General features: G+C 40.8%; 1 protein-coding gene across 13 annotated transcripts; it reads right to left on the bottom strand.

Annotated features, from left to right (window-relative positions):
- Window positions 1-7,456: 7,456 nt before the first annotated feature.
- On the bottom strand, window positions 7,457-44,856 carry PARP11 (poly(ADP-ribose) polymerase family member 11). Of its 13 annotated transcripts, XM_014740480.3 has the most exons (10): window positions 44,610-44,789; window positions 44,083-44,321; window positions 22,981-23,094; window positions 20,825-20,953; window positions 19,847-19,967; window positions 17,284-17,359; window positions 14,139-14,211; window positions 13,932-14,062; window positions 9,629-9,780; window positions 7,647-8,119 (listed from the first exon to the last, which is right to left on the bottom strand). In XM_014740480.3, the coding sequence occupies exons 4-10, from the start codon at window positions 20,948-20,950 to the stop codon at window positions 7,803-7,805; spliced, it is 996 nt and encodes a 331-aa protein (XP_014595966.1). In that variant the 5' UTR covers window positions 20,951-20,953; window positions 22,981-23,094; window positions 44,083-44,321; window positions 44,610-44,789; the 3' UTR covers window positions 7,647-7,802. The 13 variants fall into 13 exon arrangements, with proteins under 13 accessions (NP_001288191.1, XP_014595966.1, XP_005610906.1 ...); XM_005610849.4 differs by lacking the exon at window positions 44,083-44,321 and having other exon boundaries at window positions 44,610-44,827; XM_023642192.2 differs by lacking the exon at window positions 44,083-44,321 and having other exon boundaries at window positions 22,870-23,094; window positions 44,610-44,824.
- Between the last annotated feature and the right edge of the window lie 27,233 nt (window positions 44,857-72,089).

Below are 72,089 nucleotides of genomic sequence, written 5' to 3' on the forward strand. Positions count from 1 at the left end.
GGGCTGTCCTACCTCGTGGCAGAGGAGGAGACTAGATAATTCTGGAGGGTCCTTCTCCCCTGTTCTCTAAGATGCAGCGAGAGGAACTCCCGCCCATCCTGGTGTGCCGGCTCTGAAGGAAGACGCTGCCACCTAGCGTCTGCTGCCCTCACCCCGACATCCATGCGCCTGCACCGATCCAGTTAGGACCCTCCCCGCCCCCTGGCCCCCCAAGGTGGTTTCTGTCCTCTACTCAAAACAGACCTAAACAGCAAAGCCACTCAGAAAACAGAATCAACATTAAACTACTTGTTGAATGAAAATATGCTTTTGAGAAAAAATATGAAAGGAGTCAGTACAGCACTGAGCTGTGAGAATCCAGAGTTCACTTACACAGTCCAAGTGCCAACTTTAAGGAGGTGCCGGGGACACCCTGAACACCGGTTCTGTGCGCCTTTGACAGGCAGACATAGGTCCATGTGGTGGGAGACATGGGAGAAGACCACAGATCAAGGCAAGGGTTCTAACATTTAGGCTGAATTTCTAAGACTGCCTCTTGGGAGCAGGTGTTTACCGTTTTGGGAGTGTCCAGACGTAGGCTGGAGCACTTCTTCACGGGAAAGCTGAAGAAGACATTCAAATCAGCAACATGGTGGACTGAAGCCGACTATCTTTAAATCTCTTCTTCGGCTAGACTCTGAGCTCCGTGAAGGCAGGGTTTTACCACTGAGTCCTAAATGTACTGGAAACAGATACTCGGTTCGCGTTTTGCTGAATGAATGAAAATATTAATTCACAATTTCCCTGGAGGAAGAACACTAGTTATAAATAAACAGTTATTTAACAGGTAGAGAAGGAAAAAAGAGCAGCCCCTGACATTTAGAAATTGCCCTGGGGTCAGCCCAGTGGCATAGTGGTTAAGTTCGCGCACTCTGCTTTGCAGGCGCAGGGTTCGCAGGTTCGGATCCCAGGAGCAGACCTACACACCACTCATCAAGCCATGCTGTGGTGGGGTCCCACATACAAAACGGAGGAAGACTGGCACAGATGTTAGCTCAGGAAGAATCTTCCTCAAGCAAAAAGAGGAAGATTGGCAACAGTTGTTAGCTCGGGGCCAAACTTCCTCGCCAAAAGAAAGAAAGAAAGAAATTGCCCTGGCATCATGCTAAGTCACATTGTTCTCCTCCTGAACATGAACTCTCTCACAGAACACTAACCTCAGACAAGATGACTTGGAGACTATGATAATATGAGACAAGGCATGGCCACTTCATAATTTTGTCTAAGCACAGACAAAAATAAGGTCACTGTGCCACCCACAGAATACTCAACACCCCATCTCTCAGCCAAATGAGTGACTGCTGCTTCTTTATGAATTATAGCCTATGCTCTGGCAAGTCTTCCCTTCCTACGGATGAGATTTACTGAGATTCCCAATCATAGACTCGCCCTGCTTTCTGACAGCATCCGTCTGAGAGCAAACCCTACTTCCTTACATGCTCCCCTGTATCACCCAACGAAAGCCCAAATCCTGTAACAAGCTCTTTCTAACGCCTCTTACAGGGACACTCCACAGTTCCCTATGGTCTGAGTTCTCCCTCGCTATAACCCACTTGTTTAACCACAGGGCTGCTTCTGGTGGTCTTTGGCTGAGGGGCATTGACCAAGAAAACGCCAAGAAAACAAAAGTGTGTCCCTAATTCCAAGCACAATGTGAGTCCTGCAAGAATTCCAGATCTGCGAGGGCTGTGTGAGTTACGGAACACCCTGAAAGAGGAGGGGTCCATGTATCAACACCCACGAACACTCCCCGACGCGGGCATCCTCCCAAGCAGTTCACGGGCGTTATTTCATCACACGAGGTGTGTTATTATTATCTCTATTTACAGATGGGGAAGCTGAAGCACAGAGGTCCAGTGACCTCCTCAAGGTCAGTGAGTGAGTGGAGGAACCAGGACGCACCCTGGTCATCTGATTCCCAAGTGCTCACTTCCGAGAAACAGGACTTTGATGCTGCAGGGAGGCACGTGAGTCTGTGTCCGGGGCTGGGGGCAGCAAGGCAGGAGCAAAGGCACAGGGACGAGCACGAACCCCTCTACCTAACAAGCACCTCGATTCTCTTAGTACATTGTACACTAATCCCTGCTCCTCTCTCCTCATACCCCTCAGCGCTGGTCCTGGTTCCCTTAAGGCTGACCCCCAGGGCCGGGTGTAGGGGTTGGGGACAACACATCCAGGTTCTCTAAGTGGCTTTGATTCTGTCATTTTAATTTTAATGATTAAAAAAGTGCTCCAATCTGCCTCCACCCAACATCTCGTTTTTTCTCATCTCCCCAAAGCCTGACGTGCCACGGTTGGGGGTGGCCAGGGAGATGTACACTCAATCTTTCACCTCATTACACCTGCTTGCCTTTCAGGTTTCCACATTCCAATGTCGCTTCTTCAGCAGGTCCTCTCTGATCCCCTAGGAGAGGTTACATCTCTTTGTCACAGGCTCTCACGGTGGCCTGAACTTCGCTTTTGTTCAGCTCATCACTCTCGTTACGGTTCAGTGCATGTCCTCTCTGCTAGGCTTTCAGTTCCACGAGGGCAGAGGCCATGGGTGACTCGCTCGCTGCCTGGCACAGCGCAGGAACTCAGAGCTGTGGACGTGCAGCAGAACGGGAACCGAATGGCAGCAGAGACGGAGGGAGAAGCAGGTCAGTTCCTCTCCCTTCCTACTCCAAACTCTCGCTTCTTAAGGCATCACGATCCCTGCTACTGCATTTTCTTAGCCCCAAACTCAAAAATCACCCTCAGGCAGGTCGGAGGTTGCCTAGAGAAGTGCAGCCACACTCTAGCAGGTCTTTCTCTTCTAACGCGAGTCTGAGCAGTCCTTCACAGACTTCACTCTCTGAAGAGCGAAGCTTCCCCTCCAGTGTGTTATTCAAGGTCACACTGAGTCAAAGCTAGAAATAAAACTCAGATCAGTGGCTCCCAAGATGGTGCCTGATCTTCTTAAAGGAATAAAGAGGAGGAACTGGGCTAGAACACTGATTCTCTAAGAATGTTAATCACACGTCTCTGATAATACCTGCAGCTTTCACATGTTACCTAGGAGACATTAAAGCATGAGGAGCCCTTCAGGAAAAGGTGTTTCTTAAAATGGAAGGGGAAAATACAAGAAGTACAATCTGGACTTACAATTAATGTTGCAGAAATGATGTGAATTAAATTCTGGATTGTGACTCTCCTAAGCTGGATCAGCATAAGCTACAGTCAGAACCAGCTTACTGTATGGCCTCTTGGTATAGGGTACAGCAAAGCTTAAAAGCTGCAGAAACACAAATGTCTGGCATAACCGTATGTTCCAATCTCAGGAGAAGCCACTTAAAAATGGGTAAGACCAATACTAAATTCTTAGATACACAGCCTCACGGTGACAAAGTTCAAACAAAAGCCAAGTTCTTAGTCCACAGCGCTCAACAATAGAAGCCAAGTAATTAGAGCTGAGAAAATGGATTACACGATCTTACAGCAGGAGACTCAGATCAGTTACGGCAAGGAGTTACCGTCTGGGCCTCAGGAATCACCAAGACATCTTTCTACCTGTGATGGATCAAGTACAGGTCAGTAGAGGAAGGGGCGGGGGGAAGAGAGAGATGACACGATCTCCAAACCCCCTCCCAGCCTGGAGTCCATGGAAACACAAGTTAACGACCTCTGCGAAAAGTGACGGTCACTGGATGAACGCTGAGTGTCTTCCCCAGGCCTTCAGGGCTCGTCTCTCCTACACGTGTTACTCACACCAAGCAGGCAGCCCCCAAATAACCGTGTACTTCACATTTCTCTGAAACATTCATTCCTTCCATCGGTGTTGCTCCAAGCAGCACTGTAAAATTATTCACAGGAAGGGGGACAGCACACTGTGTTCCACCAAACCTCTTCCTGCATACAGTGCGGAGGGGTAAAAAAACGTGAAGTCACCTTGCTAACGTTTCTAATCAAAACCAATTTTTGATAAGGCTTTTGTTTTTCTTTTCCCTGCTATTTTTTCATTAATTTTTTTTTTCTTGAGGAAGATCAGTCCTGAGCTAACACCCGCTGCCAATCCTCCTCTTTTTGCTGAGGAAGACTGGCCCTGAGCTAACATCCATGCCCATCTTCCTCTCCTTTATACATGGGAGCCTACCACAGCATGGTTTGTCAAGCGGTGCCATGTCTGCACCCGGGATCCAAACCGGCGAACCCTGGGCCACTGAAGTGGAACGTGCGCACTTAACCGCTGTGCCACTGGGCCGGCCCAATTTTTCATTAATTTTTATTTCTTCTCTTTACAAGTATAGAATGTGTAATTTCATCTAGAAATGGACTATCTCTTTGTTTTAGGCCAAATAAATGTTTACTTAAAAATAAGCAAAACATCCTTCCCAAAGGAGCGTGGACCACCTGGGACTAACGCACAACGAGGACGGCTATATGACTGTTTCTGGAGTTATTCCTGGCAACCTGGGAGGTGATCTCAAATACCTGAAGGGCCAAGGAACAAAATTTGTAAAGATGTTACATTTCTACATCATCAGACAAAGTTCAGTTGAATTTTCATCACAATAAGCCTTGATAATAGTCCAACATTTAGACAGCCTGGGACACGATTTTCCTAAATGGAATACTTCATTTGTTTCCACAGGTAAGCCTTGATCATTCTGTTCCTGACTTCTCTCAGCTCTAACATTAAGATACTTTTTGATACCCTCCTCTTTTGCCAACAGAAGCTGAAAGATTAAATGAAATGTCTAAGTCGCTTCTAAAGGAATTACTGCAGACCTACCGGGAGTGACTGAAGGTTGGACGGATGGCAGGAAGCACGCTCCTGGGGGAGTGCAGACACACCCTCCAGAACTGCTCCTCCGAGCCAGGGAGCACATGGAGAGTGAGCAACGCTGTGGGCGCCAGGCCTTCCTCTGCTTTGGGATTTTCAAGAGCACAGAGTAAATGATTTTCCCACAGGTTATTTGATTAGCTGTGCTCAGGGTGATTCAAACTGAGAACGAGAGACGTCCCCCATCTGCATGTGGGTTACACAAGAGTTACAGGAACAAATTCCTTGATATTCCATTATGTTTGAGCCGAAAACTTAGGTTTAAATAATACAAGGTGGAGACGAGACACAGAAATCACAGAAACAAATGCACGGCACACACAGAGAACGAAGACCCGCCAGGGAAAGCCTGAGTCACCACAGGTAAAAAAGAACAGATTCATATACCAAAAATGGCTCCAAATTCTTTATCAGCATCACTGTAACAGTCTAAACATGAAAGTTGCACTACTACAAAATCTTTCTGTTCACAACGGCAAGATTTATGCAACTGTTATTTATAAACATTTTTTTTTAATCCTGAGGCTGACATCACCAAAGTAAAAAAGAAAAGTCACTATCAGCTGGAATTTATTCACTGCAGAATTTTTAAAATCACTTATTCATTGATCTAGAATGGGTTCTCTTCACTTTCCCCAACCATATTATGTGACGACAAGAGGAAAAGATGGCAAATGGTTGTGTCTAGTCTTATTATATACTGATTATATATATGATTCTCAGCTTAATCTACTGATCAAAACAAAGACATAGAATTTTAATATCAACTCTACCACATTTAAAAAATTCATCAAAATCAGCTCTTTCTTATAAAAGGGGAGTTGGCAGCATATTCTCAGACAAGAATAATAGTACCGCTCTTTCTCACAATGTCTACTGCAGTGCACTCTGCTCACTACGCATGAGCCAGCTGGTTAGGTTCAGCGTTCCCACAGACTGCCCAGCAAGTCTCACGTCTGGGCTGCTAGTCACCTTGAGATAAGATCTGCACATGTCTAAAAGAAAAATAAGCCCCAGAGGCCACAACAGTTATTCCACTCAAGAGATGGGAGAGGCAATCGTTTTAAACTGGAAAAAAAGATAGCCATGTTGAAGTGGGAACTATTTTTCGGTATGTAAATAATTATTAAATAGAACAAAAGATTTTCAAAATCTGAATTCCTAGTGTCTCTAACATGTTTTTTGTGAACGCATCAAGAACAATGGTGTGCCTCTCTCATAAGGCAGCCTAGTGAGTTTTCCTCCAATTATTTCCATGATGATCTCTGCATGTTTCTAAAACGTTTTCTTTCTAAACATTCACAGCACTTCATCTAAACCAGCTGTTAGTCTGCACATCTGAGTCAGGAAATCTCTGTTGTCACTTGGTTTCAAAGTGTTGTACAAGCAATTTCCTGTTTACCACTTACTTTGGACTGCACTAGGTGTATTCTGAGCTAGGACAAAAATGTGGGGATATATGACAGTTGAAGAATTACCATATCTCATCTTGCTCTATACTCCTTACTTTTGCTATTTCTAGATGCCTTCCCAATTCAAATGACTGAACCGAACAACACAGGCATGCACATTTACTGGATTTTTCTTGAGAAGTTAAATTATGTTCACTACCTCTCAGCCAGAACGGGGTGAGGATAACGGAAAGAGAATTCAATATTAGACTGAGATAGAAAAAGGTTTTCTGGGAAAGCCTTGATATAAGTGTTCTTTTTCTCAGGCAGAATCAAGGAAAATCAAAGTTGGAAAAACTCTCAACAATCATATGGCCAGTTTCCCCATCTGATACCGGAACTCCTGTAAAATCTCCGCCAAGGTGTTGTCCAGACTCTGCTAGAAGAGCTGTAGGGGCAGGAAGGTGCTCCAACATTACTTACTCCCCCTTAGAACAGAACCGCAAAACAGGTGGGACAGGCAAATTAACTTCCACTAACCATAGTTATGAATGGTATCTAACTTTTCAAGAGAGTTAGCTGATTGTCAGCTGCTATGTAAAGGAATAAACCAGATTTGTTCCTAGCATTTCTTGCTTTCTGCAATGATTCAAAATGGGAAGATATGACTTAGAAATGTGAATTTTATAAATCATTGTTGAAGAGCTGTGTGTGGGAGCCCATAAAAATATCTTAGAAGTAATTATTATAGGGACCCCAAAACAAAGGGAAAACTAATGTTTTGAATAATAAATAAAAGTTTCATTTCAAAGATGCAATAAACACTCATGCAGCAAGTCTTGGTACAAGATTCAAGAGCTCTGGTGGACGCACTGTAGGCTAATTGCAGTCTGCGGCCTTCGTCAATCAGCTGTCAGAGGCAGAAGAGAATGCCCGGAGCAGGTCTGAGACTGCAGCCTACTGCCCTAAGGCAATCAGGACAGGGAATCTACCCTGACTGTCTCCTTCTGGCTGTCTGGCAGCACTGCAAATAACCGTCTTGTTTCTCATGTCTCTCAAGGTACTCAGTCTGCTTCGAGGTTGTAAATCCCTCTTCAGAAGACCAACAAAGCAGTATACCGATTGGTGGACAATAACATCAGAATTCAATGTATAAAGGATCAGTGCCTCTGAAGGGACAGATTTATGTCTATATTTTATTTTTTGAACATTTATATGAATGTCTATTTGAACTGAAAATATTTATCCTGATAATACACACGTAAACTTTAGACTCTCAATGACCATGTTGAGACGCAGCTGATTCAATTTTGAGTGGCATCTGTCACCCCTATCTGTTAAAATGACAACGGTGTCAGTCTTTAACAAACAAGACTAAGAGCAATAGACAGAAACAAAACAACAGAAAACCAACCTTAAAGTTAGTATGTCTTTTTATATGGAGGCCACTTTTTTTCATATCTGTTTCAAAAGTATCAGACAATTAACATTAAGTGGCTAGATGACAAGAGAGCAAATCTTCCTGCAAAAAAGAAGAAAACTTCCTTGATCACGGATATTTGGAAGTGAAATCAATGAAAGTCTATTAAGTACTCAGGATAGATCTGGTTGGCATCAAACACCACAAAGATCTTTGGGTTCCAGGTGTCGTCCACACAGCTGTCATACAAATTCACATAGCTCCCATCTTTGGAAGGAGGTCTCATGTATTTGGAGTCTCCGTTTATGTAATCTCCAATTAGCACTCGAGCAAGAAACATAGATTTATATGTTCTATATAGATGCCGCTGCTGCAAGCTCACACCATGGATCTGGAATGTGTTTCCATGCCTTATGTCATCTTTGCAGAAGCGACTGGAGTAAGCAGCATCTCTAGCAAAATAGGTTCCTTAAACAAAAAGACCAAGAAAAGCCAAGATTATTCTGAATACACGAAACCCAAGCAAAAACACTCTAATTGTTAGGGGAACAGACACGTGGAATTGTATAACAAAAATAGATGTGGAATTTCCTCATCTGCAGATCTTTCAGAAAAGAACAGAATCCACCTGTAATGGACAGCTGTGATGCGGGCTGCCACAGGGATAGATTTGCTAGTCTAGACTAGTGCCCACCACCACCACCAGCCCCACCCCCACCAAAATGTAGCTCCCAGAACCCTGTTTTCAAAAGAAATCTTACAAAGAAATCCACTATGTAAGACAGATTCAAATTGTTTGTGATTAAAAGTGTGTCAGGACCCAAGCTGTAACTGGTTGGGACTCCCTCCCCTTTCTACCTCCTTCCACCACTTTTCTCACCCCGCTACCCTTGTCCAGCATTCACCGAAGCCCTGGAGAGCACAGTGAAAACTATGGGTCTACAGAGATTATTTCAAACCTCAAGAAACCACATTTCATGATACAGGGAACCATTCAATAATATTTCTGGAAATAACAGAACCCTACATCCAGGAAAAGATTTCTGAAGAGAATCAAATGCTCTTCATACCTGAGCCTTCCAAAAGAACAATTTCACTGGTTCATTGTCTAAATATGAAAACTCAGTAAAGCACCTGACTCTTCTCAAATGGTAGGCCCAGGAGATTGACAGCATTATGGGCATACTTTGGAAATGAATTGCAAAGTCTCATACAGTATTACCCAATACTGATGAGATCTATGTAATATTTTTCTGATCCTCTTACAGTAATGGGATGCCCTTTTCAGTAGTTATTTTAAAAAGTAATTTACTTTTTAAAAATGAAGCACACCCTGATCCTAATTGGTAGTCAGTTCTCTTGGTGAAGGTAAGGTACAAAGTAAGGACCAGAAAAATAGATGTCCATCCCTTACCTTTTCCCCTCATCTCTCTCCTTAATTTGCTTGAGAAGTGGGCATAAATTGGAGAACTGGGACGTTCACAACCTTACAAAAAGGGTGAGGATTTCCCCCATTAATCCTTATCGCTCATTAATATTCTAACCTATCATTTTTGAAAAAACAAAACAAAACAAACAAAAAATACTAGTACCTGGACCTGTGCACAATGTAATTAATTTATTTTATAGTTCTCTCTATATGTGACATAAAACAGTTTAGTTTTATCCACGAAACGGACTTATACATGGAAACTAAATGTAATGCAAAAATCAGCTAATATGGACATGCTATCCCATCTAAATGACAGACTCGGGCAGCTATTTAATCCAGTTGGAATGTAAAAGTCTGACTTCCATTCTGTACATGCAGGAAGTGGCTTTTGTGTGGCTCAGAAATTCTGAGTGTGCCAGGAACCTAAAAGTACAGTAACTTTGAACTTAATGACTATCAAACCCTGAATTACAACACAATCAATATCTCCAAAAAGAGGGGATTCTCTTCTAAGACTGAAATCGGACTGAAATTCTGATAATTACCTTTTCCAAAGAGAGCACCATGTATACCATTTATTCTCCAATCAAAGTTATGAATGCAAATTGCTTCCACAAATTCACTGCTGGTACCATGAAAGAGCATTTCCTCATTAATCTGAGGCACACCTCTTTTTTTCTTGAGTTGAGCCTTTTTCCTAAAAACACAATACACATAGGCACAAAATACACACAGAAATGTTAGTGGTTTCTATTAATTTTTCAAGGAGCAAAGTTCAATAGAAAGGGTGAGAGAGAAAGCATTTCTTTAACATAAATCATAAGTGGACACAGTAGCTCTGCAAAAGAAATAATCTTGAATGCTCTTGGACACATAAATCATCTCATCAAAAACTACTAGTTAAAACTGAAACTTAAGGTTGAAAATTATACCAAAAACTACAGCTATCTCAGACGATGCCCCATCATGGGAAAGGTGATTGATTGTCTAAACCAGCCAAGTTTTATAGATACCCAAAAACGACACTGCAAACAACTAAATAATATAAAGTTCACAGTCTTTAAACAGTGAATTCCTTGAGCAGGACCATGTCTTAATCTTTTTATCTCCAGAGACCAGAAAATGCTGGTTGAATTGAACTGAATTTTGAGTCTTAGGGCCGAAGAGACATGAAGCCATCTAGGTCAACTCCCTTCCCAGTGAACAATCTCTTCTAACACATAAAAAGATGTTCAATGTAGGACTGATTGTAACAGTAAAAAAAAAAACAAATAGCCTAAAATTCTTTCATAAAAAGTGAATAATTATATATTTATATGTGAAAGTTAAAAGTAATGAACTAGATTTCTATATATTAACAGATACTCTTGAAAAATAATGTTGAATGTAAAAAGAATGTTGCAAAAAGAGATATATAACTTAAAATAATACTGTATATTCTATAGGTATATATACAAAGGTAGTAAAATAATATAAAAATATGGACAGGAAGGCATCACACCAACCTCAAGAGGAAAGAAGGAGAACAGAATAAGGATGGGGTAAACACTTCACCTGTATCTGTATCTTAAAAAAAAACCCAGATACAAAGATGAAGAACACATGACAAATATTAAAATGTTAAATCTGATTGGTAGGTATATGGATATCTATAAACTATTTGCTGCATTTTCATTTTTTAGATATTCCATTAAAAACATGTTTTAAAAATTAAAAGAATCCCCTGCCCCCTTCTATCTCGAATAGCTAGCTATTTAAGGCCTGCTTTAATTCGTTCCAGCATCAAGTGCTCACTGCTTTGCAAGACACTGCAGTCTATTAGGGATCACCCATAATTGTTAGAAAGTATATCCACCCCAACACTGAACCCAAATCTGCCTTCCTGTTACTTTTACTGATTGGTCTCAGCTGTTCTCTTCTGAATACACAATTCAAATACTCTTCTACAAAACAACTCTGCAAATATCCAAAAATAGCTATGAACACTGACCTGGGCTCTCCTCTCTAGGTAAATAGACATCATTCCCTCAACTATTCCTCACGCAGCATAGTTTCCAGGCCTTTCTCCATTCTGGACAGCCTTTAGTTGACAAGAATCCCTGGATGCCCCCTACTTTATAAATGTTGGTAAGAAACAGAGACAGAGTCCAGGTGCCATCAGCACTGACCGCAAGCAGCACACCGCTGACATCACTCTGCAGCAGGGCTCACACTGGCAACTGACACAGGTGTGTCATCAACGAAAACTCCTAGGACCTTCTCAACCAGACTTCTCTTGGCTTGTTTTATTTGTACAACTGATTTATAAACCTAACGCAGTAGCTTTATTTCAATTAAGCTTATCTCGATTCAGTAATTTATAAACAACATGCAGCGTAGTAATTGTGTGGGGAAACTGGATATCTGCACATAGATGATGAGAGAAACGGAAATGTATGTGGCCTTTCTCAAGAGACATTTGGCAGTATGTACCAAAATTTAAATGTATATGCTTTAATCTATCGGTGAGAGTATTTTCAGACCATTAAGCACGACATTACAAGAATGCATGCTTTCTTTAGCGTTAAACAGCGTTAAACAAATACACACTTCAGAAAAAGCCAGCATGTTTTCACCAAGAACAAATTATGCCAACTTCCCTTTTTAGACCTTTACGTACTTTTTTCTACAACACACATTTGCTGCTTTTCTAACTAACAAAAAAAGTCTTTTTTAAGAAAAGATAATCATATTTGTTTTGACTCACTGTTTCAATCTTCCAAGGTCTTTCAAACTCTCTGTCTCTTACGATGGAGACAAGACCGAGAAGTGTGTGCCAGATGATAGTATAGAGAGAAAAACTAATACCTATTTAAAAGTCTTCATGCAAAGAGCAACGTGAACGGCAGGCATGCTTTCTTCTTGAGCCCTTCAGCATTTTTATCAGGGATTTGGATGAAAATGTAGAAGACGGCTTATCACACTTGCAAAAGATTGAAAACTAGAAGCGGTAACTTATTGTGTGACTGAACCAGGAGTCAAAAAGACCTCGGAAGATTGAAACAGTGAGTCAAAACAAATATCATTACGCTGTTTTATCCCAAGTGCCTACAATAGTGCCTGTCACAAAGCAGGTGCTCAAACATTAGCTGGAAGGAGGGAGGAAGTAAGAAAGGCCTGGACAGCATGCAAACTGATGCCTGACAGACTCACGTGGGCCTCGTGGCCTGGAGAGTGAGTCACAGGTTACATGACAATGAGATTGACTAGGTTATTCTAGTTCTTCAGGGAGACGTCAAAATGACAGGCTGCTCTTACGACAAGACTCAGTATTTTCTACTGTCACAGCAGGTGGCAGGTTCATGTACCATCAGACATTCCTGTAGGTCGACACTCCATAAAATCATAAAGGGCATCGACAGAATAAAACTGTTTCCTGTGAAATTCTTGGTATAAAACATTTTGGGAATTCACTGGTACATTTTTACCAGTAGGATTTAACTGAGGACTCAAATTACGAGGGAGACAAATATGAACTCCACTTCAGAGGCCTGATTATGAATAAGGTATTAAGTTTTCATCTGACCATTTTAGAAAAACTTACTTTATTTGCTGAGAGAATAAAACCAAAGGGGAGAGAGGCTTCCATCCTCCTCGACATAAGAGTCCCCCACAGAGGGCTGAATAAAGCTTCCAAACTCAGGGAGACGCAGCTGGTCAGAAATACAGTTGGCTTGGTCCAAAAACTCAAGACTATAAAGAATACAAGCTGAAAACCCCTTATTTTATAATATAAACTACTATGAGAACAAAACCTGGAATTTACTCGGTCCATACAACTGCCTGAGCAGAAGCAGGAAAGAATTCCACGGACCATTTCCAAACAAGAGTCAGCCTGGTTTTCAAGCATATGAGAATGAAATGAGTTAAGGTCAGGGATTTGCTTTAAAATCCTGCAGCGACAACAACAATAGCAAAAAAGGTGACAGATTGCGTGCGATAAATCCTGATAAATGTTAAATCAGGATGGACGATACGCAGGGGATAATTATATTAAACTCTATTATTTGAAATTTTTCTGAATAAATATTAAAAGTTTGCTCATATTAAAAAATATTAAAAATCAAATCTCATACACAAATTTAATACAAATATTTCTGAAAACCACTTAATTTAAATAACATTATAATAAAATACAGCATAACAGATTAATTTGGACAATATCTTTAAGTTTTCTGTAATGGGCTTGATTTTTAGGTTAAGTGCACACTGAACAAGCCAATGAGTCATTTCTAACCTAAATTGAGCAACTAATTGAGATTTTAAATCTACAACATAAACTTTGGGCCAAGTAGGAAATGTGAAGGCAGTTTTTACAATGTCCTTCAAAACTAAACAAGTAAATGAATACACGCAAGATAGTGTAATTGTTAAAAAAAAAACCTCAATACTGTTTGAGAGACTTCTAATTCAACAAAAAAGTCTGAGCCAAGAAAGTCATATCAACAAAACTAAGCAGCTCCCCAGATTCCTTTACAATGCTGATGTCAGCCAAGATGCACAAGTCCTAAACCTTGACAGGAGAGCGAGCTTCTGGGGTGCTGAAGAGACTGACCTGTAGCATCGCTCTACAACCTTCTAAGCAATGCCTGGCATTTTCATACCCAGCAGCTCTCTTTGACTCCCTGAGAATGCTGAAGACGACGGCTGAGATCAGGTCCAAATGGGCAAGAGGAAAACACAGTGAGTCTACACAGTTCCCGTGGCACCACTGAAAACTAATACAATTACACATTTGTGCTTCACTATCTCTAAAACTATAGAAGTCTTAGAGGCCAAGGACAGGGTTCAGATCAGAAACTGTCTCACCTGCAAAAGAACTCCCACAAGTCTAGGTTTTGAATTCTCTGAATTCTTTTAATTCTGTTGCGATCCATTGTTTTCCCAAAGAGACTAGCAACTTCATTATATTCATGTGTTTGATTGTGCAAAGGAATAAGCTGGAAAAAGAAGTTTGCACAGTTTTATTGGGGTCCTTTCCAATCTCTTTCACGTTACAGTCAGTTCTGCTCTTACCTGATAGGGTACTTCAGTATTCACATTCTCCCAGTGTGGCGGCATGGGGATAGCCTCGTTTTCACAGATATAACTAAATAGCAAAAGACAGAACAAAATATTAGAAGCGGATTATAATTATTGTCAACGATCCAGCCTTTTCTCCAAAGCTAAATTTTCATGTTTGAGGTATTGTGACAAATGAAATGAAGTGTGGCCCTTGGTTTCTTTAGTTTAAAACTCTTATTGAATGTCTACTGTGTCTACTGTTTAGGTGCTGAGTCGAGAAGCTTCATGGAAAACGTCCAATCCTACATAACATCAAAATTTCAAAAACAACTGTTTAATTCTGTCGTTTTTCTAAAATTGCCAGAATTTCTTTAAAATGCAAGGAAGATTTTAGACAAAGAAAAGGAATTTACAAGAAGAAAATCAAACTCTTGATTCAAAAAAAACCATCTCTTGAACAGATTTATACTGCCTATTAAATAAAATCGAAACTCCTGAGCCATGTGTTCAAAGTCCTTCAAGACCTAACTCAAAACTAAAGCTTTCTCTGTGTGTGGCCCACTGCCTCCCACAGCCCACATTATTCACTTAGTGCAGTCAGTCAGCGAAACTTCTAGAGACCATCTACCATGTTCAAGCCAGTGGATGTGAGCAAAGAAGACAGTCAGTCGGGGGGCTTAATGGCAAAAGGCTGAAATGGACATACTAATCCTCTCTGCTGACTGGAGATTCCTGGAAGAAATTCACCAATTTCAAGCCCATCCTCAGCTTAATTTTTTAAACTCATTTTAATTTTTGAAAAGATCGTCTAATCATATGATTTAAAAATTAATAAGCATAAAGAAGTAAAGTGAATAGTTTCCCTCCCACTCCAGTCATTGCTCTGTCTTATTCTCACCTCTTGCCCAACTCCAAGTCATCATTGTTTTTAGTCTTTGGGGATTCTTCCAGAACTCCTTTGGGTTAACCCAAATCAATTTTTCTCCCCACACAAATGATAACATAAACCTGTTTTTTGCAGCTTTTTTCTTTTTCACTTAATATGCTTTTAGAGATCTTTCCATCTCTGTAGACAGAAAGCATCCTCATTCCCAGTCCCTACACAGAGCCTGGCACATGAAGCCACTCAACAAGCACCTCTGAATGAATAAGTGCATTTTATTTTACAGATGCATAGAATTCCATTGTATGGATACGCCATAATCTATGTAATAAGTCCCTATTGATGATATTTCACTTGTCTTCAACTTTTTGCTACTGTTAACAGAATGCTGCAAAGAAGAAGTTTTCCCATTTCTCATTTTACATATCCACTAGTCTATCTGTAGGATAACATCTTGGAAATGGAATTTTTGGGTCAAAAAATATATTTATTCATGATTTTGACAGATACTGCCCAAATTCCCTCCTTGACGGTTATACTCATTGACATTCCCATCAAAAATGTAGAGAATGCCTATTTTCCAAAAACTTCTCCAAAAAAGGTACATTATCAAACTTTTGAATTTTTGTTAATCTGGTAGTAAAAAATAGTCTGGTATAATTTGTATTTCTCTTACTACAAGTTAGGTTGTATAAACTGTTCAAATTCTTTGCTCATTTTTCCAATGGGTTGTTGGTCTACTTAGCAATTCCTAGAAGTACTTCATATACTACAGCTATGAACCCTTTGACTGTGATAATAAGTAACAATAGTTTTCCTAGGTTTTTTTTTTTTTCACTTTGCCTAAAGTACCTTTTAGCTATGGAAATTTAAAAAAAATTTTATGTAGCCCATAGCCTTAATTAACTGTAAACTCTTTGCCAATAGGAAACATGTACTATTCACCTCCTATTGATAAATGCTCAATATATCCCTGCAATAAAGAAATAAACACTTCGATACCCGCTTCTACTCTCCCTCATCACCCTCCTGTACCCTACCTAACGGTTCCACCTCTTTTACTGTCCTGCTCACTGCCTCCATTCTGCTCAGTTCTCTCCCTTTCCTGTCTTGGTCCTATGGTTTGTACAGTCTATGACAGAACAAAGTGCTCGACCCCATCACGTGCTTCTTCTCCCCACTTCAATATCCCAGATATAATAACATACAGTGACAATAACATTTTCCCTTATTATGTCTCATTTTCCTCTCAGATTACATACTCCTTGAAGATAAGTAATGCCTTGATTATATTCCTTGAACTTAAGAATGAGGATATGATGTAGCTGGTAAGGAAACTACCCTCTCTATATTCTTCAGAAGTACTAGAGCATTCATTGTACAAGTACTTGAATAATTTTTAAATCATGATGCTCAAATATAAGCCAAAAGTGTTAAGAAACACACTGATAGAAACTTAAAACATTTCTTTCCTTACTCTTATCCTTTCCAAGTATCTCCTTGGAAGGAGCAAATGATATCCCCTACAATTTATATATCAGCATTTTTTTTCTATTTCAATTTAAATTCTTTGAACAGCAGGAATTTCAACACTTGCCTGAGGAATCATTCCAGAAAACAGGAGACATGCTCTAAGATTTTTCCTTTCAATTACATTCACATAAAAAACAAATATTTATTCTCTCCTGGCACTTCTACCTCTCTTTTCAGGCTGTATACACCCAGAGACAGCAAAAAGGAAAACCTGCACCCAGGTCCAGGGAACAAGTGGATGCGCTGGCGTCCCATTGTACTCCCATCTTCCTTGGGTCTCTCTGAGTTACCACAGATTTGAAATTACTTCTAGGAGTTGCCCCATGGGGGTCAGTGGAGGTGGAGACCAAGTGGGCAACTACCTAGAATTTATGGCCCAAATAACTGGATGGTTCTGTGAGAGTATTTCCAAATTAATGCAAACTTACTTCAGTAGGTTATTTTAACAATTTATAGCAGATACTATAAGTAAGGCATTTTGTAACTACCATGCAAACTTTCTAAAGAATTGAAAAATATAAATATATAAGGGAAAATGAAAAGGATAACAGGAGAGGAAACAAGTAGAAAATACTCATATTGCTATTTCATTGACTAATATGAAATTCAGTAATGAAAAGATCAATATTAAGATCATTAAATAATCTATCAAAACATTTCAGTCTATTTGTTCCTCTGTCAAGTATTAAGAAAGAGGGAGAGGAAAAGCCCACCCTTTCCACCCCTATTCTCTTCCAGTACCTGAAAGCACTGATAGAAAAGGGGGCTCTTTTTATTAAGCGCTGTTTTCCAGTGGTGAGATTCATTTGCTTCATTTCTGTATACAAAGACAAAGATATCAGATAAGTCATAGAAACACATTGTACTAAACTGTCACGAAGATCTGTAGCCACACTACACGATGACCAGGAATCACGGAGCTCTGGGAGGAGCTGACGAGCACAGTATGCTAAGGATGCTTTACCACATATCTAGTTATCATCTCATAAAAGTGTCCATCAAGGAGCACAGCTTCACTGCCTGAGCTAAGCTCAGACATAAGGATGCTAATCCCACACACTGCTCAGTGTGCAGGGTCTATTCCTTTCTGTATCATACTTAGGTTAACCTGACACTCAAATAGAAAAGTTCTAAACTTAGGAAAATTAAGAGTACTAGGAAGAGAAAGAAACTATAGTACTGAATCCTCTGGTTAGTTTATTAAGCGGAAAATGTACTTTGATTTCTCCAAAAGTTTTGGAAATGATAAAAAAGATACATTACCATTATAAAACTTGCACAATTCACAGAATTTCAAAAATCTGTACATTTTTTACCTTCTCTTTAAATTGTATAGCTAAACCAAAAAATAGAAAACCTAGCTAGACTCAATACATACTTATATAGTCATGCATTGCTTAACAAGAGGGATATGTTCTGAGAAGCGTGTCGCTGTGCATACATCACAGAATGCACTTACACAAGCCTAGATGGTGTGGCCTACGTCACACCTAGGCCGTATGGGAGTAATTTTATGGGACCACCACCATATATGCGGTGTGTCATTGACCGAAACATCCTAATGCGGCACATGACAGTATGAGATTCTAGTGATAAAAGACTAATTAACTAACAAAGTATTATTTTCTTCTTTCATGTATGCCTTAGCTATGGCAATAGTTATCAGGTCCATTTCTTCATTCCCACAAAGTCAAGTCCTAAGTCTTAACGCGAGATTCCAGTCAGTTTATCTTGTCTAATTGGCATCATTTCATTCCAAACCCACGCAGGCAAACGCTGTGCTAAGCGCGTCTGCGCTCGGCTCTGCACACATCGGCATCACAGCCGCACAGGGGGAAGCACGATCTTCTCAGCACGTGGAGCGACGCCTGTGGTGTCTGCTTCTTACAGCACCTCATTTTGAGTTTACTTTTCATTATCTTTATAGGGAACTTAGCTGGCTGTGGCAGAATGGTTGGGGCTATTTTGCAAATAGTACATATAAAGTGTGAATACCTATACCTTTGAAACAGTATCATTATACAGTGGGTTGGGCAACTTGAAGTATTATATGTTACTCCTGTTCTTTGATAAAGATTTTTTTTAATAAACTGCATTGTCTGAGAGAAAGCTTCAAAAAACGACAGTTTACTAGAAAATATCCTTTCAGAAACAGGTGGCTTGCTGAATTATCTCCCAAATGCTTTGACAAACTTCATCCTCTCCATGAAGCCTAATGTGTTTGGTGTCATTATGTCTCAGTATTGCTTCAAACTGGCAGTTGTACACAAGACTAACGTGCCCACCAGGCACCTTCTGCCTAGACTGCAGCAGGAAGACAAACGCCAGGGCCCCTTAAAGGCAGCCTATTTGCCTAAAGCCCTAAAAAAAGTTATGGTTAGTCAGGAGTAAGAATCTAATGGTTTAACTCTTGATAAAAGTAAAAACACTTTGGTGGGCAACAACCCACAGACTTGGTTGCATCACTTCTTACCAGATAACCCCTTTCACTATTTCTGGGCCTTGGCTCACCCAAGGGACTTTCCTATGGTTTCACCGCCCCACCCCAACAAAATACACACTAACTCTGTCATAAAGACACTAGTCACAGACACTGGGAAAGAACAGCCAGAGCACTGAACTGCGGAGCAACCAAAATGTACCTCCGTTAAGAAGGCTCCCATCCAGGTCGTGTTTGCCTCTAGCAGCAAACAGCTAAAGCTAGCAGCTTGAAACTGCAGGGGCTGAATCCAACAGGTTTTCCCTGGGATACCTAGAAACATGCCCATACATCAGAGATGAGATCCAAAGTGGCTCATCTGTGGAGACCAATGAAATCAGAAAATGGCAGAAGGCAATGTCCACTGAAGAAAGATTTCTGGCAAGGACACCAAGAGATGGGTTATTCAGCTGAGGTTTGGTCTTAAAACTATCACCAGCTACCTACGACTCTGTCCCTTAACCTCTCAGATTGATCCTTAAAATAAAAAAGTTCCTACCTATTTCAAAAGACTGATGGGATGATGAATAAAACAACAACTAAAAAGTGTTTTATGTTCCTTAGAAGAGAAGCATTACATAAAATCAAAATATATGATAATCTCCATATACATTAGTATCTATAAGTATATAAATACTCCTTTATCAAAGGTGATGTTGCTCAAGAAGGTTTTGAATCTTGAGTTTTGACAGAGGTATTTTTGTGTATTACAAAATGATTTACTTCACTGTTTACAAATATATTAACTAATCCTGATCTTCAGAGCTATAGATTTTACCATATCAATATACTAAAAACACACAACTATTAGGGAAAAAAACATACCTGCAAAGTCTATCTTGTAGCTGAATTTGGAAGTAGTAAAAGAAATGGAGCCACAAGGGTTTGTTTTGAAGCTTTTTTCGATATCTTCACTGCTAACTGAACACTGAATGTTGGTATCCGGCTTTAAGACAAACCAGAAAGTTTCATTTACCAGCTGTTCACATTAATGGCTTGGCCACAGAGGTGGTACTGTGGTCACAGAGACAGAGAATGGCGGGAGGAGGGAAACTCACTAATCTCCTGTTCTAGTTCCCAACACATGGGGGAGAAGCCCGGCTAAGCCAGCACACTGAAAATGGTGCGAGGATTTCTAGCAAAGGAACTTCAACAACTGGTTAAAGTCCCTTTTTCCAAATTATTACAATTTTCACAAATTGTTACAATCATTATACTTCTCAAGTGGCTCAAATGAAATCTTCTTTAAGTAGTCTTGTGAGTAAAGAAGACCACAAGCTTCTGAGTATGGGTTGAAATCTTAGCTTAAGCACTGACTAGCAGTGTGTGACTCTGGATAAATTATGTTCACTTTGCTGAGTTTCACTTTCTTTGGCTGTAAGACAGAGTGTTCAGATCTGCTTCGGAGTTCTTGTGAGCATAAAGGATAAGATACATGTACAACACCTAACATAATACCTGGCGTACAGAAGGCGTTTAATATGGGCTTGTTCTCTTCCCTTTCTCTTTGTCCACCAAATCAAACTTGGAGTTGCTCAGATGTACTGACACCATGCAACTCTCAGTCATATTCGCCCTCTGTACACACAGTAAACACACAGTTTCTTCTAAATAAATTATTGTGAAAACCTGGGGAAAAGAAAAGGAAAAGAACTAGAAGAATTTCTAATTTTTCTTTTAGTTAGGCTGATTTCCTTCAGGTTTCATTTCTTTTAGGTTCTGCATTCACACTCATTTTAGACATCAGCAAGATGACGCTAAGTGGATCTCAACTCTTGTGCTACATTCGAGGACAGGAGATACCTGAAACATGTGCCACTTCCCACACTCTGCCAAGTAAAACCAGCCCCACTGCGTGTCTGAGGTGTCCATCTCATCCATCTCGCTGTCTGTCCTTCCGGATAACAATTCTTCTGTTTTGTGAAACATTTCCTGAAAAGCCAGAAAGAGGTGAAGGAAGAAATACTTTTCTTAATAACCAATGTGCTTTTTACACATCATTGTTCTTCTTATGAAGAACTGTATTCCAAGAGTCTTTTCCACAGTGACACTTTAAAAATAGCATTCTATCATGCATACTAGCTCTGAAGATAAACGTTCACAAAGGCTGACTACCATTGCTCAACAAATAAGACAAGCAATAATACACTCAGGTAGGGTGTATCAACGCCCACTCAGCCAGTTAAGCAAGCTGTATCAACATCTGTAAGCACTCCAGATTGCCAGCATGGTGACACTTCTGTCTGATCTTATCTTCATGTATTTGGTCAAAAGGATCTATGCTATCACAACTAGTTAAGACCAAATACTTCTGAGTTTTGTTCTAAACGTTCATTATTTCATTTAATGGCCCGGAAGGATGTTTATAATATATAGTGTTGAGTACAAAAGAAGGTCACAATAAGCAGAAATAGTATGATCCAATTTGTTTTTGTGAGGAAGATCATCTCTGAGCTAACATCTGTGCCAATCTTCCTCTATTTTATATGGGACACCACCACAGCGTGGCTTGACGAGCAGTGCTAGGTCCATGCCTGGGATCTGAACCTGCAAACCCCAGGCAGCTGAAGTGGAGTGCACGAACCTAACCACCACGACACCGGGCCAGCCCCCAGTATGATCCAATTTTAATAAAAAGAACATCTATGTTTACCCATATAAACGTATGTGTATGTACATGTATGTATGTATGTCTATATGTACACACACACAGAAAAAAGTCTGGAGGGATGTACAACAATTTATCATAGTTTTTTCTGAGTGTTAGGATAATAATAACAATAGTAACTAACCCTTATATGGCTCTGAGTATGTGCCAAGCGCTGTTCTAAGGACTGTACAGATAGTAACTTGTTTAGGCCTTGGAACAATCCCGTAAGACAGGTGAAATTATTATCCCAAATTTATAAATGAGGAAACTGGGGCACAGAGAGGTCATACAATGGGGAAGCCAGGACTCAAACCCAGCAGTCTGACCCAGAGTCTGTGCACTGAACCACCATGGTAGACTGCCTTAGGCTACATTACCCACGACTTTATAATCACACTGCATCAAGTAAGTCCTGTACACATGATCTTTGAAAAGTGTTAACATACTTGGGTGGAGGTTACGAGGAAGAGAAGGCCAACCAGAAAAGGGGCAAAGAGGTTAGTCAAAGAAGAGTAAACTTTATCTGGAATGTGGCTTTCTGTCTCCATTCTTTAAGAGTTTTTAAATTATTAATTTAAATTTGCATAACTAATATACGAAAACATTCTCCTTGCAAAAAATCAGAACATTCAAGATACACCTAAAGACTCTTTTGACCATCACATCTATTCCTGGCACCTTGCCACCTTCCTTCTCCAGGGTTGACCAATGCTACCAACTTACTATGTATCATTCAGACTTTTCTGTGTGTGTGTGTTTAATCAGACACACAGAAACATATATGGTTATTGGAGAGCTGTCAAAAATTTGATTTCCTAAATCTTTTGATTTTTTTTTCCACAAGAAATATGTCCTACTTGGGTAATTGGGAAATTTATTTATTTATTTTTTGGTCAGGAAGATTGGCCCTGAGCTAACGTCCATTGCCAATCCTCCTCTCTTTGCTTGAAGAAGACAGTCGCTCAGCTAACATCTGTGCCAATCTTGCTCTATTTTGTATGTGGGATGCTGCCTCAGCATGGTTTGATAAGGGGTGTGTAGGTCCACACCTGGGATCTGAACCCACGAACCCTGGTCTGCCAAAGTGGAGAGCGTGAACTTAACCACTACACCACCGGGCCAGCCCCAGAAAATATCCATATTTCAAAGGTCCATCCTGTTTCCAGAAGCTGTGTGACCCGGGATAAGTTTCCGTTACCTTGTCTGGGCCACAGTTTCCTCTTCACAAAGTGGAGGTTAAAGGCTCCCTTCTCACTGGGTCGTTGTTGGAAATGAGTGAGATAACGCAGTAAAGTACCAAGTACAGTACCTGAGCTTAATGAGGGCACTGGTTATTTTCTACTCATGTTTGGAAACTCTCTCCAAGGAATGCTTTATGATTACTTTCCAGATTTTTCCTTCATGTCTTAAAGTTGATTGGCTGCTAAGAAACGAAAAATAGAACACCCTAGGATCAAAAGCTTCAGGTTTAGGACCCATTATTTACCTTATATATTTTAACCATATAATAAAGGCAATGATTTAACACTTAAGATCAACTGCACAGGGTAACCACTCACAACGCCCGTTCTCCCTTCTATTGCTGTTCGCAGCATTTGGCCATTTTACTGTGAGAGAAAGAAAGCAAGAGTGGCCTAAATTTCGTGTGTCTTCTGAAAATAACCAGAACAATTTGGAAGAATGAGTTTGAAGCTAATAGTTAAGATAAATATTTGGCTTATGAGTTGTCTTTTCTCTATTAGCAAAGGGAACGGGAAATAGAAAGGCAGCCTTTATACAGCACGCAGCCAACCTGTGCGCATTGCTCCGTCACACTGGCCCGAAGATCACACTTCAAGCCAGGTTACCAGCGAAGGTGTTTTGCCAAAGTCCTTTGAGAACTTCTTGCCATAACCAGCTTTGGGTGGGACCTCGGACAGACGGATCTCATCCTTACTTTAGACAGGGCAGCACTATGGACAGGGACCACTGCATTGAACATTCCTAAAGCATTTCCGAGTGTGTAAAATTCCATGTCGATTTCTACTATTATTTTCCCCCACAAGCCGAGGTGCAGAAGTCATTATTAAACAATTAAAGTTGGCAAAAAACTGAAGCAGCGAAAATACAATGATCTTGTCTAGCATCCTGGAACTAGCAGGACAAAGAAGACTGAAGAGACACCCAAGGCCTCCTGAGCGCCTCTCTTCCCGACGCTGCCGACCCCCTCCGTGTCATTTCACTTACGGACCGTTGTCCCTTCTCTCCTGGGGCCAGTGCCCAATAGGATTGCTTTGCTTCACAGATGCTGTGGCTTTCTTCCCAAAGACTCAGTCCATAATACTACATCTTACAGTTTTCTACAATAACGTTCCTCTCCAAAGGAATGGCCATTCTGTGTAATTAGGCTCAAAGAGTGAGTCCAGTTTAATTAACAACTTTAAAATACTGTAACCAGAGCAATAATGGATCTAGGTTAAAACACACTTACAGGCAACAAAAGGAACGTGTGCAAGCTGCCTGCCACGTAGTGGGCAATTAATAAATGTTAGCTGAGTCAAGTAGTTCAGCCACAATGCTGTACTCTGTCTTGATTTTCCGGTTTTTAATTGGCAGATACTGATACTTCCTGCACGTCAGGCTCTGAAGGAAAAAAGCTAGGATGAAATGGAAATGCATTTTGTAAATTTTCAAGTGCGATGGGTATGCTGGTGGGACCTGTCCCTAACGCTATCTATTCCAAAGGGAGTATTTATGGAGCCTGGGAACAGTCTGGATCATCAGATTGAAAGGCCACGTGGAAAATGAGTTTAAAGTCAAAATCCTGGTTCATTGGAGAAAAGTAATGCCACCTTGCAGACTGGATGAAAGCTTTCTGGTAAGTTCACTACAATAAACAAAGTGTAATTTCTGTTGTTAATATAAACATAATATCTTGAGGAAATCATATTTGGTAATGAAAACTTCCTTGTCTTTTACAGAAAGAAGATCCAAAATCTGATATTAAAAGTTTAAAGATGGGGTGGAAATTTTAGAATGACAAGGTAAGAGTTCAGAGGATCCTCTCCCCAGCAAAACCACATTTGAACAGATGAACATTATTTGAACAAATAAACAAATTTAAAGTCTCTGGAAATTGTCCTAAGGGCATACAGCAAATGAAGAAACATTTATTCAAGAAAATCTACTAAATCTCAGTCAGAACAGGCAAATGTCCGTGGCGCTTGCACCGCCATCTGCTCCATTACCCGCACCCCACCAGCTCTGTGTTACAGAAGGTCCACCGGAGGTGTGTGCAGACAAGACAGGAGCTCCCTTTGCCTCCAGCTCCCAGTCTGGGGCTAGTTTCACCCTGGAGGGCACAGGCTGCTTGTGTTTCTCATCCCTTCACCCCAGAGGTGCAGGGGTCTATCCTGGGCAGACACATGCAGCAGGCTGGTCTCCTTTCCTTTAGCCGGTCCACTCTCATTTGGCGGAAGCTCAGCTCCTGGCCCAGCAGGCTAAGAATACTACTCAACTGCTACCGCCCCAGTTTGCTCAGCAGGTAGAGATTTCATGCCAAGAGGAGTAAGTGAAGAAGACCAGGATCAGTGGTTACCAGAGGGGAAGGGGGTTGGGCAAAAAGGGTAAAGGGGCACATATATAAGGTGATGGATACATAATAATGTACACCTGAAATGTCACAATGTTAGAAACTATTATGACTTCAATTAAAAAAAGCACAAGTAACAAAAGAAAAAATAGATACAATGGACTATATCCAAGTTAAAAGCTTTTATGTTGCAAATGATACCATCAAGCAAGTGAAAAGACAACCTGCAGAATGGGAGAAAATATTTGCAAATCATATATCTAATAAGAGACTTACATTCAAAAAAATATAAAGAACTCTATAACTCAATAACAAAAAGATGAACAACCCAATTTAAAAATAGGCAAAGGATATCAATAGACATTTCTTCGGAAGATACATAAATAGCCAGTAAGTACTTGAAAAGATGCTTAACATCACTAGACATTATGGAAATGCAAATCAAAACCACAATGAGACACCATTTCACACCCACCAGAATGGCTAGAATCAAAAAGACAGACCATAACTAGTGTTGGTGAGGATACGGAGAAATTGAAACCTTCGTACAATGCTGGCGGGAATGTAAGATGGTGCAGCCACTGTGCAGATGTTAGCTCAGCAACAATTCCTCACGCAAAAAGAGGAAGATTGGCAACAGATGTTAGCTCAGGGCCAATCTTCCTCACCAAAAAAGAAAAAAAGGTGCAGCCACTGTGGAAAATAGTTTGGCAGCTCCTCAAAAATTTAAACGGAGTTACCACAAAACCCAGCAATACTACTGTTAGGTATACACCCAAGAGAAATGAAAACATTTGTGCACATAAAAACTTGTACATGAACGTTCATAGCATCATTACTCATAATAGCAAAAAGTGGAAACAACCCAAACGTCCATCTACTGATGAATGGATAAACAAAACGTGGTCTATCCATACAGTGGATTACTCAGCAATAAAAAGAAATGAAATGCTGATTCACATATAACATGAATGAACCTCGAAAATCTATGCTAAGAGAAACAATCTGGACACAGAAGGTAACACATTGTACACTTCCATGTATATGAAATATCCAGAATAGGCCAATCCATAGAGACAGAAAGCAGATTAGTGGTTGTCTAGGAGTGAGAGTGGGGAGTAGGGTACAGGGATTAACTGCATGTGAGGTTTCTTTTAGGGGAAACAAAAATGTTCTAAAATTAGATGTGGTGATAGTTGCACAACCCTGTGAATATACTAAAAACACTGAATTCTACACTTTAAAAGGGCAAATTGTATGGTATGTGATTTATATCTCAATAAAGTTGTTCTTTAAACAAAACGAAAGACCAGGAGCTGCCACCACCCCTCCCAGCCAGTACCCACGCAGAGTGCAGTGTCACTCCAGGAAAAGCGGGCCCCAACCCCAGCTCCCGGTGCAGTGGTGCAGATAGATGTTCTATTGGAGAAAGGCACACCACAAGGACAAAGACCTGCGCATCTCAACCTGAAGAGACTGACTTTATTTGGAACAGAGAGTAGAGCATCTCATGCCTAAGAGGACCATCAAAAAAAAAAAAAAAAAAAAGAAAATCTTGGTGAAAAACAATAAAGAAGAGGCTTGAAGCTCTGAAACAAGCAGAATGGCAGAACAGGCAGAGATTCAATACAGAGAACCAGCGAGAGTCAAGAACCCTCCTGGGATTACAGTTAACCAGAGGACATTACCATATGTTCTGCCATAAAACAAGTCTCAACAAATTTACGAGGAATAGAATCATACAGACTATGTCTTCTAACCAAAATGGAATTAAATTACAAATCAATTAACAGAAGGAAAATTGGGAAATTCACAAAGCTGTGAAATTAAACAACACAATACCAAATAACCAATGGGTCAAAAAATAAATCATCAGGGAAATTAAAAAGTATCTTGAGATGAATGAAAATTAAAATACAACATACCAAAGCTTAGGAAATGCAGCTAAAGCAGTGCTCAGAGGGAAATTTATAGTTGTAAATGCCCATATTAAAAAAGAAGAAAAATCTCAAATTGAAAACTAACATTCCATCTTAAGAAACTAGAGAGAGGAAACTAAACCCAAAGCAAGCAAAAAAACTAATAATAATAAAGGTTAGAGAAGAAAAAAAAAATGAAGTTAGAATAGGAAAACAACAAGAAAGTCAACAAAACCAAAGGTTCATTTATGTGAAAAGAAAAAGAAAATTGACAAACCTTCAAACTGACAAGGAAAAAAGAGAGAAGACTCAAACTACTAAACTAAGGAATGAAAGAAGGGACATCAATACTCATCTTACAGAAATAAAAAGGATTGTAAAGGAACACTATAAACAACTGTATCCAAGATACCTCAGATGAAATGAGAAAATTCTTAGATAAACACAAATTATTAAACTGACTCAAGAAAAAAGAGAAAATCTGAACAGGCCTATAATACATTAAGAGGTCAAATCAGTGGTTTAAAAACTTTCCACAAAGTCTAGTGCCAGACAGCTTCACTGGTGGAATCTAGCAAATATTCAATGAAAAACAAATACCAAGGCTTCACAAAGTGTTCCAAAAAATAAAAGAGGAAGGACTACTCCTCAAACTCATTCCACAAGGCTAAAAGTACCCTCATACAAAAACCAGAAAAAGACATCACAAGGAAACTAGAGACCAGTGTCCCTATGAATACAGGGAAAAAAAAGTCTTCAACATAATACTGGCAAACTGAATCCTGCAACACATAAGAAGGGGTGTACACCATGACCAAATGGGATTTTTCCTCGGAATAAAAGGTTGGCTTAGCAGACCAAAAAAAAAAGAAAAAAGAAAAAAAATCAATTAATGTAATATGCTATATTAATAGAATAAAAAACAAAGAACATATGATCATTTTAACACACAGAAAAAGAATTTGACAAAACCCAAAACTCCTTCACAATAAAAATGGTCAAAAACCTAGAATAGAAGGGAACTTTCTCAACCTGATAAAGAACATCTACAAAAACCCCATAGCTAACATCATACTTACTGCTGAAAGACTGATCACTTTATGGGAACAAAATGAGGATGTCTGCTCTCACTACTTCTATTTAACATTGCACTGGGGCTTCTAGCCAGGGCAATTAGCCAAGCAAAAGAAATAAAAATGCATCCAAATTGGAAAGGAAGAAGTAAGACTCTATTTGCAGATGACATGATTTTGTGTAGAAAGTTCTAAGGAATCCACTAAAGAACTACTAGAACTAATAAACAAGTTCAGCAAGTTTTCAAGATAAAAGACCAATATACAAAACTCAATTACAGTTCTATATATTAACAAGGAACATTCCAAAAATGAAATTAAGAAAACAATTCCATTTACAACAACGCCAAAAAGAACAGACTACTTAAGCGCAAGTTTGATGAAAGATGTGTAAGATGTATACAGCGAAAACTTTATAACACTGTTGAAATAAAGAAAATCTAAATAAAGAAGAAGACATCCCATGTTCATGGATCAGACTTAACATTGTTCAGATGGCAACAGCTCCCAAAGTGATGTACAGATTCAATGTGATCCCTAACAAAATCCATGCTGGCCTTCTTGCAGAAATTGACAAGTTGATCCTAAAATTTGTATGGAAATGCAAAGGCCCCAGAATAGCCAAGTAATCTTGAAAAGGAAGAACAAACTTGGAAGATTTACATTTCCTGATTTCAAAACTTAATACAAAGCTACAGTAAAGAGCAAGGGTAGGACGGGCATGAGGACAGGTAAAGATCAATGAAACAGATCTGAGAGTCCAGAGATAAACTCTTACATTTACGGTCAACCGATTTTCAAAAAAGGTGCCAAGACAAGTCTTTTCAACAGTCAGTTTGGGACAACCAGATAGCCTCATGGAAAAAAGCTGAAGATGGACCCCTACCTCACATCACACATCAAAATCAACTAAAATGGATCAAAGTCCTAAACATAAGAGCCAAAGCTATAAAACTCTTAGAAGAAAATATAGGAATAGATCTTTGTGACCTTGAGTTACACAGTGGTTTCTTAGACATGACACCAAAAGCATAAGCAACAAAAGAAAAACAGATAAATTGGACTATATCAAAATAAAAAAACCTTGTGCAGTAAGTGACACCTCCAAGAAAATGAAAAGACAATTCACAAAAAGGGAGAGAATAATTGCAAATCACATAAATGATAAGGAACTTGTATCCGGAATACATAAAGAACTCTTACAACTCAATAAAAAATAGGCAAATCCAATATAAAAATGAGCAAAGGATTTGAATAGAAATTTCCCGAAAGATATACAAATGGCCAATAAGCACATGAGAAAATGCTCAATATCATTAGTGATCAGGGAATGCAAATGAAAACCACAATAACACTTCACACTTATTTTAGGATGTCCATAATCAAAAAGACAGACAATAACGAGTGTTGCTGAGGATGTGGAAAAATTGGCACCTTCATACATTGTAAGATATCTACTAGTGGGAACATAAAATGGTGCAGCTACTTTGGAAAGATTTGCACAAAATGTTAAACATAGAGTTAACATATAACCCAGTAATTCCACTCCAAGATAGATACCCAAGAAAAGCAAAAATATACAATTACACTAAAACTCGTATGCAAATATTCATAGAAGAATTATTCATAATAGTCAAAAAAGTGGAACAACCCAAATGTCCACCAACTGATGAATGGATAAATAATATATGGAACTTTAATACAATGGAATATCATTCAGCCTTAAAAAGAAATGAAGCCCTAGCAAAGGCTACATGCATGAACTCTGAAAATACTTTGCTAAATGAAAGATATGAGATACAAAATACCACATATTGTATGATTCCATTGAAATGTACAGAATAGGCAAATCTATAGAAAGAGAAAGTACAGTAGTGATTGCTTAGGGCTGGCAAGGAGAAGAAGAAAGGTGAATGACTGTTGTAGGGGTTTCTCTTGGGAGTGATAAAAATGTTCTAACATTCGGGGCTGGCCCCATGGCCGAGTGGTTAAGTTCGTGCACTCTGCCGCAGGCGGCCCAGTGTTTCGTTGGTTCGAATCCTGGGTGCGGACATGGCACTGCTCATCAAACCATGCTGAGGCAGCGTCCCACGTGCCACAACTAGAAGGACCCATAACGAAGAATATACAACTATGTACCAGGGGGCTTTGGGGAGAAAAAGGGAAAAATAAAATCTTTAAAAAAAAAAAAAGTTCTAACATTCAATTGTGGTAATGGTTACACAAACCTAGGAATCTACTAAAAAATATTGAATTGCACACTTTAAGTCTGTTAATTGTATGGTATGTGAATTACATCTAAATAAAGCTATTCCTTTTAAAAGCTTTAAACAAGAAACAAAGAATTGGACTCGTACAGCCAAATAAAAAAATGACAGTTATTCTGAAAAGATGCTTCAACAGTAAAGACTCTGAAGGAAACAACAAAGAAATTCTGGAAAAGGTTAGATGCCTGAGCAGAGATAGTGGACAAAAAGAAAATTCCCAAGAAATTATGGATGAACTACTTGAAAGGCTTTCCTATCTCTATCAAAAATCAGGATAGGTAAAGTCTCCAGGAAAGCACACGGGCCAAATTTCCTAAGTTCTTTCATCTACTCCTGGTCTGCCAGAAATGTGCCTCGAGGCACGTGACGCCATAGTATGTTAGACCATGACACAGTATCTTTCACCAATCACCATGAAAGATTTTGCAGTTTTACTTTCTAGACTTTGTATTAAAAAACAATAGATATCTTTTTAAACAGCTTTATTGAGGTATAATTGACAAACAATAAACTGCACATACTTAAAGTATACAATTTGATGTTTTCACACCATATACCCTCATGAAGCCATCACTATAATCAAGGCGATAAAGATATCTATCACCCCCAAAGTTTCTTTATGCCCCCTCCCCTGCTTCTAGGCACCCACTAACCTGCTGTCGTCATAAATTAGTTTGCCTTTTCTAAAGATTTATATAATGGAGTCATATAGTATGTACCCTTTTCTGTCTAGCTTCTTTCAATCAGCATGACTATTTTGAGTTCCATCCATGCTATTGTGTGTGTCAAGAGTTAATTCCTTTCAACTGCTGAGTAGTATCCCATTGTATGAATATATCACAATTTGTCCATTTACCTGCTGATGGAGACCTGGGTTGTTTCCAGTTTTTACTATTACAAATAAAGTTGCTATAACTTTGATGTACAAGTCTTTGTATAAACATATGCTTTCTTTTTCTCCTGGGTAAACGCGCAGTTCAATGGCCGGATCATATGATAGGAGTGTGTTTAAATTTCTAAGAAATTGCTAAACTTTAAAAAAGTGGATGTACCATTTTACATTCCCATCTGTAGTGTATCAGAGTTCTAGTTGCTTCATAGACTTACCAAGACTTTGTATGGTCAGTCTTTTTCATTTTAGCCAATCTAACAGACAGATGTAGCGTGGTATGTCATTGTGGTTTTAATTTGCATTTCCCTGTTGAAGAATCATGTTGAGCACCATTTCATATACTTACACTCTATCTACTTGTCTTGTCTGGTGCAGTGTCTATTCAAATCTTTAGCCCATTTTAATTGGGTTGTTTGTTTTCTTTTTATAGAGTTTTGAGAGTTTTTAATACATCTGGGTACAAGTTCTTTATCAGATATATACTTTACAAAAATTTTCTCCAGTCACTGGCTTATCTTTTCATTCTCCTGTGTTTTGAAGGGCAGACATTTTTAATTTTGATGAAGTCCAATTTACCAATTTTTTCTTTTATGGGTCATGGTTCTGGAGTCATATCTAAGAAATCTTTGCCTAATCAACGTTATAAAAATTTTTCTCTTATGTTTTCTTCTAGAACTTCACAGTTTTCACCACTTTCTTCTAGAAACTTACAGAATTTACAGTATAAGTCTATGATGTATTTTTAGTTTATTTTTATACAGAGTGCAATGTATGGACTGAAGTTCATTTTTTCTTTTTTTGCCTATGGATATTCAATTATTCCAGCACCATTTGTTGAAACAACTGTCCTTTCTCCACTGAATCTTACTTTTATAAAAAATGAATTGTCTGTATGTGTATGGATCTATTTCTGGATTCTCTATTCTGTTCTAATAATCATTTTCTCCATCTTGATGCCAATACTACACTGTTTTGATTACTGTGGTTTCATACTAAATCTTTAAATCAGGTACTGTTAGTGCTCCAAATTTGCTCTTCTTTTATAAAATCGCTCTGGCTATTCAAAGTCCTTCCAATTGACTGGAATTGCATAGCACTCTATCTCGAGAGAACTGGCATCTTAACAATACTGAGTATTCCAGCTCATGAATGAAGTATACCTCAACTTATTTAGGTCTTCTTTAAATATTTTCCAGTAATGTTTTATAGTTTTCAGTGTACTGATCTTGCACATCATTTATGCAAGATTCATGCCTGTTTCATATTTTTGATACCATTGTAAATGGAATTCCATTTTAAACTTCAATTTCTGATTGAATGTTGCTAATATAAAGAGATACACTGATTTTTGTATATGGACCTGTATCCAGCAACCTTACTAAACTCATGTATTAGTTCTACATTTTTGAACATTCCATCAGATTTTCTACATAGGCATTATATGTGTATATATACGTGTGTGTGTGTGTGTGTGTATAATATGTGTATATATATGGTGTATATACACATACACACACACATAGCTTTACTTCTTTCCTCTAGAATATTCTATATTTTTTCTATTTGTTATTTCTATATATATAGAATATCTATATATTCTATTTTTGTTATTTCTTTTTCTTGCCTTACTGCACTGGTTATAATCTTCAGTACAATGCTCAATAAAGAATGGGCATGATCTCCTTGTTCTTGATCTTAGGGACAAAGTATTCAGTCTTTCACTACTAAGTTTGACATAAGATATAGGTATGCTGTAGATGCCCTTTGTGTCAGGGGTCCCCAAGACCACCCTCAGGCTGATGGGAAAAAAAATCACAGGACTCAGAAGTTGCTCTACTCATGGTTACAGTTTATTACAGCAAAAGTATAGAGTGAAATAAACAAAGGGAAAAAGCACATGGGGTGAAGTCCAGAGGAGACCATGTACAAGCTTCCATGTGTCCCCTCCCAGTGGAGCCACAAAGGACACACTTAATTCTCCCAGCAACCATGTGTGACAATACAAGGTCTTGCCAACAAGGGATGCTCACCTGAACCTAGGTGTCCAGAGTTTTTATTAGGAGTTAGTCATGGAATCTCATAGTGCCTGTGTGACTGACCTCAGTGGCTGAAGTTCCAGACCTCCATAGGAAATGCAGGTGTTCAACATAAATCACACTGCTAATATAAACTATCTGGACAAACTGGTATAGCATGGCTTAAGATCTCAGGCATGCAAATCACTTACTAAACAAACCATTCCAAGAGCTCAGTTCCCTGGAGCTAGGAAAAAGATAGTCATGGAAATAGGCTTTTCTTGAGAATGGGCAGGGTTTGAGCAACCCAGGCCTGCTGAGTGAACTCTTTTCCCCACATCCCTTATCAGGCTAAGCAAGTCTGCTTCATTCCTAGGTTGCTGAGAGTTTTTATCAGGAACATACTGCATCTTGTCAAATGCTTTTTCTGCATGGGTTGAAATGATCATGTTTTTTTCATTTTAGTTTATGTGGTGAATTACACTGATTGCTGCTCAAATATTACACCAACTTGGAATTTTTGAGATTAACATCATTTGGTAATGATGCATTAACCTTCTTATATATTGTGAGATTTGATTTGCCATAATTTTCTTTAGAATTTTCGCATCTACGTTCATTAGGGATATTGGTCTGTAGTTTTCTTGTAATGCCTTTGACTGGTTTTGGTATCAGGGTAATGTCAGATTCACAAAATCAGTCGTGAAGTATTACCCTCTCTTCAACTTTCTGAAAGCTTGTGCAGAATCGGCACTATTTCTTCCTTAACTGTTAGAATTCACCAGTGAAACCATCTGGGTCTGGAGTTTTCTTTGTGTGTAGGCTTATTCTACAAATTCAAATTCTTTAATAAATACTGGACTATTCATGTCACTTATTTCTTCTTGAGGGAGCTTTGGTAGTTGGTGTCTTAAGAGAAATATGCTCATTTCATCTAAGTTGTCATATTGATTGAGATTATGTCGTTCATAACATTCCTTTATTATCCTTTAATGTTTGTAGAATATGTAACAACATTACCTTTCTCATTCTCAATACTGGTAATTTGTAACCATTCTCTTTCTCCTGATCTGTCTGGCAAGAGGTTTATCAACTGTGCTGATGTTCCCAAAAAAAGAGCTTTTGGTTTCACTGATTTGTCTCTGTTATTTTCTGTTTCAATGACTTCCACTCTAAAGTTGATTTCCTTGCTCCTGCTTGAGTTTAATTTGCTCTTCTATTTCTCCTTTCTTAAGGAGGAAGCAGTTGTCAGATTTGCGACATTTCTTCTCCTCTAATACAGGCATTAATATAACTATAAACTTCCCTTTAACTACTGTTTCAGCAGTATACCATGAATTTGATATGTTGTTTTCCTACTTTCTATTTTCCCTTTTTATTTCTTTGACCAATGGGTTAAAGTGTGTTATTTATTTACCAAATGCTTGAGGATTTTATAGATCTTTTAGTGATTTCTAATTGAATTCCATTTTGATCAAAGAGCACACTTTATATGACTTGAATTTTCAATTTAGTGAGATTTCTTTTATGGCCCACCTTGTTAAATATTTTCTGAGTAGTTAGAAAAGAAGGTGTATTTAGCTGTTGTTGGGTGTAATAGTCTATAAATGTCAATTAGGTCAAGTTGGTTAAGGGTGTTGTTCAGGTCTTCTATATCTTTGCTCATTTCTATCTACTTACTCTATTAATTACTGAGAGAGGAGCATTAAAATCTCCAACTATAGCAGGATTTGTCTTTTTATCCTTGGAGTTCTATTAGTTTTGCTTCATATATTTTGAAGCTCTATTATTAGGTACATAAATGTTTAGGATTGTCACTGATTAATTGACCCCTGTATCATTACCAAATGATTTTCCTTACCCCTGGTAATATAATTATCTCTGAAATTGACTTTATTTAATATTAATATATCATTCAAGCTTTCTCTTGACTAGTGTTAGCACTGTATATCTCTTTCCATTTAGTTTTATTCTATTTGTGTCTTTACATTCAAAGTGTGTTTCTTGGAGGAACTTATGGATGGGTCTTGCTTTTTAATCTGACAATCTGTCTTCCAATTGGGGTATTTAGAGCATTTATTTTGGTATGATTATTGACATGGTTAGGTTTAAGTGTATCATCTTACTATTTGCTTTTTATTTGTCCTATCTGTTCTTTGTTCCCTTTTTTGCCTTTTTCTACTTTTGGATTCAGTACTTTTAAGATTCCATTTTATCTCCTTTGGTGGCTTATTAACTATAACTCTTTGTCTACACACAACTCTGTTTTCTCCGTCACTTTCCTTGCATTCTAAAACCCACTCTAATTTAGCTTTTGGCCTAATATCTCTCACCACCATCACCAAAAAAAGAAAAAAAGGCACTTGCTAGGATTAATGAGCTTCGCAACAGTGCTAAATCCTAGGCTCTTGTGCAGCCCTCATCTTACTTGGCCTGTCCGTAACACTCCATAGTCCCTCTGTCCTTAGTTACTCCTCTTTTCTCTGTTTCCATGAAATCACACTCTCCAGATCATCTTGGCCCCGAGTTCTCAATCTCCTTTGCACTTTGACCTCTAGTGGGCCTGTAACTTTTAGGGCTCCTCAGGCTCAGTCCTGAGCCTTTTCTTGTCTTTCTCAGCATCTTCAAAACATGGTCCTCTAGAACTACGAAGTAGTTCTTTAGCAGTCATTTTCCGAGGAAAGAGTAATGAATGAAATTTGTCCACATACATTTTAAAGTTGAAATATAAGACTAATGATGACTTTCACAAAAATCCCTTTATTTTCTTTAAAGTTACCAACTCACTACAATATCTCATTATGTTCGGGCTGTGCTGATCAGTTCACAGCCACTGGTACCCAGCCAATGTGGTCGTGTAAAACCAAGTAAACTTCCACATCATTCAGCCAAAGACCCAAATCAATTTGCTTTGTTGATAAGGACACAGAAGGGGCCAAGACAAAAGAGGCATCTTCAGCTAAAACAGGTCTAAGTCCTGATATTGCTGAGAAACCCGTCAATCCAAATTTAATGCCCAATTTAACTTTTGTGAGAAAAACAAGCTATCGACAAAATTTCTTTAATAAACGACTCTGTTGGAAGTCACATAATGTCAATGGCACACGATATGGAAGAGCAATTATCATCACATGAGTGTTTCAGCATACATTTTGTTTTAAAACGGAACAACTTGTGGAGGACCCCTAATCAGTCCCCACAGTACTCATGGCATGTGACGAGGCAGAAGCACCCCGCAGCTTCTGTTCTGCTTACCAGGGAAAACTCACAGTGCAAGGGGAGACAGTTTTCACTGAGACAATGATACTTTTGTGAGCTGTGACAGGCTGGAAAAAGGTGCAAACATTCAAAACTGACAGAGGACAACCTATACAAATAGCAAGAAAAGGTGTTGCTGTAATACTAAGAGATATTTTAAACATACGGAACACTCAGAAGTCAACAATATGCCTCCTGACCGGAACAGAATTGAAGGAAATAATGAAAACAGAATGTCAGCAAATCTTGACTATTAAGAGTGTGTGCTCTCAGATGTTGTGGAAAGAAATGGCAGTGTTTGCAAGATTACTCTTCCCACTCAAGTTTACTGGCTGTCAAATGAAAAAGTGCTGACAAGAGTTTCTGAACGGAAGGATGTGATAAAAACATTTCTTGATGATGTTGATAATGCTAATGGTCATTCTTGATTTCCAGAGGCCTGCTTAAGTGGACGGCTGAAATACATTCAGCATCTTAAATAATCTGAACCTACTACTTCAAGGCCAAAATGCTCCAATTTTTACTGCTGAGAATAAGAGACCAGATTTTTCAAAGTCACCAAATTATGCTGCAAATGGGCTCAACTGCCAAGGTGTGATTCCTTCCCTGAATCTGATGGTTTTCTTTACTCATCAGAGCATGAGACTGATTCTATCACCGTGGATACATAAAGAACACACCCAAATTTTACAATAAAACAGGAACAGATACTTTCCAGAGACTGCAGTAATCAAAGAATGACTAAGACTCCACTGCTCCTATCTTCCAAACATTCAGGCTGGTCGAAACATTCACCCCTAGAGTTATTTAATACTATAAGCGTGTCAATTTGGCAACTGATAACACGGCACTAGGAACAGTCTTCAGGGAGAACTCTCCCCACAATTTCGCTGTCTATTCGATCTTGGTATTCCAAAACATCTGACAGAGCCAGCAAACACCAGTTGCAAATGTTGACAATCTACAATTATAGCACGGGATTTCCTAATTTAGTAGAAATATAGGGTAAAAAACCCGAAGTGTTTGGGTCTAACCTACATCTCAAGCTAGCTATCAAGTTAGATACCTACTTTGTAAGAGGCTGCAAAAATATCATCCTTTTCAATAAAAAACATCATTAATTTTTAAAATACTGCTTTATTCTTTAAAATTGGTGATCTGCATGGGTGCTGAAAGTTTGAGAAACACTGTCCTAGGGATCTCACTAACTCCCATGATTGTAAAGGCCATCTTCACAGGCTGAGGCAGAAACTGCAATTTGTAGCCCAGCCTTCTCCTCTGAGCTCCAGACTTGCTTCTTTGACTTTATTGCTTGATGCCTTATAGGCACATTAAACCTATAAGGCCTCAAACCAAACTCTTCACTTCCGCCATATCTTCCCCTTTTCCAATCTCAACATTGCAGTGAAAACATCTCCTTCTTCCCAGCTGCCTGTGCCAGAAACCTAGCACTCATGATTCAAAGGGCAGCCTCAACTGATCCACTTCTCTCTCCCCACTACCACCCACTTAATCCACCTTCATCTCTACCCTGGACTGCATTGACACTATAGCTTCCTAAGTTGTCTTCCAACAGCCTTTCTGATATCCCTCTGTATTAATTTCCTATAGCTGCTGGAACAAATTACTACAGACTCAGAGACTTAAAACAACACAAATTTATTATCTTACCATTCTGTTGAAGTCTGATATGGGACTCAGTGGCCTAAAATCAACATGGGCTTGGTTCCTTCCTGGAGACTGTAGGAGAGAATGTATTTCCTTGGTTTTTCTAGCTTCTAGAGGCACCCACATTCCTTGCCTTGTGGCCCTCTATGACATCTCCAAAGCCAGCAACACTGTATCTCTTCGACTATATTCTTCCATAGTCACCTCTCCCTCTGACTCACTTCTGTCTCCATCTTCCACTTTTAAGGATGCTTGTGATTATACTGGGTCCACCTGTATAATGCAAGATAATCTCCCTATCATGGGGCCAGCTGATTAGCAATCTTAATTCCTCTTTGCTATGTAACCTAACATATTTATAGTTTCTGGGGCTCAGGATGTGGATATCTTTGGGAGGCCATTATTCTGGCTACCACACTCTCTAATACATAACTCACTTTCCACATAGCAGCCAGAATGATCTTTTTTAAAACACAAGTATGTTCATGTGACTTCCTATATAAAAAGCCTTCAATGGCTTCCCACTCCTCTAAGGATAAAGTTCAAAATCCTAAACATGTGCCACAAAGACATGCGCAGCCTAGTTCCTACCTACCTATCGGCCTTGTCTCCTGGTTCAGTTTGTTCCAGCCACATACAGCTTCTCTCTGTTCCTCAAATACCAAGCTTCTTCCTGCCTCAGGATCTTTGCTCACACTATTTCTGCTGTCTGAATAGCCCTCCTTGCCTCCCACCCAACCTTTACCTGGCTAACTTTTGCTCAGTCCTTCAGATCTCTGTAAAAGAGACTTTCACAAGGTGGCCTTACCTGATCTCCCAGTCCACTACTAGCTGCTCCACTGTATTCTTTTTTTCCCGACCCTGAACTACAATTGGAGTTAAATGTTATTCGTGTAATTATTGGTTTAATGTCTACCTGCCTGCACCAGGCTGTAAACCCATGAGGGCTGGGGCCTAGTCCATTCTGTTCACCACCATAAACCCTGGGTCTTAGAACCAACTGGCTTATACCAGGTGCTCAACAAATAAATGAGTGCCATCAGACATTATTTCAAAAGTGGGTCCACCTCTTTGAGGGTGAGATGCGTAAGCCACAGACTTCAACACTCTGCTTGAGCATTTTAGGCCAGATGGGTCCCACTCGGCATATCGCCCGACCTGATTCCTCCAAACTATCACCAACTCATGCTTCCAGCCTGTGTCCCAAACTCTTTTCTTCTCTGATATTGAAAACTATTAGACTCATTTCCTTGACTTGTGCTGCATCCGCCATGCCAATCCTGCAAGGGCCACATCATTCTCTACTCGTGCTCACGTGCCACATCACTAGAAAAATTCTAAACACATGCGAGTTGGTGTCACAAAAAGGTCCTGCTTTCCTGCAGCTCAGGAACCCTTCCTTATCTCTGACTCTGTGACTTTCCTCACAGGTTGTCTTCTACTCTCTTTAAATCCTATATCCTAAGTTAGACTGGAAAGAGTATGCATTCTGGAGGCAGAAAGTTGTAGATTTAAAACCTGTCTCTGACCGTATTCAGAAAGTCCACCAAACTTTGAGTGTTAGTATTGTCACTGAAAAAATGAGGATAATAATTTATTAATTCCTACCTCACAGGGGTATTAGATAACCTATGTGTGCATACACTTCCTTAGCACTGCCCCCTGCCATCAAACACTGGCACGTCACACTGGTCTCTAAGCTTAGCTCAATCCACTATTAGAACAATTACAAAGAATGCAAAGAAGATGAAGATACCAGATCATGAACCCTGACTGTATGCTGATCCTAGGAACACACTGTCATAGACACCATGTTCTCTATGAAACTTTCACTTCCAGGAACACAAGCTGCCCCCACCCTCCCCCCAGCCTGAGGGTATGTCTATAAAATACACTGCCTGATGCAGAAGGGATAGTACACAGATGTTAGTTCCCACCACCCACAATCCCTCCATCCTCATTCTCTGAAGATGCCCATACTGACACCATGCATCAGATGTGCACTTTCTCCACTTCACTCCTTCATCCAAATTGTACCTGCCATTCTCTTTCGCTTTCATGGGCTTTTTCATTTTGCTTCCTTTGCCCTTCTATAGATTGCTTCTGTAACTTGAACACCTAGCTCAAATGTAACTTACTTCAATAAACCTTCCTAGTCCCCCAGATACCCTCTGGTATCACTTCTTCCCCTCAAGCTATATTGCAAGGCCCCTGAGGGGCAAGCTCTGATTTGATCCATGTTTGTAATCTCCCTCTCTAGTGTCTAGAAGGGTGTTTTATATGTAGCAGATACTTACTAAATATTTGTTGACTGACTGAGGGAAGTAATGAATCAATGACTGCTGAGTCTGCTTCAGACATACTAACTATGAACTATCAGAGGGACAACCAGTTGAGCCGTCCATGCCCCAGCTCAGGAAAGGGGTCAGGACTAAAGATGCACATGTGGCAGGAATATTCACTGCAGTGACATCTGAAGCCTTGGAGCTTCAATAAACGATGTGCTGAGAGGAAAAAAAAAGGTTAAGCTGAAACACTTCAGGGGTAGATGAAGGCAGTGCAGCTAAGTCAAGATTACGATTCAAGGATAAATCACAGAAAGGAGAAGAAATCCAAAGGAGTATAGTCCCAGGAAAACCAAAAAAGAGAGTTTTGAGAAACACCTCTAATGGCATCAATGTTGCAGAAAGCCAGAATAGGGTGAGCGCGTAAAGACTGCCACTGTAGGTGGTGATTCGAGTTCTTGGTGACCTCCAAGTAAGGTGTTAGGGGCAGAAGCAGGGCTGGAGGAGCTGAGGTATGAGGAAGAATGACAAAAAGTACATGACTACTCTTTCAAGAAGCTTGAGGGGCTGGCTCCGTGGCCGAGTGGTTAAGTTCAGCGCTCTGCTTCAGCGGCCCAGGGTTTCGCTGGTTCGGATCCTGGGTGCGGTCATGGCACCACTCATCAGGTCACGCTGAGGTGGCATCCCACATGCCACAGCTAGAAGGACCCACAACTGAAAGTACACAACTATGTACCGGGGCGCTTTGGGAGAAAAAGGAAAAATAAAATCTTTTTTTTAAAAAAACAGAAGCTTGATGGAAAAAGGAGAGATGGAATGATAGTCCCAAGGGAGTCTGGAAGCAGCTGTGAATACAAAATCACAGAGAAAGAGGCAGCTCGGCAGGGAAAGGCCTGGGCCAATACACAAACGTTATCACTGCTATCACCAAACAAGAGAACGGAGCAGAAGAGGACGTGGGCCCAGTACACTTCTGTTCTTACTCACCTGTGTGACCTTGAGAAAATCGTTCTCCCCTACCTTAGGTAACTCATCAGATTATTCTAATAGTATGAGTTAATAAGTGGAAGAGAATTATGGAGGAGTGTATCATTGAAAGTAAGGTCTTATTACTGTAACAGGTGTCTTGTAATCTTGAAAAGATGTTTGTCATTTTTCAGTTTCCCTCATCAGTGTGACAGAGAGAAGCTGGAACTTCCTCACATGTAATACTGATCTACTCATTCCAACCCCAGCAAAGAGGGAGGAGACAATGACAAAGAGACAAAGAAGGGCAGGACAGAGTCAGGGTATACAGTCAAAGCAGCGATGGCATCCTCTCCAATGGTTTTCTACAGATTTTGTCACTTTCCTAAACTGGGGACATCAGTCAGGGGCTACCTCCCACAGGTGGGTGGAGAACTCCCAAGAGGTCCTCTCAGAGCTGCATGCGCCTGCCGCTCTGTCACTCTGGGCTGCCTGGGCAGGGGCCTCACACTTACCTCTACGTGCCTGGGCAGGGAAAGGCTCGAGGAGAATCATCACTGACCTGACGACTGTCTTAAAAAATAAATAACGTTGTGTACTGAGATCAAGTTTGTTTATAGCTTCTTGGTTATTTTGTTTTGGCTTTCTCACCACGCCCCCCATGAGGAAATGTTGCAAGCTCGGGGGTGATTTTCTACACTCAAACTATGCCATGGAGTCTTTTCACCTGGAAGGAGCAGCTACTTCTGAGTCGTACCATGGCCAGGGTCAGCATCATATTTCCTCCAAACACTTGGGAGTGGGATACAATATCACACAGAAGGTATCTTTGCAGATCATATGTGGCGTATCAATCATGGATACTACTGAAAAGATACAGGAAGAAACTAAGCAGAAGTCTTTAATTAAAGCAGTTCACAATGGCCTTCCTCCACGAAGTAGACTTTCTTGTCTCATTCAATGGAAAAGAAATGGCACACAGTGATTTAAACTGATGGATAACACAAAAGTCACCTACATTTATTTTTAGGATGATTGTGGGGTTTTTTTAGTCTTCCCAGTTGTGTTTGGCTTAGGATAACATCAAAATTAATTTTCATTCCATGAACACAGCTGGACAGACTAACCAGATGCCTCTTCTATTAAAAGAAACTAACAAATTACTAACCTGCATGCAGAATGCGGATTGTATTCTTAAAAACTAAACTGTCCTTATTGACAGCATTCACTCAAAGGAAGAAAAACAATATCAGTAAGTAAGAAAATATAAAGCTTTAAGACGTATTAGGGTGGCATGATAAGGGTCAAGAGAAGAATGTGGGATTATATGTGCAAGGTTCACCACTATTAACAAAAGTCAGCCTGCTCCACTGAAATCAAGCAAAATTGTTAGGGTGATTTCAGAGAGAATGGAGCATTTCTTACAAAGAAATGAGATGAGACAAACTAAATAAGAGACATTCCTTAATACCTTTATAATCCTCACACAGAAATGATCCAATAGCAAAAGCTGACGTAGTATATGTGATGGGATGAAGAACAAACAGTGGGAGCAGGACTCTCTCTAATATGGACCTAATCACTTTGTTGTTCAACAAATATTTACTGAGTGCCTACCATATCCCGGGTTCTGTGCTCTAGTCTGAGGATACTGTAGTGAACAAAACAGACAAAAATCCCTGCCCGCATGGAGCTTACAATATAATGGATTTAAAACATGTGACTTTGAGCAAGACATGTACTCGGGTGATTAAAGGGTTTGTTATGGAGAAATCAAGAAGAGAAGGACTGCTAATAAAAATTGAATGTATACAAACACACACATATATATAATGATAAAAAATGAAGATTGTTGATGACAGATAATGAAACTGAATATATCAGCAGAGAGCACACTGTTATAATTCTAAATTATTTTTGCCAAAATCAAATACCGGAAACTACTTTCCCCTGATGTGGTCTTACAGGATTACATGTATGAACCCTCCCCCCCCCACCCCGCCCCAATCTTAGGTGATGACCACTGTTACATGATGGACTGGGATGGAACCACAATATGAACCGAAAAATCGAGACCAACAGACTAGTTTCTACCAGATAAAAACTTAAAAAGATAAGGGAACTTACTAATAAACTCTCTAACTTCTCTGAAAATATATTCCAGGAATGGAAAAGAAAGGAAGTATTGATTACAGCAAAGAAGTTACTGCAAGTATGGAAATAGGGGTATTAAAGTAAATTTAGGCGGTTCTCTCAGCATATGGGGTCGTTTCGCATATTTAGTCTAACAATTTGCTGAAGGGTGGTTGTGCCACTTTCCTAGTCAACTCACAGGCGTGAAGTGCGTACATTTGCCATGTTACTAGGCGATTTCAACTCTAACAGGATTAATGGAATACTCTTGGCAAAACAGTCCACTCTTTGAGGGCTGCACATTAAATAAATAAATGTATAAAAGCAAAGTAAACAAAAACACATGCAGACACAAAGCAAATACCGGAGTCAAACAAGAAGGAGGGAGGCTGACAGAGTCGAAACGTTCCGGGTCATCAGCTCTGTCCACGGAAACAAACACCTAAGAACTTCACGGTCTAGGGCTGAGGACACACGCTCGAGCCCCCAGGTCTTCCACGGCTGCCCACCAAGCCGCCAAAGGAGCACCGGCGGTTCCTCCCGGACCCACTCAGGACCCAGGCGCAAGGCCCCGGCTTGAGACGGGCGGACAGGCAGGCACACCTACGGCAAAGGACGAGGGACAGGCTTGGAGCCCGGAAACTCCAATCAGAGAGCAAACACAAAGCCTAACACACGGTGACGGGGCGAGGCGGGGAAACAACAGCAAGAAAACTAAGTAACTGCAGTAGGAAAGCAATGCGGCCCGAGACGCCGAGCCGTCTCCAGCGCTCAAGGCAGGGCCGGGGAGCCGCGCAGCCCGACGCGGGGAGCGGCCGCAGCTCCCGGGACCCCCGCCCTCGCCCGTCCACCCCGCCCAGGGGGTCCGCCCCGTCCCGCCCGGCGACTCACCGGATTCGCTTCCCACATAACGGTGGCGAAATCGAGCGGAGAGAGCCTGGGGGAAGGGGTTGACCGTGGGGCCCGGGTGTTGGGTTTTTCCGAGGGTCCCGGGGAGCGAAGTGATGGAGAGGTAGCCTCCAGGCAGGGCTTCCTTCTCCCCGTCCCTGTCACAGCCAGCGGCGTCGGACCACCTCCCCGCTTCCGCCCGAAGCCGGCCAACCAGCGCCGGCCACGCCCCGCCCCGCCCCGGAAGCCCGCCCCGCCCCGCCCCGCCCCGCCGCTCTCTTCCGGGCTCGGCGGGCGGGGCGTAAGGGGCGGGGTTTGCAAGCCTCTGGGTTGTGGTGGAGTTCAAAGGGCTTCTGGTCTAAGCGCTCTTCCTGTGCTGAACCCCAAATGCAGCATCCCTACCGAGAGATCTTCAAGCCGCAGCTGGTTGTATTTCCTCCAACATTTATGGATCACCATATAGTGAGTGTAGTGGTCAAGAGTCAGGCCTGGGAATTAATCCTAGCGTGGCCAATGGCATTTGGGACAAATTTCACCATCTGACTCAGTGTCCTCTTCCTCAGAATGGAGATGACGATAGCATCTGTCTAAGAGTGTAGTGAGATCTTTTAAGGCACCTTGCACAGTATTTGGCATACAGTAAGAACTCAGTAAGTGACGGTTATTTGCCAGACAGTGTGCTAGGCTCTGTAGGGAATAGGACTGACCCATATGCAGTCCTCATGGAGCTTAGAGTCTAGAGGAAAAGCAAAAAGTAACTGATTTAGATAAATAAAAAGGTGCAATATGGTAGTATGGCAAGTAGAGGGTTCTTTGAGAGCATGCTTATCTAGGATAGCGTGTCTGCCTCCGCATATGCCCCCACCAAGAAGCTTAAGCTTAGACCTTGAGGATGTGCTCCTATGGAAGTTACCTGGGTAAAGAGCTACAGGTGGGAAAGAATCTTCTAGGCAAAGAAGTAGAATCTATCCACAGGAAATGAAAAAGAAACAGTTTGTAAATATCCTTCTGGTCTTTTCTATATCTCCACACATTAAAAAAAATCTTTTTTGATCAAAGAATACCTACAGATTTAGAACCTGATGTTTTCACTTAATGTGATGTGGCTATCCTTCATTTCAATACACAGAAACCCATTTCATCATTTTAAAGTAGACTCATGGCATCCCATAGTTTGTATGCATGTTACACACATATACATTTGAAATAACCCATTGTGATAGATATTTAAGTAGTTTTCAATTTTTTACTATTCCAAAAAATGCAGCAGTAAGCAATCATATACAGATGTATTTGTACATTTGTCCATTTACCTCCTCTAAGTTAGTTCCTAGAAATGGAATTAAGAGATTATGGAAATTTCAAATTTTGATACGTACTGCCAAACTACACTCAAGAAGAGTGTGTAAACTTCCAATCTCTAATTCATTCAAGTAAGTGGATTGAGAAGTGGCTCGTCCCTTTACCTTTTTTTCACTTTACTTTTTGCCAAATAGTTAACCAGTTGCCCCAATAATAATCCATTCTTTCCCCACAGTTTTGAAGTGCCACTGTTAATCACAAATTAAGTTTGCATATTTATATATATATTTCTGAACATTTTCATTTATTCTATTAAACTATCTGCTTAATCGTTCCTATGCTGTGCCACACTGTTATAACTTTATAATATATTTGCTCTCTCATAAAGCAATTCCTCTCCTAATTGTCTTCTTCTCAAACTTTTCAAAATCATGAGTCTTCCCATCTAGGAACACATCTTTTCATGTATTTAGGTCTTTTATATCTTTATATACATTAAAAACTTTTTTACATATATTTGCATAATTCTTGTGAAGTTTGTAGATATTTTGTAGTTTTTATCATTATTGTGAATGAGACATTTTCATTGCTGTAAGTTAGAAAAACTGTAGATTTTTGTGTATTTATCTTGTATCCTACCATGCTGCGAAAATGTATTAGTTTTAATAGCTCATCGGCTGATCTCTCTGAATTTTTATGTTGATAGTCATTTCCCCTACAAATAATGCAGTGTTCACTCTTCCTATTGCATTGGCCAAAACCCAGAAAATTTTTGAAGAATACGGGGCAAGATAATGGGCATGTCTTTAATGCAGTATGACAAGCATTTGCCCCTAATTGGTGCTAAATATTCTTTAAATACATCGTCATCTTTAAAGAAATTTCTTTCTATTCCTAGTTTACTATAAGCTTTTAATTGGGAAAGGATGTTAAATTTTATCAATTGTCTCTTAAGCTCTATTTTCTATTCATTTTTTACTCTGACTCATTTAATATAATGAACTATACTAGTAGATTTCCTAATATTCAACCCATCTTTACATTCTTGAAATAAACTCTGCTTAGTCATGTATTTGTTATTCTTTGAAAACATTGCTGTGTTCAATTTGTTAATCTTTTATTTAAGAATCAAATTTATTTATAATTGACGAAATTGGCCCATTGTTACTGGTGTTTTCTGTGGTTGTCTTTAACATGTTTTGTAAAGTGAACAGTAGCAGTTTAAGTAATTTAGGAATTAGCACTTCCTTGAAGGTGGAGTGAATTTTTGCAAAGCAAGTTTAACTGGAAAGATTAGAGCCGGGTCTTCAGCCTTTTGTGGGTTGGAGCTTTGCTTCATTTCCTTGAAGCCTTGGGGTTGCCTGGGCTGGTGGTCAGAGTGGGATGGAGAGAACACAGTAATTTGGATGTATATCAGGTGAATAAGTCTTAAAATATACTGCTATGTTTCAGCATAATATGAAAGGAACGTATTTCATAAACTGAAAATAGCTGTGCAATTTTAGTAATAATTTTTTTCTTATTACTCCAGATTTATGACCACTGAGTTAGACAGCAAATATGGGAAGGGATCTTAATGATTATTTAGTCCTGGGGTTGCAAACTGATGGCCAGAGAGCTTCAGCACACACAAAGTATTTAAAATTTTTTGATATGTGGCCACCACCTTAAAATGGGGCAATGTGGCTCCTGGGCTTCCCTCAGACACTGTATTATCGTATGCCAACAACCAGCCAAAGTCACACTGACCCCTTTAGCCTGAGAATGGGCTCTCAGGTTTGCCTCAGATATCAGACCAATATCTCTTATCCTTACTTAAATCACCTACCTGGGCCCCTTAGATATGTGGGTTTGTAACTAACAATAATCCACTTTTGTTTTGCTGCGGAAATGTAATGAATCTGGGACTTTCTAAAATATCCTCATAGAAAAACAACGTCACTGCACTTTCCCATGTCTTTTTCAAGGGTGGGCTCCATCACTGGGCTCAACCTCTCATAGTCTTTCAGTCTTTCAGTAGCTTACTCTCCGCGTGTAATGCCTGAAATTTTCCTTGTTACAGTCTGGCGCTTGGAATGCTCGCTCTGCATCATAGCTCCGGGCTAAGTGCCCAGCAGCAGACACTACACATAGTGACCAACCGCCCTCTCTAGTTTTCTCAGGAAGACCAGACAAATGGAAGAGATTTCACTTTATCTTTCCTTTTTACTTATGTGTGTTCTGAGTGGCGATGTCTTTAAGCCATTCTCAACCCAACCCAGAGACCCTGAGTGATTGCAGCCCCCTCCCACCTGGTTGAGTTTATTAGCATTTTGAAAGCCAGGAAGGGAGGGAGGAAATGCCCAAGGGAAAGGAGAGAAGAGAAGAGAGGAGCAGAGGAGACCTATCCCTGGAAAACATGAAAATAATCAGATGGAGAAAACAGATGAACAACGAGAGCGACAAGGTAAATGTGTGGGGAAAAAAAATCAATCTCCCATAAGACAAGAGAAAGAGAAAAGAGAACCAAGTGTGCGGTGAGATGCAGAATAGAGTAGTATCTATTACTTTAATGTTATTTGCATAATTGTTTTTATTTTCAAAGCCACATTTAGTCAGAAATGGGCGAGCACTAGGAATGCAAATGGAAGAGAGGCTGGATTCGAGAGAAAGGAGAAGCAGGAGATGGGAAGAAGTGCAAAGGGAGAGATGAGGGCCCGTGAGAGGGTGCAGGAGTTAGGGAGGAAAAGCTGCATCTGTGCCCATGGGCCTTGAATATAAAGACCCAGCCTCAGGCTGAAAAGGAGCCAACAATGAGGCCGCCCCAGAATCAGCCCTGCTGTTGAAGTCTGACACGTTAACAACCCCAGCAGGAATTAAGAGGTGAAATAAGCAGATGAAACATTTGCTGAAGCTGAGATAAGCGTTCCTGGGAAGGAATTTTTCAGAACATCAAAAATGAATCCCCGTAAATCTTCCTAATTAGGAAACATGACAAGGAATTAAATTCAACCGAGAAAAAATGAAGTGCTAAATAACTCACCCACACTAAATGGAAAGGCTCTATTGAAAATACCACTGATTATTAGTTTTAGCTGCTCAGGGAAATTATCTAGGCACAATGATAGGCATCAACATTCAGCTCACAGCAGCAGTCAAAAGCAGCAGCTGAGATGTGTGGCCATCCTAGTTAGAGGATGGAGCATTCTGAAAAGGCTCTGGAGCTGTGACATTCCTGGCTGGGGCTTTCCTTCCAGGAATGCCACATTAGGGTTTTGGTCATCACATTGTAAAAAAGGACCTAATAGGAATGATCCGGAAAGGGACAACAGAAATGACTTAGAAAAGAGTGTGAGAAGCTTTGAGGTTAAAAGCAGACAGTAGGAAACACTTCCATGAGAAATAATTTATAAAATTAGGTGAGAGGGAGGCAAGTAAAAGCCTTGGGTGGTGAAAAGGCCGGCCAGAGGGTGCACTGCCTGCACTCGCTTCGTTGCAGACATGCGGGGCTTTCTGCTCTTCCCAATGAGCATATCCAGGAAGGTCAGGAAATTACAACAGATTATCTAAAATGAATGACTCTTCAATTCTTCATTCAACAAATATTTAGCAAGCACCCTCCATGTTCCAAGCACTGTCTCTAGCCTCTTAAGAGACATTAGTGAAGAAAATAGAGAAAACCCCTGCTGCTGTGAAATTTATGTGCTAGGGGTGGGGAGCAGGCCCTGTGTTGGGGCTGGAGTGGGGCAGATAATGTAATGTAATAAGTAAGTACATTGTATAGTATGTTATAAGGTGATAAGAAGTATAAAAAACCATAGATCAGGGTAAGGGATATGGAGAGTAGTCAGGATGGTTCTCATTGAGAAGGTAACATTTGAGGGAAAATCTGGAGGAGCTAAGGGAGCAAGCTTAATGGATATCTGGGCAAAGAGTATTCCATGCAAAGGAGCAGCTGGTGCAAAGTTCCTAAGGGGGTGTGTGTGTGGGGGGGGGTGCATGTGTTGTGTGGAGAGGAGGGAGTGGAGGAGATGTGCAGAGTGAACAGGACCTGGTATAACAATTAGCAAATAACCGACATGGCACTAAGTATGTGCCTGACACTGTTATAAGCTTTTTATGTATATTAACAAATATAATTATTACAATAAACCCAACCCGTAAAGTATGTGTTCTTATTACCCTCTTATACATAGAAGGGAACTAGGGCACAGAGATATTAATTAACTTGCCCAAGGTCAAGGATCCAAACCGAGGTGCCTGGCTTCAGAGCCCAGGCTCTTAATTACTTCTCTATGTCGTCTCTTAATGTGGTTTTGACCCATCTACTTCTGATACTAGTCCTGATTACCCAACTGCATTTGGAATTCAAGTCCTCCGCCTAAGATAAATTTATATTCTTGTCTTTAAAAGCAGCCTTCTCGCTGCTTTATCACCTATGACCCTTTCCCTAGTCCTTTGCTCCCTCCCCCCGCCAACTCAAGAACTGCTCTCTTCTGCAAGTTCATCACCGGGGTCCATTGCTTCTGCCCAGCAAGTCAAGTAAACATCTGCAGATAGAGCTTTGGTTTAGTTTGGGAGGGAGAGCTGGGGAGCAATGGAGGCGTGCTTCTGTGGGTTAATAATACCCTACAGATCACAAGGAGGCAGGACAGAGCATAAACTACATATTGCCTTTCCTTCTACTCCAAAAAGGCACGGTGTGGAGGAGGTGTGCTTGTAACACAATGATCACCAGCTCTTCTCCCGCTCTTCATCCTGTTCTCTCAAGGCATAGCACCTTCATACCAAAAACCATTGAATTAGACACTTTAAATGGAGGAATCATATGGTATGTGAATTATATCTCAGGGAAGCTGTTAAAACGACTGATTTTTTTGAAAAGATAGGATCTTGGCTTTCACCTCCCTTGTTTACCCTCCTTCTGACCTCTTCCCCCTTCCCACAACTTCAGAGGGCCCCAAACCATGCTCAGACAGGTGTTCACCATTCCTAAACCCCAAGCACTCTACCCAAAGTTGCAGCGTTTTTTGACTCCAAGGCTTATAGCATTATGCCAAGGAAAATAAATGACTTTTCCCCATTAACTTCAGTACCAATTTTCCTTATTCAAAAAAAAATTCTAATGTTTTTGTGTTAAAACAAACACATATATATATATAATGGAACAGAAGACAATATTCACATTCACAAGATTTGAAGCAGTTTCTTGCTTGTGGCTAGCTGTGTCCAGCTGGGGGTGGGAAGGCACATGTTCCCCGTCATTACAAGAGGGAAGCTCGAGATGCCATGTTAATATCTAGAACAGCCAGGAGACTCGGGCTGATCCAAGTTCCAGTCCTAACTAACTGGGTGATATTGCACAGATCACATCCCTTTTCGGGCCTCAGTTTCCCATCTAAAAGACGAGATAATTGGACGAGGTAATCTCCAAGGTCGCTGGCACATCTCACAGTCCATGGTTTGGTGTCATAACGAGACAAATTGGACGTTGGGCTCAGATACCTCAGCTCCAAGATGTCCACAGATACAGAAAGCAAAAAATAAACTCCCTGCCTTTGAGGAACTTTTCATTTACTGGAGGAAACTGAAAAGAGGGCCACACGTAAGACTTGGCAAAGATATGAGAAATATACAAACCATCCAAAGAATGCAAGGGACAGGAAGCAGCTGAGGATGATGAACGATCAGCTCTCTGGTCTAGATCACCTTGCTTTGACTCACCTGTGCAACTCAAGAGACCAGGAAGCTCTTACCTTGCCTGCCCCTGGGCCCTTTGGACCAGGTTTTGCTGACACAAAGGCACTCCTTGTTGATCTTGTGGATGGCCTCAGATCACAGAATAAGAAACTTTCAGAGCAGAAAAGGGATCATAGCAACCATCCAACCCAAACCCCTCCATCTATATTTAGCATTTGGGACGATGCTTGTTTCGTGCTTGTAATTTATTTATTTGATAGAATATTCTTAGCATTATCCTTAGTCCTGAATAATTCTGAAACTGCAACAGGAATGCATATAATCTCCTTCTCTTCAAAGACCAGTGGATTAAATATGGGATGGTTTTAAAACAAGTCTTATTATTGGCATAGAGTTGAACAAGATCTGCCTGGCAACCACTTCTCGAAAACCATTGCGCTGAAAAAATTAAGTTCTTACCCTCTATTGCAGGGTACTTGTGCATTTTCCTGCCTCACCATTTCAGACCCTTCCATTTCGGATCCATTCCTGCTCCCTGAGGCTATTTCCAAGCATTTCCGCAGGTCTCCAGTCACGTGCCTTTGCATGTCTTAACGTGCCATGAGTTCTAAAAAAAAAAAGTGAAACTAAAAAGAAATAGGAAAAATCACTGTGATATCTCCCATTCAATTTGCTCATTTTCATTTGTCCTCGGAGGATTTCTTTTAGCCCTGGTCTCTTGAATTAATGCTTACTCTGGGGACTAGACCCAAAATCCATATCTGTATCTCTGGGTAGGATCCTGAGGAAGGCCTGCCTGGATGATATGGGGATATTCAGGATTTGACTCCTGGAGGTTTCTTCCAATCCAAATTTTCTGGGGTGCAGAAAGTCGTGGTAGTCCCTCATAGGTTGATACTGGGTTTTTTCTCCCTGCCTGGAAAATGTGCTCATTTCATCACTAGATGGTGCTGGCACACAGGCAGGAGTGGCTCTGATATTAAAAAAAAAAAATGTGAACACAAACTTTCTAAGAAGCCAGAGAATTCCTTTGTTTTTGGAAGAGCAAGATCGGCTTTTGTCAAGCACAATTCAGAATAGCTTTCCGGAGCAGCAGTAATCTAATCGTACTGCTTTACCCTAAATCAACCAAAGGGTGAAGACGAATGAAAGCAGAGTCAAATGCACTTAGGAGGAAAGGTACTGATAAAGGATTCTAAATCACAGCTGAGTGGGGTCAAAACACAGAGATAAGTGGTCAGGAGACTTAAGTGCTCACTGTCATTACAGGTGATCAGTTTTAGATTCTTGTTCTGATCTGGATGGGTCCTTGTCAGTTAGATAATGGTCATATGAATTCAGGTAGCTTCAAATTAAATTAGCAATTAAAGTAGGGACTCTCCTGCTTTCCCACAAATCATATTGTTTCAACATATTTGGACCGGTTTGAGGATTCTTTGATGAATCACTTGATGAATAATTCACTATGTGAACTACAACCAATAACCAGGTTCTGATAAGCCAACATCTAAGTTGGGTCTTAGAATTTTGGATTTGGGAAGGAGCTTCCACGATTCTGTCTCCCTCTCAGCTCACACAGTAATCTTTTCCACATTAACCAGGGGTTGCCCAGGCCGTTTAAAGTCGTGTAGTAATGGCAAACTGACCATGCAGAGAAGCAGCCCATTATATTTCTAGACAGTTCCAAAAGTTAGAAGGTTCTTCCTTAGACTGAGCCAAAGTGTGGCTCTTTACAACTTCCACTTGCAGATCCCCATTCTTCCTTTTAGAGGAATGCAGAACAAACTGTATTTTTCTTATGAGACAGCTCCTTAAATATGTGATGGTTTAGGCCTTCTCAACCTAGAATAGCGTCAGCTTCTTCAATCATTTTTCATATAGCATGATTTCTGGATCTGTCTTGGTTACTTTTCTCTGATTTATCTTAAAATGTGTTCTGATCACATAGCCCCAGGACTGTTAGCTTCCCTGATTTAAACACAATGATTCTGTGCATGGAGCCAAAATTTGATGAGCTCTCTCTACTGCTGGCTCTTAGGAGCCTGTGGTCCTGCATGTGCACGTGGTACATCAGATCGGCTCGATCCTTGTTTATGCAGCTGATTTTTAGAATTAAAATGCAAGTGTTAAGCGCTGTGATACAGTCTGGCTTTAAACTCCCACAGCTGTGGTCTGTCAAAATTCAGACTACAGTGCCGGCCATACCTGGATTCAAACCTTTGTTCCTCTCCTCACAAGCTGTGCCATCTTAGGCAAATGACTGGATCTCTTAAAACCTTAGTTTCCTCATCTCTAACATGGAGATAATATTACTATAGAGCAGTACAATTTAAATGTGATAGTTTTGTGGAAAAAGCATATTTCAGACAATTCATGTCACATAGCAAGTGCTTAGTAAGTGCTTGTTGCTGTTATTATTATTAATGTTATCCTATCATCCATATGAGCTATCCCTCCTTGTCCATGTCACATGGAAATCTGATAAGCATCTCCTCTAATAAGACAGACAAAAATACTGTGAGGAAGCGTAGGGAGAGGTCTCCACGGCTCAGTGCCATGGCTTCCCTTCCGACAGCATATGCACTCAGCAGCAGCCGGTAGGGGGCACTCTTACCCGGCTGTGGTTGAACCCACTGGCTATCAGCCAATTCGTGTCTAATCCACAAGGTGATTATGATAGATCTTGTCAATCGCCATGCTGAAAGCAAGTACGGTTTAGAGGGCTCTTCTTTCTACCCATCCAATATCCCTATCAAGAAAGGAATAAATGAGACATGTTTTGTTTTCTGAGATTTCGGGTTGGCGCTGAGTGATCTCTGCTTTCTAAAGACTTACAAAGAGTCTGCTTAATAATCTGTTCAGCTGATGGGTTAAAGTGGTGAAATTGTGGGTTATTTCCCCCTTCGTTTCTATTATTATAATAATGTTTGTGGAGTAAATAGCTTTTTAAAATTCTGTTCTAGAATTCTGCCAGGGATAATTGTCAAGCTGACTGGCTTATAGTTTTTATAATATGCGCCTTTCCCCCTTTTTGAGAATTGGGACAACTTTGTTCTTCTCTTGTCTGTTAACAGTTTTCCTATTCTTCATGCTTTTTCAAAGATTATCAACAATGGTTCTGGGAGTTCTTTGAGCAACCTGGGATGTGATTTGTCTAAGTCTGTGGATCTGAATTTATTAAAGGGTGAAAAGAACACCGCTCTAGTCTTGAGCTCTGACTTTGCCGTTCGCTGGCTGAGCGTGGGCAGGTTTTGATTTTATTTCAGCTTCAATTTCCTCCTCTGTGAAATGAGGCATTTAGACCAGATGAAGTTGAGGCCCCTTCAAGGTCTGATGGTCTCTGTTCTATGTCTCAAGTAATCTAACATTTTCTTACTAAGTTTTTCTCTTGGCTTTCATTTATTTCATTTCATTTATTTTATTTCATTTATCTTGGCTTTCAGTTTCCTCTCAATAAAATTTGTTCTCCTCATTTTTTATTTTGAAGATACATTTTGGTTTAGAATCCAGATACCTTTGTGTGGCACTTGGGGCCCAGCATATCTGACCCCGACACTTCCTTCTACCTTTATTTCCTGCTCTTCCCGGGTACAAGCCTGCTCTCCATTCAGATGGAGCTCCTCAGTCCTCCATGTGTGTGCTCCTCACTCTCCTTTGGCTAAGGTCACTTCCTCAAGGTGGAGTATCATCCCCGCTGCCTCTCTGTGGGTCAGATTCCAGCCCTCCTTCAAGGGCCAGGTCAGTCGCCAACTCTGTAGGGAAGCGTTTCCTGGCCACTGCCAGTCACAAGCTCTACTTTCTCTAAACTTCGGATGCGTTCAATGCAGATCGTCTGACATTTCCTCATGACAATCCTTGTGGCATTTGGGTGTGGTTGTGTTGTTGAGTTGTATTGTTATTGATTTCCTTGTCTTGGATCCTTCCCTCCGCCTCTTCCCCTCCCTCTGTTGAGCCCTGTCCAGGGGGTGCTCAATAAACCCTGGTGAGCTGGTGAATGAATTCCAAGCCATTATCACTTTTTCCTAATCAGAACATTTAGGTAATTATGGAATATATGGAAGTATCTTTTTCACTTTGGAGTCATAGAAAGGTGGGCTCAGGTAGCTTACTACTACAACACGTTTCATTTTAAGACAAGAAAGGGTTTCAGTATACAATTGTAATGTAGCCCAAACTAGCTCACTTTCCTACCTATGCTAGCACAGATAAGGGATGTGAGGAAAGTTGCCACATGCACAAAATTACTCATTGTTCAGGATCAAGTCTGCCTCCCCTAGCTGAATCTAAGCTTTCCTCTATTGGCCAACACAGCCTAAGGCTTTGGGTTGGAAGTCAGTGTTGTATTTTACTTAATAAATAGTATAGTTAACTTCTTAATAATGGAGAAACTGCTTTTGTGTGTCCTATGTCATACGAGGTATACATCCAAGCAACCATGGGTTGTGTAATTATGTTAGCACACAGCAAGGGAGGGTTGCCTGTTCGCCTCAACATTTGTGAAATACTTGTTCATAGTAAATTATACGTTGTAATGAGTAATCTTAATAGTACACTTCCAGATCCACAGCACTGTCATAAAAGTACTCTTGTTGTGACAAAAGCGTTATGATGAATTGTAACAGAGGAAAAAGAAAGTCTTTCCAAAAACGAGCTGCTCACAAGCTCACAAGCCTGTGAGAAACAGAGCTGAGATGAGAAGTGATTCATTCGTTCAACATGTGCTGAGCGTGTACCAGACACCGGAGGGCGCATAGGTGATGAAGATGTGGAGATATAGAAAAGATACATAGACCTTGCTCACAACAAGTGCACAGTCTTGGGGGAGAGACCGTCAAATAAGCAGGTAGGACCATGTAGTGTGAGCAGTGCTGTAACAGTAGTTAGTAGGGCCACGGGGCACGTAGGAGTGAGTGAACAGCTTTGTTCCTGTGGGGCGGGCCCCCGTGCAGTACTCACAAACACGCACTCTTCCTCTGCACCGAAACCTCCCAACACACACAGGAGAAGAGGCTCACTCACTTCTCTGGCGGTCACACCTCTGACTTAGAGGTGTCTTCGATCACCAGGAAAAAGTCAGGAACTGAGAGGTGGAATCGTGTCCTGTTAATAACGCGGGCTGCAAACTAACAAGTCACTCCCAGGCTTATAAAGCAGTGTTTGTACAGCTCTTTCATTGCCCTGGTTGAGGGTGATAAGCACAAATTTCCCAGGCAAATATAAGTAAAGCCGGTGCTTAGCAAGCTCGTAATAAACGGGAGTGTTTATAACTGTTAAACGTAATGATAACACTGGAACTCCTTACAGGACAGCAAAAGTAAAAGTGTGTGAAGAGACAGCCCAGCCACATGCATCGCTGGGTGTACCATCAGGCGTGGGAACATAAACTCCTGCCCCCCAGCTCCCTTTTGAGTAACAATCATCCAGAAATTACACCACCTAAGTCGCGTCTCCTCCTTCTCCCAAAGAGCACTATATCTAACCTTGTCACTTGGAGTCAAGGAAGTACTTTCCCTGGGAAATCCTATGCCTGTGAAGCCAACCTTATCCCTCACATGCCTGAACCCTGACCCCAAGCCCCACTCCCACCCGCCTTCATCTGGTTGCAAATTCTAGGCCAGCCCATTGCCTGGACCATAGCTGCCCCACAACTTCTCCTCCCTTCCCACTTGGTCTCCCATGCCTGGGCCAGACCCCTTTCCTCCCCACTCCGCTGATGAACCTCTCAGGGAGGAGAACAAGATCACCCCCTCCTTCTGCCTGAGAACACGGGGGCCCAGGGACTCTAGTCACTTGTCCAAGGTCACGCTTCTAGGAAGGGCCCCCTCGAACCTTGAGCAGGAAGTGTGACCCTGGCCTGCTTTGTGAACCTTGGAGCTGTTTGCACATCCTGCCTCCCAGCAACAGGAGGCTGAGCCTCCATTTCTGCCTCGGCTTCCTTCTGCCCGAAGAAGTTCTCAGTGCGGCTGAGGAATGCAGAGGTGGTCCAAGCTCTCTTAGTAGCGAGGCATTATTGGTCCAGGAGGCAAACGGATGGATTGGAGAGTGTCCCAAAGTTCTTCCTCCTACTGAGAAACCCCTCATCACCACGCCTGTGAAGGCGAGGCAGCCACGTGAAAAAATGCTCATTAAATACCATGGGGGATTCCAACAGCGTAGAAACACTTTCAATGGAGCAGATTGGGAATGGGGCCCTGGCTCTGCCATTTACCAGCTCTTGTTCTTGGGCCCATGATTGTCTCTGAGCCACCCTTTCTGCATCTATAAAGTAGGGACAGTAAATACTTACCTCATCAACTCGTTCTGAAGATTCAATCTGATAATACGTGCCAAGCAGTGGCCCAGAGTGACTGATATGTTTCAAGTACTCACAATATCTGCTTTATGACATTTGCCTTAAGAGGAGAGGGGGTTTTCAAAACTTTATTTTCTGAACTTTAATGTATTAATTACCTTAGTAATGTATTAATAAATAACACATGTATCTTTAAAATATAAGAAAAATAGAAGTTCTTTCCAGAGTGAACATTTTCACTGTCACTTTAGCTCTGAAGGTTTCTGGAGACCTCTCTAAGAGCACAAGAGGAGTCTGCAATATGAAAGGAGGCGTGATGCTGTTTTATTCCACGGTGGCCGAAAGTTTTGGCTCCAAGTGTCCATAAAGGCCTGTGTAAGACGGTACTAGGAGGATTTCAGGACGCAGTCACAGTGCTTTATTGTTCCCCAGCCGTTGCAGGGTCCAGCCCTGAAGGCACCTTCCCCAGGAGGAAGCTCTTGGACTTCTCCTGTTGAACAGAACACCTCTCAGAGACACACTTTCATATCCAGACTCAGAGGCATGTGGGGAAAGTAAATAAGACAGAGAATGAGGATCATCTCTATGCTCTGCTTCACACTGTCTGCTTCGATCCATGAAAGCTCCCACCCGGACAGATTTGGGGGATTTTAGGGCACAAAACATCTTACTTTTCCATTTCCTTGTTGTTTACAATCGTGCCAGGAGACTATGGGACAAATGAAAGCTCTTGAAACATCCTTCCACCTGCCCTGTGGAGCTTCCAGTTATGCTGCAAGGAAGGGCTAGAGGGAAATGCTCAGAGAACCGTGTGGGCACACCATCACCTCCTGGGTCTCTTACCCCTTCCTCTCTCCGATCTCGCCCTCTCCATGGGGCCCTTTCCTGATGTCATTCCAGAACTCCCTTAAAATGTTTTGTTTGGTCCTTAGAGGCACTATATGGTTCTTCATATGTTTGCTCATTTCATAGGAACACTATTTCAACATGTATAAACTTACACCCACCTACTGTCTCCACTTCTTTCTTTAATTACATCTTAAAACCTCTGCGACTGGGCATCTGCCCAACTTCCTCTATTGTAGCTGTTCCCTTGAAAGCCAGTGACATTCTCAATCTCGTGACTTTTCTAAGCTTCGCCAGCCCTGGGGCCTCCCTGAGGCTGGCAGCCCAGCTGATGGCTCCTTCCTTTAGGAAATACTCTTCATTCTATCCTCTCTTCCATGCTCAGTTGTCTTCACTTCTCTGGGCAAGAAAGTAGGTAGGAACTGACAAATAAAGCAATGCTCTTTTTCTGTCTTTGCTGTCTTCACCCCAACACACGCTCAGGCATGCACACATGGCTCACTAAGTGTGGGTGTCCTGCAAGGCTCACTCCTTGGCCTGGGCTCCTCTCTTGGCTCCCTCTCTTTCTCAGTGAGTTCATTCCATCTCATGTTTTCAGTCATCAGCTCTGACGGCAGCTCCCACAGTCTTCGTTTCTAACTGTGACTCTCAGGTCTACTCTTTCTCATGGTTTAAACGGTGCCTCCACTTGGTGTCCTCTCAGATTCAGTTACTGGAACTAAACACATCTACGCCTTACCAACCTCTCCATGGGCCTTTGGACCTGACTCTAAGTTCTCCTCTCCTTGTACCCCCCATTTTCAGCTTGTTGATGAGATGATTATAGCTATAAGCTTCTGTCACTCCAAGTACCAACATCTGTATCTCACCTTTATACCATTCCCATGGATGAGCTGGCCCTGCTCCTCGAAAAGAGCACCCTCTCCACATGTGCACCAGATCCCATCCCTCAAATTCACTCATCCATCGCCTCAGGGGTTCTCTCCTCTCTCCTGAAGCATCAGTTCTCCTCTCTCTACTGGATCTGTCCTGTGAGCATTCAGATATGCTCCCACCTTAAAAACAGCACACGCACAGGAAACGTCTTCTAACCCTGCTTCCTCCTCCAGCTACCATTCCATTTCTCTCCTCTACACAGCAGAACTACTTAAACAGTTGTATATACTTGCAGTCTCCAATCTTTCTTCTTCCATATTCTCTGTAGAACTCATGCTGATTAGGATTTCTTAGCACCCTACCTTCCCACGCCCTCCCACACATACCACAACTACCAAAACCGTTCTTATCAAGATCACCCATGATCTCTTGACCACTACATCCTCTGATCCTTTCTGAGTCCTCCTCATACTGGACCCCTCAGCAGCTTTGACAGGGCTGATCATCTCACTCTCCATTAATATTCTTTCTTCACTCGGCTTCTGGGAATCCATCCTCTTTAGATTTTTCTTTTTCCTCCCTGGACACTCCTTTTCAGTTTCCTTTGCTGACTCCATCTTATGTCCCCAGTTCTTAATATTAGAATGTCCAGGGCCCCATCCTGGGACCTCTCCTTTTTTCTAATTACTCTCTCTTCCTTAGTGATCTTGTCCAGTCTATGGTTTACATATAACCAACACGCTTATGATGCTTATGATGCCCTCATTTATAAAGACACATGCACATGCGCAATTGCCTATTCACAATCTCTAGTCCAATGTTATCAGGCATCTGAATCTATCTAAACTGAACTCCTGGTCTTGATACCAAAACCTGCTTTTCCCACAGTCTTCCCCATCTTAGTTAATGACATCCTTCTGATCGCTCAGACTTAGAATCTTAGAGTCCTACCTTTCTCTCTCTCTCTCTCTCCTCACATACACTATTTTGATCCTTCTGCAAATACTGTTCTCTTTACCTTCAAAATATGTACACTCATAACCACATCTCACCACATCCGAGTCTACCTCCTTCGTCCAGCCACGGTGTAACAGCCTCCTAACTGGTCAGCTCTCAGAGTGATCCCTTTAAAATGGAAGCCTGAGCACATCACTTCCTTGCCTTCCATGACAATCAGAGCAAAAATCAAAGTGTTTACAACGGCCTGCAAATCCCTGTGTGGCCTGGGGCCCTGCTGCCTGTCCCACCCCATTTCTAGCCACTCTCTTCCTTGTCTGCTTCACTCCAGCCACTCGGCCTCCACTTCTCAAATGTGCGGGGCATGGCTCCACCGCAGCGTCTGCATGGGCCCTTCCCTCCGCCTGAATGCTCTTCTCTCAGTATCTACGTGGCTTCCGTCCCTCTGTTCTGTATTCAAATATCACCTTCCCGGGGAGGAGGCGCCAACTGCTACTCTGCTTAAATTCTCCCCTTGCCAGTCTCAAGGCTCCCTGACTCCCTTACCCTGCTTGAATTTTTCTGCAGCCTATCACCAACTGACATTATATGTATTTACCTGGTTTTTTGTTGTTGTTGTTGTTGTTGTTTTATGGTCTATCTCTCCTTACTAAAACGTAAGCTCCATGATGACAGGCATCTTGTCTGTCCTGATCACTTTTGAACCCTCATTTTAGGGTGTCTGACATATAGTGTGATGTGGATTAAGGCTGCCCCAGCTAGAGAAGCCCAAGGTGACCTGGCCTACATGCCAAACTATATGACCCGGTGGATTTTTTATGGTATGAATTGGGGCTGCCCCAGGGAGAGAAGCCCAGAGCATCCTCACCTACATGCCAATCTAGATGACCAGATTCGTATCTAAAGTTATATGACTGCACAATAACCAGACCCCATCTGCACTGAAATCATTTAATGACTTTTTACATCATCTTTTCTTTTTCCAGTAAAAATAAGTCACGTACCCATGCCTTATAAAATTAGCCCTAACCCTCAACTCAGGGCAGCAGCAGGAGCTCTGACCATGGGTCCTGTCTCCATGCAGGAGCAGCAGGAGCTCTGACTGCCCGTGGGTCCTGTTCCCACGCACCAGCTCTGCCTGCCCATGGGTCCTGTCCCCATGCCAGCGGGGGCAGCAGCAGCTGCTCTGCCTGCCCATGGGCCCTGTCCCCATGCCAGCGGGGGCAGCAGAAGCGGTGGCAGCAGAAGCTCTGACTGCCCATGGGTCCTGTCCCCATGCTATTCTATTCTCTAAATAAAAGAGCACTACTGCCAGATCTTAAGAGTCTAAGAAATCTTTCTTTTGACCCTCGGCTCACCGACCCCGCATCATAGTGGACACATAATCAATATATATCGACAGACTGAACGAATGAATGAATGGATTTCTCCCTTCAGAATGGTTTTCAGATTCCCCCTGTATTCTTCATTCTTACTACCTGCCCTAGATTTGGACTTACCTCCTTAGGTCTACGTTACTATGATATCTTATGCACAGGCATCATTATAGCAACAGAAGCAAGACTAAGAAACAACTTTCCCAATTCCCAGCCTGGGTTCTTTCCACCGTCTGGTCAGTCTGGCCTTATATATTTTTAGTGTTCTGTTAGTTGTGTCTAGCCGTGATGGCAGGCTTCAGAGAGTACAGGAGAGGATGGGCTATGATTATGCCTGAGACCCCTGTTTAGGCAGTCATAGGAACAAACCCTTTTGCCCATTCTTAGAAGTTTTAAGGCCTTACATGATATTCTTGTTAGGCTCTGTCGAGGAAAATAATCCATAACCAATCTATAAATGGAAATTTGGGTGAGTTTATTCTGAGCTGAAATCTGAGGACCATGGCCCGAGGCCTTTCTTCCCAAAGGAAGAAAGGGCACCGAAGAAGTGGGGTGCACAGAGTGGTTATATACCCCCAAACAGGGTGTTTCACATATGATTGAAATGTCCCTCCCACAATAGTCACAAGATTGCCCTGTTGGCACAGCACTTGATGGACACAGCAGGTAGTGGGTCTGCTATCTTGGTGGGCGTAGCAGGAGGCAAGTCTGTTGTCTCGAGCTGGGCGGTCACAGGTGAGCGCAGCAATCAGTTTCTAGCCTAAGGAAAGATGCTTAATCCTTAAGGAGATGCCAACGGTTGGGAGGGGGAGGGAAGTTGCACCTTTATCTCAAAGGCCTTTGTTCTTGCCATAGGGAATATCTAAAGCAGACATACAATGCATGCTCAACAGCCACGGTCAGGCCCTTTTGGAAAGACAAGGTCAGGCTGAATTAGGTTTATACCAAATGGCTTCCTCATATTCTCCAATATATCCTATTGCTTGCCATTTTTATTTCTCAGCTCTGTGGTTGAAGAAACACGGTATAGAAAGTGAGTTCATTAGTGGGAATGGAGGGGCCTGGGACAAGCTGAGTAACACGAGCACATTCTTTTTGCAATGTCTTCAGTTTCCGGGAGCCACTTTCCAGGGTGATAATAAGGCTGAACTGAGTGTAAGAGACATATCTGTGATTTTCACAACCTTTGCTCCCTTCTTTTCCATATGACAGAAGGCTTTCTCTCTGAAACCAGGAAACACAATGGAGTGGCAGTGTGGCCCAGGGCATTGGGAACTCAGATACCCACCAGGACCAAGTAGAGAATATAAATGAGGGGAGAAGTGGGGATTATGGCAACCTGGAGGGGCCATGATCTCTCTAAAGGGATCGCCACTATTTAGCGTGGCCGATGACTGTCATGGGGGAAATGCAGGCCCAGAGATTGTCAAAAGAAGCTGGAAATCTGGAATTTGATGTAAAATCTCCTACATTGTAAACATTGGCAATATATTCAAATTTTTAAAATGCCATGTGATCCAAAAAACACACCTCTGACCTGAATGGTCCTGTGAATTATTTACCTACAACCTGTGAGGCCGCAGAAAGCAGGAGCCCAGACTCACACTGATTCACTTCCATGCTTGGCCCCACCTACTGGGTCAGGAACAGAGTAATCGCAAGTTACTTAACCTGAGCTTCGCTTTTTCTGTCTCTAAAATTGGGACAGTACTTGCAAGGATTGATATGAAGATTAAAGGAAATATGCAGTTGGTACTCAATGTTAATTTCTCTTCTTTCTCTAACTTGTGCCCTCTCCCCTTGTTCTCATTGCACGATAATCTGGAAAGAACAGCTCCTCCACATTCTTGTTTGAAGGAAATTAAGCAATACTTTTTATCATTTGTCATATTTTTCTAGGAACATTGACCATGATGAGCCTAAATGCACAATACCAGTTGTTTATCAGACCTCATTTGCATCTGTGATAGGGAGCAAGGATGAAGAAGCTTTTTTGGTGGTGGTTGTTATTCTTGTTTTATTTTGTTGTTCTATGGTTTTTTTAAAAAGGATAAGAGGACAGGGGATGTATTAAAGAAACAATCTTTCCAAAACTAAATTCTAACAATACAATCTCCAGTGATCTTGACTAGGAAGCAAAGAGAAGACCCAGAGCCAGCAGAGGAAGCCCTCGAGCGCTCTCAGGTTTTCAAAGAGCCTTTACAAAAGTCGGAAGGAGGGGCACAGAACCAGAGAAGAAAAGCAGAGTGTCACAGGCTTGCAGCCACGGTGTTAGCAAGCTGGGGCTCAGAATGAGCTGCGACTTGCAAAAAATGCTCAGGAACAGCAAAAAGAGCTTTATGCAAGTATGTTGTGAGCAGGAAGAATAGGGAAGGCCTAGTCCAGTGCTTGGGGCAGATGGTGTAATGCTAGCAGATGACAGATACAAAGCAGAATTTCTCAACTCATACTTAGCTTCCATCTCCTCTATCTCCAAGAAGGATCTTCAAACTGGAAAGAGTAGTATAAACACGGTTAAGAGGAAATTGCAGCCCTAGGTGTGAAGCTCCTTAGAAAATAAATACCTAGCCACTCTAAATAGGCTCCAGTCTCCAGGCCCCAACAAATTACATCCCTGGGGACGGAAAGAGCTTGTAGATTTAATCACAGAACCATTGTCAGTAATCTTTCGGGAATCTCAGGAGTGATGCCAAAGGATTAGTGATGGGCAACTGTCCTAGCTGTCGAAAGAGGGAATGTGCAGGTTCTGGAAAGTTTGCACTGTTGAGTTTAACTTTGATCCCCAGCAAACTCTAACCTGGGTTATTAAAGAGTTAGATTGTGATCGCTTCAAAAAGGAAGTGGTAATCTCAAGAAGCCAGCGCACGTCCCTGTAGAACAAACCACGTCGTACTAACATCATTTCTTCTTCTTCTTTTTTTGAAAGGTTACCAAACTCACTGGATTGTCCCAGAGGTGGTGACTCTTTCAGCAGGGCTTTTGACAAAGTTTCTCTTGGTAAAATGAATAGATAAGGCCCAGGTTATCTACATCATCTTCCTCATGGGTGAAGGCACGACTGGGCAAACCATGGTGTCCAGAAAGCAGTGAATGATTGAGCCAAGTCACCGAACAGAGGTATATAGAACAAGATGCCTTGGTCCTCGTTGAGGGACTGGTTCTGTTAAAAATCCTTCAGTGACTTGAAAGATATGCAAATGTATAAATTTGGGCTGACACAAAATGAAGAAGTATAAGTAATACGCTGCATGACAGAAACAGGATATGGTTTGCCTGAACAAGGAGCCAAAACAAACACAATGGAATTTAATGGGGGAAAATGAAAGTTTTTCATTTTGATTTTAAAAAAACCAACACCTCAGTTGTTCAAAGTACTGACGACAGTTAGTGTGAAAAACTCTTGAGGATTTTAGTTAACAACAAGTTCAATATGAACCCCAAATCCTGACACTGCTGAAAAAAACACTAATGTTTATTAGGCTGCAGAGAAGGAAGCCAAACAGCCACACCAAGGGCACCGAGAGCCCACTGCCCTGCCTGCCTCGGGGTGCTGGCCTTTGTTCTCGGCACTGTGTTTCTCCTTCATATTAAGCTTTGCCGGCCTTTGCAATTTCTTTTAATTTCGAAAGCAAAATGTATTCATTGTAGAAAACGTAGAAATGTAGAAAGACAAAAAGAAGAAAACAAAAATGATCCAACTCTCACCATTTACGGGTAACTACTGTTGTCATTTTGATATGTGTCCTTCAAGTCTTTTTGTGTGTGAGACGGAGGCGTATGGAGAGAAGTATTAAAAATGTGGCTTATGTAGAGTTTATATTTTCCCTTTTTTTGGAATTAACATTACATCCTGAATTATTTTCCCAACTCTTTATATGTTCTTTAAACACAGTTTTAATAGTTACGCAATCCATTTTCTTACGGATACACCTTCATTTGTTTAAATTGACTCACTCTGGACATTTAGGTTGTTTCCATTTAGAGGTGGTGGCAGGAAGGTGGCCCCATATTTTAAAGGGGACAAAGTAGCAAGCAGTTCAGGGAGGTCAGCCAGGTTCGTGAAGGATCTAAGAAATCATGTCATGAGAGGGGCAGTTAAAAAACTGAGAATGTTTATCCCAGGGAAGGGCAGACTGGGAGCCCTGAGAGCTGTCTTCAAACCCTTGAAGAGCTGTCAAGGGGGAAGGGAGGGAATCAATTTTATGTTGTTCCAGAAGGTTGAACTAAGACAAGTGGAAAGAGGTTGGAGGGAGTCTGATTTCAGCTCCATTTGTAATGATTCCTGCTTCCGCCAATGAACTGAGATGCTCTGTGAGGGAGTAACACCCCCATTATGGGAAGTGTTCAAGCGGAGACAGGACGGCCACCGGGGGCAGGAATTTGTAGAGAGGATTCCTCCACTGAGTGGGAGACTGAAATAATAACCTCAAAGATTCCTTCCACCTGGAAGATTTGGTGTTTCTTTCTAAGTTATAAAACTGCCCTCCTTTGACCTTGCTCCGACAGAGAATTTACGGCAGATAAGGGGCAAAGAAGTCAGTGTCATTAATTTACTGCTTCAACAAGCGTCGTAGCTCAGAGATACAATATACATCTTTGTACTCCGTGTTGGCTCACATCTAGATGGCATTTTACAGTCAACAAAGCATTTTTCACATAGACCTTATAATTTAATTCTTGTAACAGCTTTGTGAAGTAAGTATTGTCATTATCCTAGTTTTAAAGGTGAGAAAATCGAGGCCTAAAGTGCCAGAGACAAAGCCCATCCCCCAGCGCTAGTTCCCTGGCACTTTCCACCATACTATGTCACACTTCTCGTGTGAGAGCCCCGGTGTGCCCCGCTGTGGGCTGCCACACGAAGGTCCTCCGTCCTTTGCACTGAGTCTACTTGGTGTCTGTGTAGCTAGGTTCGTAAAACCCTTTAGGGCAGGATTATGTTATTTTTCTTTTACGTCCCATCCTCTTGCTGCCCAACGATCTCTCTATAGTGCCAATCTGATCATGCCGACCTGATCATGCCCGTCCCCGGTTTAGAATTCTTTAGCTTCCCGTTGCCTCCCACAGTAACTCTTCACCCAGTTGGGAGGGGACTTGGGGAAGAGAGTGGCGCACATTTCAGAAGCTTGGGAGGAGGAGAAGAATGGTTAGAAGCATCAGAAGTGATACAACATTATTTGAAAAGAAAAATTAAACCAATTGGCTCATAAACACATTCCCTGCTTGGCAGAGAGATGTAGGCAGATCTACAATTCTCTGTCCTTTCAGGAGAGCACACTATTTTGAGGGTGCAAAGAAGTGAATGAGATTTTTATTTTTAATCAAAGGAGCCATAGATTTCATTGCTGTTGTTTGAGAAACGCTGGCGTAAGGGGTGAAATAAGGCCACCTCTGTCGTATGTCAAATTTCCAAATGTGTATGGGCCTGAGTCTGACTCTCTATCTTCTACTGGCCTAGGTTTTCTCTGTCCAATCAAATCTGTCTTGATTATGACTTTATAAGATATTGATCTCCGGTAGGACAAGTGCCCCCAATTTCCTTTTCCTCCAAAATTGTCTTGGCTCTCCTTGGCCCTTTGTTTTGCCATATTAATTTTAGTATGAGCTTTTTTTAAGGAACTTGAAAAAACTCATTTCCATTTTGACTGTAATTGCACTGAATTCACAGATTTAAGTAGGGTGAGAGCTGGCAACCTAATGACGCTGAGTCTTTCTGTCTGTTTATCGGGTGTGGTAGGGCCTGTTGATTGCCTGCTCTCTGGCAACCTGCCCCACCCGACCCCCCTTCTTGGTGGCAGAGCAAACCTCCCATGATAGAGACCGGAAATAGGAAATAGGAGATCCTTTCCCAGCATCCCCTGCTGGTAGGCAGGGCCTCACAACTCAATCCCAGGCAGTAGGACATGAGGTAAAGTTTTGTGAGAAAAGTTGCATAATAATGGATGTGTGAAGAGACATTTCTTTTACTTCCTTCAGAACAGGGCTGTGTGAAGGGAACTTTACACATGGACTGCAGCCGAAACATCTAACCTGCACCCATGAGAGGACCAGGCTGAGGATGAAAGCCAGGCTATAGGTGGTGCGGCAAAGAGATGGGAAGAGCCTGAGTGTTTGCTGGCATCTTTGACTTATGCCATTGACCAACCCTGGGCCCGCCTATGCTGGACCTCTTGTTATGCAGAATAATAAATATTTTTATATTTAACACATTTCTGATTGGGTATCCGTTACTTGCATGTGAAAACATCCTAATTAATATAACATGTCTTTTATTTCCTTCAATAATATTTCATCACTTTCTCCGCAGGCATTCTATACATTTTTATGAATATGGCATTTAAAAAAATTACCTTTCTAATTGTCTATTACTGGTGATTAGGTAGGCTACTGATTTGTTTGTCAGTCTTAAATCCAGCTTAGTGATCACTCTCATTAATTCCAAAAGTTTATCTACAAAATCTCAGACACGCCATCATATCATCTGCAAATAAGGACAGTTTTCCTGTTGCTTTTAAATTCTTGTGTCTATTATTTATTTTCTTCATCCCATTGTAAGAGCTAAGACTTCCAGTACAGTACTGAAAAGAGGCAGTTATAGTGAGCAGTTCTGTTGCTTCCTAACTCTGATAGAGTGCTTATTAAGTTTCATCTTTCAGGCCTGAGCATGGCACAAGTCCAGGGACCCTCCCACCTGTGTTACCCTGTCATTTTGTAATATATTTTTATAAATTTTATTTATTAGGTTAAAGTGTTCCTTTTTGTATCAGTTCAGGTTAGACTTGGTTGCAAGTAATACAGAAAAACCAAATATTGGTGGATTAAACTCAATAGAATTTATTTTTCACACTCAAGATATCCAGAGATAGTCAGATCAGGATACGGATAATGCACAGGAGTCCGAAGGGTCCAGGTTCCTATTACCTCGTTCTACATCTTAACGGTAAAGGCAGAAGAGATAAGCTTTTCTCAGGAGATGAAGCAAAAGCATTCAATAGAATTTATAGCTGACGTGATTTTTAAAGAACTTAAACTAGGGCTAGAACGTGTGGCTGAGATTGTTGATTTCACCCCAGGATTTATTCTCCCCTTATTCCACTGTAAAAGAAACTGCAATCTTTTCCTTTGAATTTTCAAAGTTATTTGCATAAATTTATCTATTTTCTCTTATGATTTATTTAATCTTTATTCTCATGTGATGTGGTTCTGTTCTCTTTTTCGTTCTTAATTTGTATTTGTTTATAACATTTTTCTTCGTTACCCTTGCTAGACATTTTTCTTTTATTCAAAAAATCAAATTTTCATTTCTATTGATCTTTTGTCTTGTTTTCTACCTCATTGGTTCCCGCTTTACTTTTATTATTTCCTTGCTTCTGCTCTTTTTAGGCTCGTTCTGGGGTTCCCCCCCCATGCTTCTTGAATTGACTGCACACTCATTTACTTTTAATCTTTCTTTTTATAAAAATTTTAAGTTCTAATTGTAACCTTTGATTCTACTTTAGCTGAATCACACGTTTTAATATGAAGCTTTCATTTTCACTTATGTTAAAATATTTTGGACTTTCCATTGACCCCCAAAATTATTTAGGAGGGCATTTTTAAGCTTGCAAACATGCTCTTTCTCTTTTTTTTAGTTAAAAAAAAGTCCCCTCTCCCCTTGGCTTATAGGTGTCTAATTGAATTGCATAGCGATCAGAAAATATGTAAGACATAAATTCTTTGAAAATTGTTAAAATCTTCTTTGGGATATGTCAAGTTTGCAAACGTTCTGTGTTAACATGAAAATAAATTATGCTCATTTATTGTGTGCAAGGTCCTATATAAAGCTATCGGATAAATTTATAGATATTTTCTTCAAATATTCTTTTTTTTAAAGATTTTATTTTTTCCTTTTTCTCCCGAAAGTCCCCCGATACATAGTTGTATATTCTTAATTGTGGGTCCTTCTAGTTGTGGCAGATGGGACGCCGCCTCAGCATGGTTTCATGAGCAGTGCCATGTCCGCGCCCAGGATTCGAATCAACGAAACACTGGGCCACCTGCGGGAGAACTTAACCACTTGGCCACGGGGCCAGCCCCTCTTCAAATATTCTATAGTCTTTCAGAGTCTTACTTTTTGTCTGATTCGTCATTTTCCGTTAAAAGAACGTTAAAAATCTACTCTGTATAAAGTGATCAGTTTCCCCCCTTTATATAATCTGCATCTGTGTTGTTTGGTGTCTGTGAGGTCATGATTGCTGCATCATCGTAGAGAGCGATTCATTTTATTATGATACAATGTCTCTCTTTCTCTATTCTTTTTGCTACAAATTCCATTTTGTCTAATATTAATATTTCTGCGCAACCTTCTTTTAGAATTTGAATGATCTATCTCCCTGCTCCCCCTTTATTTTCAACCCTTGGGATTGATGTTCCTTTCTTGTCAATCACATATGGTTGGATCTCTGTGTCTCTTGCTCTCTGTCATTCATTTTGATAATCTCTGCTTTCAACTGTTTGCTTTAATCCATCTGCAAATATTGTGAGTTATTATTATCTTCTTTAGTCTTTTTTCTTTAGATGTTTTTCCTTTGCTTCTTATTTCTGTTTCCCTTGTGCTTTTGGATTGATAAAGCTTTTATCACTACTTTTGTGTCTGCCTGAATCAGAATCTATAGCACGCCTATCCACCCTTTAAATGATTATACTTATCCTTAAATATTCAACAGTCATACACTTTTTTAAAAAATTGACAAATTTAAACTTTTTCAGTATTTTTCTTCTCTTCCTGGTCACACATAAGCTTTGTCTATAAAAACTCCTCCCTCCTCTATTTTGTTATTTTCTTAAATTCTACTTTCACTTTTTTATAAACACAAAAAGTGTTCTTTCTGTACTCAATAGTTAATTACGTTTAATAACATATTTTTTAGATTTCTGTATGCTCCATTATTTTTTTCCTTTTTTTTTTTCTTGCCACAAAGTAACATAAATTCTTGCCGTGAGGATTAATTGCTGGTAAGATTTTTAGCCTTTTTGTGGCTGAAATGTTTTTATTTTACACCTCATTCTTGAATGGGAGTTAGCTGAATGCATACGAATTTCCCTTAGCACTTTGACGATATGACTCTGTTATCTTCTCGATTTCTACTGCTGCTGATGAAAGTTTAAGGTGAAACTTCAGTCTAATTGTTAATCTTTTGCAAGTCATTATGTTTTCGTCTCTGGTAGCTTTAAAGATTTTCCTTTTATTGATGATGTTATGCCATTTCACTGTGATGTGGATGCATCTTTATCCTGCCAGGTACTCAAAGTGCACTTTTGATGTGAGTTCTCGCGTTTTTTTAAATTCTGGAAAATTCTAAGCTACTATCTTTCCAAAAAATGGCTTCTCCATCATTCCTTCCTGTCTCTTTTCCTTATTCTGGTATTCAAATTAGAAGTGTCTTGGAAACTCTCAGTTAATCCTAACTATTCTGCTTTTTTTTTTTTTGAGTTTATTTTATTTTATTGAGGTCATAACAGTTCATAACGTGAAATTTCAGTTGTCCATTATTATTTGTCACACACCATACGTACGTGCCCCTTTATCCCTTATGCCCACCCCCGAACCTCTTCCCCTCTGGTAACCACTAATCTGTTCTCTTTGTCCATATATTTGTTTAATCTTCCACATATGAGTGAAATCATGTGATGTTTGTCTTTGTCTGGCTTATTTCACTTAACCCTATCATGCCCTCCAGGTCCATCCATGTTGTCACAAACGGGATGATTTTGTCTTTTTTGTGGCTGAGTAGTATTCCATTGTATATATATGCCACATCTTCTTTATGCAGTCATCAGTTGAGGGTACTTGGGTTGCTTCCACATCTTGGCTATTGTGAATACTGCTGCAATGAACATACGGGTGCATAAGTCTCTTTGAATTGCTGACTTCAAGTTCTTTGGATAAATACTCGGGAGTGGGATAGCTGGGTTGTTTGGTATTTCTGTTTTTAATTTTTTGAGAAATCTCCATACTGTTTTCCATTGTGGCTGCACCAGTTTGCATTCCCACCAGCAGTGTATGAAAGCTCCATTTTCTCCACATCTTTTCCAACATTCACTGTTTTTTGTCTTGGTAGTTATAGCCATTCTGAAAGGTGTCAGGTAACATCTCATTCTAAGTTTGATTTGCATTTC

The sequence above is a fragment of the Equus caballus genome, chromosome 6, assembly GCF_041296265.1.
Source record: "Equus caballus isolate H_3958 breed thoroughbred chromosome 6, TB-T2T, whole genome shotgun sequence".
Classification (NCBI taxonomy): Eukaryota; Metazoa; Chordata; class Mammalia; order Perissodactyla; family Equidae; genus Equus; species Equus caballus.

Bases quoted from the DNA above. Each gene is read 5' to 3' on its own strand.
- PARP11 (NM_001301262.1), bottom strand. The intron at 14,212-17,283 runs GTACTGGAAGAG...TTTGCTATTTAG, and splicing joins TTTTCTATCAGTGCTTTCAG to TTATATCTGTGAAAACGAGG. The intron at 9,781-13,931 runs GTGAGACAGTTT...TTGTGTTTTTAG, and splicing joins TTGTGGGAGTTCTTTTGCAG to GAAAAAGGCTCAACTCAAGA.